Genomic DNA, 72,089 nt, shown 5'->3' on the forward strand with positions numbered 1-72,089 from the left:
AGCTCAGTCTGGTGCAACATGCATGTGTGAATCAGAAACTCATCATCTGCTTTTCCTAGGGCAGGGGTAAGCAAATTCAGGGGGTCTGGTGGCTACTTGCCCTCTGGACCATCCTGGCAAAAAAATGCATGTGGGGGGGGGCAAACTACAGAGGCTTACAAGGGACAAATGTAGCTTGTTTTCAAGCTAAATTTGTTGCTTTTAAGTCTCCATAGCAACTTGCTGCCAGAATTTGGCCGCACACCATTGAGTTCTTTTGTGTTTTTAGAGTAAATTTCAGGGGGGCATTGGGGGCCACCCAAAGAGGCCACATGCAGCCTGGAGCCCACATGTTGCCCACTCCTGTTCTGGAGAAAAGTAGCTCCCTGAGGGGGATTTGTGAGAGAGATGTGGCAGTGAGTGGTGCGATGTTAGCAGTCACTAGCCACTTTGCCTCCCATTCCGTTATATCCAATGTTAGTGCTACTTAGAGTAGACCCACTGAAATGAATGGGGCTTACGTTAGGCTAACACTGAATGCAACCCACTGGGTTTCTAGTGTTGCTTGGAGAGAGTAATTTGGAGCAGAGAAGTGGCAGGTGAATAAAGGCTGAAGTATCCCTACACTTCCTCACTCCAGGTCCCCTCCTAGGAAAAGCAGTTGTAGGACTTCTCAAATATTCATTTGCGTATAATGTGTACTTAGACCCTCAGTTATGAACTAATAAAAAACATGTAGGGAAAGAGGGTGAGAAAGTATATGTTGCAAATATGGAGGAAATAATCACCAGGGCATATCATAATTGCCTAAGGGACTTTACTCCTTGAGCACCATTTTCTTCAGGGAAAGGCAGGTGACAAATCAAAACAAACAAACAAACAAAGCATTTACTGTGAGCTTCTCACCTCAATGGCTGGTGGCTTCAATGCCCATTGTGGTCACCTTTAGTTTTAGACATGGAACCAAATGCTTAGATGGAAAGGCCGCCATCCCTGGTGATCTTAACAACATCAGACTTCTCATTCGCTGCAGTTCCTGGTCCTGCCTTGTTGGCCCAGGGGTTGAGGAGCAAGGTGCTGATAAGGCTAACAAGTGATAACTTAAGGTGCTGATAAGGCTAACAAGTGATAACTTAACATGATGTGCAGGTGTTTGTTTTTTTTTAATAATTTCATTGGGCAAAATTCACTGTCGCACAACAAGACTTTCTCCTTTGCTCTGCAGCCCCTCTTCGGAACATATTTGGAGGGCATGCAGGGGGAATTGGCCCTCCGTGTTCTGGCTGGGGGAAGGCTTTATTTGATACAACCCATTCATTCTATGCTGCTAGGGTGGCCGCTCACATATTGCCAAAAAAGAGGAAATGCATTGCTAATGAAGTGGACAAAAGAAGACGCTGGTTTGCATAACATTTGTATATGCTAATGTGCATGTCTAAGTGAAAAGTTAGACATAATGGAAATACAATACCTCTCACCATAGTGAGGAAGATTGCCTAGATGACCTGTGTGCCTGGTGAGTCTGCTGTCCAGGTGATAACTGTTGATGGGGGACCTCAAAGCACCTCCTCTCCCTTCTTCTGGCTCTTTACCTTTGAAGTGGATTTAGCCCAGGCAGTGGACAGCCCTTCAAATAGAGGACACTTTCAAATAGAGGACTGATAGTCTTCTGATGGCACTTCAATAGAAGCATGTCCTCTGTAAAGTGGGGCACCTGGCCACCCTATATGCTGCCAGTTTACTAAGTGGCACTTTAAGGGTGCCATCCTATATGTACTTCCTTGGAAGTCAGTCCCATTCTGAGTAGATATGCACAGGATTACTCTGTAAGCAGTCATAAAACTACATAAACACACAGTAAAAATGAAAATTACATATCCATGTGCAGATGTAGAATCAGAGTAAAGATGCCTCCTCACCACTTGGCAGTACAACGGGCTTTCCAAGTGACTGCGTGCGCATGATAGCAAGCGACTACTTGGTAAATGTAATATTTATTCAATCTCTCTTTTTATTCTTTGAATTCAGTTGGCTTAGATAAGGCTTTAGAACACAAGATTCAGTCAACTACTGAGCAGAGAATGAGTGCTGAGGTCAATCATTTTGTTCTTGTAGTTTCCATCTTAGTCCTGCCCTTTCAACACCATCTTGACTCTAAGTCCACTTTCCCCCACATCTGAAGAGCCTGACTAGTGGAAGCTGCTCTCCCTACTCATTTGAACATTAATTTTACAGATTTTTCTTCATCGTACTCTGACAAACAAGGGCTGTGCAGTTTAACCCAGAAATATTCACAAATCCTCTCCCATCTGCAGAGAAAGAGCTCGAAAAGGTCTTATGTCAACAAAGGTCAGAAGCCATTCTGGTTTAAGTTATGCATGAATTTCTCCTCCAGGGCAAAACAGTAACCTTCCCATGAAAAGATGGCTGACTGAAAATGAACACATTAGTTGACTTGACATCTAATACCTTCAACAATCACAATTTTATTCCTTCTGATTTATGTTCTTTCTTTCTGTTGATGCCCCCCTATGATCAGCTCCTTTATTATACTGCAGCAATACAGTGGGATACCATAGGCTTTCAATGTATCCCAAGATGACATTTTCTGGATTGATATTCTGTCTTTCTGTTGATGCCTCTCAGCGTCAAGCCAACCCATTCTTTTCTTTTCTTTCTTTCTATCTTGTTTTCTGGGCTTTTTTTTTTTTTTTTTGCCATAGGGATACAGTGGGATATCAGAGGCTTTCAAGATTTCCGACAGTGCCCCTAAATCCTTTTCCTGGTCAGTTCACAGCATGAACTTTAATATGTATTTTTTCTCCATTGAAAACTCTCATTGTTATGCTATCCAAGATAAATCTGCAGAAAATCCAGTTTGCTAACAAAGGGACAAATATGAGTACAATTCCTTTTGTTTAATTCTAAGAACAAAACAAAATAACCTCCTATATAACTTAGGGGAAATGAATATGTTCATTCTTTTCCATTGCTTTATGGAGTTGTCATATGTGGTTCTTTGATGTTACATGAAGACTACCTGGGTTGTTTTGTCCCAATTATTCAGTGCAAAGTTGGAAGATTTCCATGCTGTATTAAGATCTACTTTGATGTTGCACCAAAGATCCTTACATCAGACCTAGGTTGTCAGAGCAACTGGATTCATTATTTAGAGAATAAAGACTGTTTGTTTTATGTGGCCACTTTCTAATGTTGTTATTGTCCATAGTGAGTGCTAAAAAGAAGGGAGGTAGCATTCAAAGTCGTTACCAATGCGTTAAAAAAAGTCTCAGAGGTCTATCCTCTAATGTCTACATTTTTCACCGTAGGGTTGCACACCTTTTAGGGAGTAAGTCTCATTGCACTCAGCGGGACTCTCATTTGAGTAACCATGCTTGGGATTACACTGCATGACACATTTCTGACATTCCCAAAGAGCTCTGAAGTGATGATCGCCATGTTCCATATTATACACAGAGAGTCATGCTCAAGTATGCAGAAGCATAGCTACTGTAATATAGAGAAGAAATGGCTGAACAGGTCTCATATTTTATTCTGAACATATGTATCATGATTAACATGCACAGACACTGTTTCACAGCCATTCCTATGCACAATATGTTCATGCCTTTCTACCAGTTTTGCAGCTAGTGCTGGATCTTGGGGCCAAATCCCAGGGCACCACAGCCTAGGGGTTTCCAAATGACCAGTCAGAGCGCGGCAGGTGATGAGAGCATCAGGTCAGCAAAAGCAAGCTCCATTTCATTCCTGTAGTCATGAAGTTTGCATAATTAAACTATGGAATTCTCTACCACAAGATGTAGTGATGGCCACCTATTTGGATGGCTTTAAAAGGGGTTAGACAAATTCCTGGAGAGGGCTACTAGTCCTGATGGCTGTGTGCTCCCTTCAGTATCAGAGGCAGTATGGCTATGTACACCAGTTGCTGGGGAACATGGGAGGGAGGATGGAATGTGGGTGTGACCACACTTGGAATACTGTGTACAGTTGGTCACCACACCTAAAAAAAGATATTATAGAGCTGGAAAAAGTACAGAAAAGGGCAACTAAAATGATCATGGGGCTGGAGCATCTCCCCTATGAGGGAAGGTTAAAACACCTGGGATTGTTTAGCCTGGAGAAAGGAGGGTAAGGGGAGACATGATCTTCCCTTACCCTCCTAGAGGTCTACAAAATTATGCATGGTGTGGAGAATTTGGATAGGGAGACATTTTCTTCCTATCCACATTCTCCCTCTCTTAAAATACTAGAATTCAGGGTCATCCCATGAAGCTGATTGGTGGGAAATGCAGGACAGATAAAAGACAGTACTTCTTCACACAGTCCATACTTAAAGTAAACTATGGAATTTGCTACCACAAGATGTAGTGATGGCCACTGATTTGGATGGCTTCAAAATGGTTAGAAAAATTCCTGGAGGAGAAGGCTATCAATGGCTACTGGGCTTCAGGGCTATGTGCTACCTCCACTATCAGAGGCAGTAAAGCTATGTGCACCAGTTGCTGGGGAACATGGAAAGGGGGGGTGCTCTTGCACTTATGTCCTGTTTGTGGTTTCCTGTTCAAGAGCTGGTTGGCCACTGTGTGAACAGAATTCTGGACTAGATGGACCCTTGGTCTGATCCAGCATGGCTTTTCTTATGTTTTTATGTTCTTATGGTCTCTGATTGAAGTGAATTTAAAATATAAAACTGCACATGCTCAGAATATAGAAATATACGGATGGGCAAGCAAATGATGTCACAATCGCCAGGATTCTCTGGACATTGTCTCACTGCCTATCTCTTGCCCAATTCCCATTTGCATTGGTGATCTCTGCTCACTTGATTTGTGCGACCAGGAAACTTGTGCAAATAGAGCAGTGATCGAATGGGAGATTTGCACAAATCTCCCCAAATTTGTTCAAACCTTCTAATTTGTGCAAATTCCCTCCTTAGACCAAAGCAGGGCTGTCAGTCTACAGAAGAGATTTGTGCCAATTAGGAAATTTGCGCAAATCGAACTGGGAATATATATCAGGGTTAGCAAGTGGTTTTGTCCTTCTTGTTCTAACCTATCAGGAACGTAGAAGCAGTTGTAAGCATGGAAAGGTGGTTTTGGGCGGCAAAGATAAATGTTAGCTGTGCGCTAACATGGATGTAATCCAGATGGCCATCTAAAGGGGCTCCCCCATAAGACCATTGTCTAAAGTTACCTAGCCATACCATTGTTTTTGTACACAAGCTGAATGAAAGGGGTTCAGCACTTTTCCTCTGATAAAGGGACTGACAGCTCAACAATATGTTCCCTTCAAAAGCATGGGAAAAGGAAGCATGACTCGCTCGCTTTGGTTGCATATGATTTGGAGCAGGGATGGGCAAATACACATGAGACAACAGGGCACAGGCTAAGTGCAACCATACACTGTAGAGGAAGAGGAATTTGGCACAGGGCACCAGCCCCATCTTTTAGATTCAGCTCTGTCTTCATTGGAACATGTAATTCTCGGCCTTTAGATATACCACCTAGAAATTGTGCAACCAATCTTGCCCCATACCTTCTCTCCTCTTCCTGCATGAACCTCTCCATACAGTGGAGGCCCTACTGCTGATTCCCCTCCCACATGTAGAAAACTTCGTTTGTGTGACGGCTGGGTACACACATTCCCGTAATTAAGGCATATGGATTATGCCCTTCATGTTATACATCTTTTTGCGTTCACTACAAAAACAATGTGCCTTGGGAAAAACACACACACACACACAGTGGCATTATTCTTTCTGAGCATCATATTACCTTAGTGCTGATGCTTCACTTTTCATGCACACTTTCTGGATGATTACACTCTGCAGATTCCCATCCGCTGGGGCTGCTGAGGCTATAATCTGATTCTTTGTGCAGCCATCAAAACAGGAGAGATTTACTAAATGTCTGCAAGCATCTTTTATGTAGAACTAGATGGGAACAAGTAGCATTTTCTTGAAAAACTGTTGACAGAAGCTTAAAAATTATGTGAATAATGGAGCAGTCACAAATTCTCTATGTCCTCTTATTGGAAAAAAAAAGGAGCATTTTGAAAGAAGCAAGCATATGTTCTGAAAATCTGATTAGGTTTGTTCATCTAAATAAGTTTAGCCAACCCTGTTTTATTGGCCCGTCATACCAGACCAGACAGATGTCTTTTCAATAAATCCTGCACCTTCCAATTTCTTTTGTAAACATTCTTTCAGTATATGTCAAATACTGATTTTATCAAGCGGTTCACTTGATTGTATAAATGTGGTTTGCCATGTGGCTCTGCAGCTTTGCATTTTGAAATGCTTGCTGGAGAGTTGCACAGGTGTGAGGCTAGATTGCGACTCTTTCTAGAAAATGATGTGCCGCCTTCCTATGAAGGTAGGCACACTGGAATCTGTTGATGTCAATGGGTTCAGGATGAGTAAGGCTGCAATCCTACCCACTTACTTGAGTGTACATCCCACTGAATTCAATAGGGCTTTCTTTTGAGTTATATATAGGATGGTGTTGTAAGTCTGTATTGAGATGGGGAACGGTTTGTGGGTGGGACCAGATGACCCCCCCGCGCACTGAGCCCTCCATGGGCTGGGCAATGTCAGGGCCCCCCACACTTTGACATCATTTGGTCTCCAGCCAAAGCACTGGCTGGAGATCCACCATTCCACAGCAGGAATTCTTCTCTCCACTAGCCTTCAGGGGTGGGGCTTATAGAAAGGAAGGGGCCTCACCTGATGTCTCCGTGGGTCGGATAGGCTGGCCTGGCAGACCAAATCTTGCTCCAGGGCTAGAGGTTCCCCATCCTTGCTGCATTGGATTGTCACCACAATATCTACAGAATAAAATTACTTAATTATTCTTAGGAACACAAGTGGGAATAACACAGGAAGAAATAGTTCATAAAGCCCTTTCTGTAGATTGAGGTCCAGTTCTGATGCTCACCCCTGCTGAAGATTCTGTTCCCATGGTGAAGAAACAGGTGTCTGCCCACCCCTCCACTATGTATGACATGGGGGTTCCCTGGCTACATATGGATGGCCAAATTGTGTGATCCACCCTATCTTTTCTGGGTGGGTGGGCAAGGGGAATAATTGTGTGATTCAGGGCTCTGCATACAGAGATCTTCTTGTGAGACAGTAAGAACTTACATTTAAGGATATCAGTCATTTCCAAACCTGGCCCTTTAGGGGCCCAATGGATCCCCACTGCCCACATGGCTCAGCTTGCATTCATGAGCTGAGAGCTTTTCCTGAAATCTGGGAACTTTTTTCAGTTTTTTTCCCTGTTTCTTAAATAACCATTTGTGCAAATTGGAGCCACAATTTGCACAAATTGGCTGCAATTTGCACAAATGGCTATTTAAGAGAGAACCCCCCCCAGTGAAAATCCAGGAGCTGGCCTGACTTGATCTGATTGAGTTGGGCCAGCTCGTGGGTAAGCGAGCCGAAGCTCAGTGAACTTCACTGCTCGGATGGATTCCTCCAACATCACTACTTACATTATGAGTGCACTGAAGTATGTGTATCTGCTCTTCTATGGGAACAGAACCTTAAGGCTTGCGCCTTTAATATGTGCTCCACTGTGGTTTTCAGTACCCGAACGTCTCACATCAGATAGCACTGTGATGTAAATTACTCCTATGCTCCCAAAATAGAGATTTTGGTTTGCTCACCTGATGAAAAGTAAAAACACATGACTTCATGCATATATATTGCCAGCAATATTGCCTTGGATGTCAGGAGAAACATTAGGTTGGAGAGCAACGGAGGCATTTTGTGTATGGGATCTCCAAACACAACTTAAATTGTTTAAACCAACCCTGCAGATAATACCATTCCCAAGAATTGACATTACAGTGTCTGAAAATGGCTCTTAGCATGCCTTGGTCGCATTTCAGCCCTTGTCTGACTACTACAAATAATCTCCAGTAAAAGATGGTTGCAGAACCTATGATGTCAGTTACATGAACAGGGCATCATATCAAATAAAGTTTCCTCCTTACGATCATAGCTTGTGTTTTATAATGCAAAACCTAGGACACAGCACTGGGAATCTGGACTTGCCCTTTCTTGCTACTTGGGAGTGTTGCTCGACATAGTGTGATACAGTGGCAGTGATGCAGGCCTAGATCATATAGTACAACGTTGTGGAAAATAAAAGAGTTAGAGTATTAATGATTAGAGCCAGTCTCCATGTTAGGAATATTGGAAGCTGCCTTATACAGAGTCAGACCATTGGTCCATGTAACTCAGTATCGTCCGCACTGACTGGCAGTGGCTCTCCAGTGTTTTGGACAGGATTCTTTCACAGCCCTACCTGGAGGTGCTGAGGATTGAACCTGGGACCTTTTGCATGTAAAGCACATGCTCTGCCACTGAGATATGGCCTTTCCCTGTCACTTAATGGAGCTTGGCATATAGACAGCCCATATCCCATGGAGCGTATCTTTGCTAGTGCTGGATGTTCCTGGTGGCAGCTGCTGGAGGCACTGAAAGGGTCCATGTGATCAGAGTGATTAGGTAATGATGAGCCACTCTACCTATTATGGCCATTGCTTGGAGCAGATGGAGCAGAGGCGCTGATCCTTGCACGCTCCAGATGGCAAGAAACATTGCAGTTGACATAAGGCTGCCATCAACACAAGAACAAGAACTGTATTTTGCTCTGTCCCTCATTCCCATACTTGATAGCATGGCTGGCCAACTTTTGGCCCTCCAGATGTTTTAGCCTACAGCTCTAGCCAGCATAGCTAGAGGGATAATGGAAGGGATAATGGGAGTTGTAGGGCAAACGTCTGGAGGGCCACAAGTTGCCTACGCCTGCTGTATAGATACTCATTGCTGTAGGTACTTAGTGTGTGGTGTGACATCCTCATGGTGTGAGTTTCTTTGTCCCCACAAACAGCACCCAAGACAGTGGAGCAGTGATGGTGATCTTGCAATGTGAGGACATCACACGATGCCTTGGAAATACCTAGAGACATTACAAGAGAGAGAGGAGAAGTAGACATTTGGCCCCTCTTTTTCATGGCTGCCCCACTTTATTCGTAAAATCTAGTCCTGCCCACAGATTAAGGTGCCACATCTGCTGGTGGCAGCCTCATGTCTGGTGTAAAGTCTACCTCTGCCCTCTGAACACATTTCCTTAGAGGTGAGTTCTATTTATTTCAGTGGAAGTAGCTTTCAAATATACAGTATACGCTTAAGATTTCACCCTAAGATAACAGAATTTGTGGGTGAACATGGGCAATATGATTGGTATACAAGGCTGGACACATTTCCCATTTAGGAAATCATGTTGAACATACAGCTCAATATCCAGATCATCAAAGACATCACTGACATATTGTCAAAAACCGCATAAAATACAGGCACAATTTTTGATGTGTGCTTTCTCTCTCTCTCTCTCTCTCCACCTCTATCTGGATGGTTCTCAACAAGTGCCCTTCATAAGCTTCTTCAATGTTTCCCTTAGGGAGAATGTGGAAGATGGAAAGGACTGGTTTTGATGGGCTGCTTTCAAAATACTGACGTGTTATTACCTCCTTTGAAAGACAAATCTTTATTTATGCAGCATGACACTGAAACAAAATAGGATATACTGGAACACCTGGTCTCATCCAGCCCTAGCAGAAACATTACAGTATCTGTGTCAAGTTCTATTAAATGTTTTCTATAACTGGAGAAAATGCATTATGGGGTGAAACGTTTTTCAACAGAATATTTTAACCCATTTGATTCTGAGAAGCCTAGTAGGCCATGTCGACATTTTTGTAACCTCAGGTTGTATCCTCTGATTTGATAGAACTGAGAATGTTAAATACCATTCACCCCATCCTGGCTAATGTAGTTCTAATATGATCTTCATCCATTGATTCAGAATGTTTGAGGCTCCGTGCCTACCTGTCATGGTGCTCTCTCTAGCGTCAAGCAACGAAGATGAATGCATCATTTTGAAAACAGGCCAGTGTCATAAGCAGACAATTAGGACTGAAATAAGTGAAATTAAAACACTCCCTGCATTGAGTTGACTCAGCTCTGATATTTAACAGCCTCACCTGGGTTGTGAGAATCATTCAGCTAATAAAACACCAGGATACTGTTTTATTCATGTGGCTCTTGCTTCTCTCCTCCCCCAGTCCCTCCCACTCAACAGGACTCTGTCTCTGTTTTGTTGTACTTATAGTAAGTCACTGCAGCTGGAAGGTGGTCTTTCTCTAACATGGGATGTCATGGACCGGCCACGCCCTGTTCCTTGAACGGAAGGGAAAACAGCAAAATAGTGTTCCCCCACTTCTTTTTGTCCCTCCCTTCCTGTGGTCTTTTGTGCTGCCACCAGATGGAAATATTTGTTTTTCTGGTTGCCTCCATCAAACCAGCCTTTAAACTCTCTGGGTCTTGGATATCTCCTATAGATAGTGTGTGGGTGGGCTATTAGGCATGGGGTGTGTTCCCGCCAAAGAGACCACAACATTTCAAAAGACAAGGTGTAACTTTTACAGGAAACAAATGTCAATAGGAAAAAAGTTTTAAAATCTGGATGGACATGCTCTTCCCCCCTCCTCTCTCTCTCTCTCTCTCTCTCTCACACACACACACACACACACACACACACACACACACGTGCGCCTATAGCTAGCCTAGAATTTCAGGGGAGGGGAGTATGGGGGAAGTTCACCTGGTTTGTAGGCCTTTAAAAGATAAAATTCTAAACTATTTTTAATTATCTGTTTGTAAAAAAATTTAGGGGGACAGAGAAAATTTAGGGGGACAGCCCTCCCTAGCCCCCCCTGGCTATAGGCCTGCACACACACTCTCACCACAGACAAAAATCCCAAATAAGCAATAGGGCAATTAAACAACCAGGGATAAATGCACCTAGGTAACCTAATTAGACCATGTCCCTATTTTTTCTGGGTTCCTTATCCAAGCAGTATTGGAATGTCATTGGTCCAACTCCCCCAATCAGGTCTCCAGTTCCATCAGCTTTGACTCTTTCTTTCCTCTAGGACACTGGCCTTTCTTTCTTTCCTCCTCCTCTTGCTCCTCCTCCTCTTCTTCCTCTCTGTCTATCCCTTTGTCTCTCTTCTTTTGGGTTATATCCTCTAAATTTTTTTTTTTTTTTCCCCAACTACAACCAATCAGGAGGCTAATTTCTTGTTCATTTCTGCAAGCTATGTTTCTGTTTTCTGAGTTGAAACTTTCTCTCGTCCTCTGACCTTCTTTTGAACTGTAGAATCTCTGCTCCTCTGAGCACAACTTCTTGACCTTCACATCCTGACTAAACTTGTGACCTCTAAGCTATTAAGTTATTGGCTGAAAATGACTAACAAAGAAACAAACAAACAACCAGATTCAATCCTATAATGGCCTACAAACAACTAAATGCAAAAATATTTCTTTAACATGGGGTATTGCATTTGTATTGCCACCATACTTCATACCCTTTTAAAAAACTGCATGGCATGTGCACAATCTATTGGGAGATTCTCAACCTCAACTCCCACTGGAATTACTCATAACTTTGCAAGAACTCCCATTCATTTCAATGTGGCTTGCTCCAGAGTAACTTTTCTCTCTCTTTCTTTTGTATTACCAGAACTCTGGTGTAACAAAACGAAGTTGATTGGCAGTAAGCTCAGGAGTGACAAAATAAAATATTTCTTCAGGCAATCCATAATTACATGTCGAATTCATTTCCATAAGATGTGGCAATGACAATTAGCTAAGAGATTTGTTATAGATCAACTTTCCCTTCTGTTGGACTCCCTTTTTCTTAAGGATTCTCCCCAAAAAGAATTATGATAGGCTGTCACCAGTCAAAGTAACCCCTTGACACATCTTAGTCTGTTCAGCTGCTTGGGGGAGTTCTGAGCTCTTCTGTCAAGGGTCCTTCCTGTCAGCCCAGCTCTAGAAATAAAAATAAAAAGAAAGGTGGTTTGGCTTTGCATGCCTAAAGTCCAGGAGACACAGAGCTTAGCAAAACCTTGTGGAATATCTCAAGAACACAAAGTATAGCTTAGCAACCATGCAGTCTTGCACATGCAGATGGTTTTACTGAGAAAGCCCTTTTTAAAGCAATATAGCCAAATGTCAGCATATAAAATTAAACTTTATTCATAAAAAAGGGAGGGGGATGGAACAACAAGAGAAGGCAACAGTGACACATAATTCTAAAAAATCAATAAAATCAATCACATTTATTTAGTCACATGTTATTTGTTGTTGTTGTTCAGTCGTTCAGTCATGTCCGACTCTTCGTGACCCCATGGACCATAGCACGCCAGGCCTTCCTGTCCTGCGCTCTCTCCCGGAGCGTGATCAAGTTCATATTCATTGCATCGGTGATGCTATCTAGCCATCTCATCCTCTGCCGTCCCCTTCTCCTTTTGCCTTCAGTCTTTCCCAGCATCAGGGTCTTTTCCAGGGAGTTTTCTCTTCGCATTAGGTGGCCAAGATATTTGAGCTTCAGCTTCAGTATCTGTCCTTCCAATGAGCACTCAGGGTTGATTTCCTTTAGGATGGACTGATCTGACTTCCTTGCAGTCCAGGGGACTCGTAAGAGTCTTCTCCAGCACCACAGTTTGAAAGCATCAATTCTTCGGCGCTCAGCCTTCCTTATAGTCCAGCTCTCACAGCCATACATTGCTACTGGGAAAACCATAGCTTTGATTAGACGGACCTTTGTCGGCAAGGTGATGTCTCTGCTTCTTACTATGCTGTCTAGGTTGGCCATAGCTTAGATCATACACAGAATTCATTATGGAGAAGAAAGTCTGAAAAAGAGCATCTTTGGACTCTTGATGCAGGTGGTCCCAAGAGACAAAGACTAAGAGTGAAGTCTCACACTTTTATGGGCATCTGAGTCCAGCGAAAGCTGTTCCTTAGTGGAGATGGATGTTGTTTTGTACAATTGTGCAGTAAGCTCCATTTCTGACATCAGTGGTCTAGCTGGCCAATCGGAAAATTATTTAGAGGCTAGATCCAACCTCTTAACAACTCTGAACTTACATGTCAAAAGAGCTGGCCAGTTCCAACTGGATGTCGCATTGTTAAGAAGAACGTAAGTTCTGGATGTTCATTCAGAGACAAAGCTCAAGATGTGTGCTTATTCGGGCTTCACAGTAGGGTGTGGAAGCTCGGTACACTCTAGGAGGCACTGCTGAGCTACATCAAAATGTTGGGGCTTGCCAGGGCTAATCCTAAATTACATTCAAATGTATGCAACAGTATCGAGAGCTACTTTTTTTTAAAGAGCAAACAGTTTTTGGAAAGGAAAATTTAGAGTGGAGAAGAAGTGTTGCATGTGTGTGCTTAACCTTTTCCCTGCACCCCCCACTTACCCCTTCCGAATCCTATGGCCTCTCCTGGCCAGTGTGCCCTCTCTAGACAGGCTCAGAGGCCCATCTAGAGATAAAAGTGAAACACAGATGGAGAGGCAAAAATCACCTCTGTCGCAACTCTCACCCTGCCAGCAGTGGCTTGGCAGGGGATTGGATACACCAAAGCCTCTGAGTTTGGAGGCTTCTATCTCATGGGGATGTGACCCATAGGACGGCACTCTAAAGGAGTTTAGACAAATTAATGGAATCTAGATTCATCTGTGGGTATAGGCATTGAGCTAAATGAAACCTCCATGTTAAGAAAAAGAACGTACCTCTGCATACCAACTCCTGAGGTCAAATAACAGAAGATGGCTATTGCCGCCATGTTCTGCTTGCAAGTTTGCAAGACACGTCTGGCTAGTCACTATCAGAAATGAAGCACTGGGCCACACAAATCCTTGGTCTGATCCACCAGGGCTCTTAACTTCCTGGTGGATTGATTGTTCCTATAAAATAGCCTTCCCCAGCCTGGTGCCGACAACTCCCAGCACTCCTGACCATTGGCCATTCTGGTTGGGGATGATGGGAGTTGAAGTCCAAAACCTCTGGAGGGCACAAGGTTGTGTATGGCTGCCATAAATTCTCACTTTACTCCTTAGTCTCCTTAAAGTTTAAGATTATGTATGATTTGCCAAACTGAAATTCAGACTTTGTTCTGTGCCTCTGTGTTAAAAATGCCCACCCAGGCCCATTTCTCAGCCAGCCTCATTGATTTTATAATGTGTAATTCTGCCCCCCCTTTATTGAAAAAGTGCTCCCAGATTTCAGATTATTTACACAGTGTTGATTACTCTTTGGAGGCAAGCAAACAGTTTCACTATTTATGAAAAACAATAAGTACTGGCACACAAACCTTTTAGAGATATGCACCATCGTGCCAGTGAAAAACACAGGTACTGATTAAGTTACCCAAGGTTTGACAATTAAAGGGTAATAGAATTCTTCTGCTTAGGGAAACTCTTAGATTTTAGAGCCAAATGTGTTAATGTGCTGTGAAAAGGAGATTCCACCTGCTCATTATATAATTATTACCTTTCTCCTTAATTCACTTTTATTGCTAATGGAAGTTTTCATAAAACTACAATCTGATTATCTTCCTAATGTTATTTATTCAGAGGTTTCATTGGTTCAGGGGCCAGCCCTTTGCTTATGAAGTCATATTAATTTCTATAGCAGTCAAAGCATATAAACACACAACACACCTACATTATGACACCAAATGATTATGACAGGGGCTCCGTCTGGGGTGTTTATGTGAATAAACGCCCCAGACGGAGAGGCTGTCTTCCAGAGAAAAAGTTGTCAATTTTTCAAGGCTTTAAAAAAGTAAGAAAATATAGCTTGTGTTAAGGCTATCACTGCAGAATAGTGTTTTGTTGTTGTTATTGTTGTTTGGCAAATGCATTTCTCAAACTTGAATTAATGCCATGTGAATTTATGAAATAAATCAAACTGGAAATTTGCTGTGAATACTCATTTCAGCTTTAATTAAAAACAGTGTTGAGTCTCCAGGCTTCATTGCTATTTGAATTAGAACCATGCATAATCTCCAATCTAAACTGTCTATTTGCCTAGCTGAAGATCATATTTTAAGTTAATATTCTAGAATCTCTGGAAAATCTGCCTAGGGGTATTTAGTCTTGCTATATTTCAATAACTGTATAGTTTCCAATACTTGCAATCTTTACCTTTCTTTCATTCACTGTGTATTCAGTGTGTTTCACAAAGAAATTGCGCACTTATGGAAATCCCATTTCAACTTTTATACTTACTTATTGTCGAAGTTTTATTTATACTCCACCTTTCAAATGATCGTCAATGACCATCTTAAAACAACTGCAATAATATCAACTAGCCAAACATCCCCCTCCCCCACCCACATATGCACAACTTTGGATCTTTTAGTCCTCTGTCTGATTGATGCAGACACAGCCTGCTTCCAGTCAGTTCTGTAGGCAACTGGCAGTTGGGCCTGTGTGTGTGCGTGTTTTTGGCACCAGAGAGTGGGGATGTGTGGGGATGATGGTGCTGCCAGGGTTCATTTTATTTTATTTATTTATTAAAACATTTCTATCCCGCCCTATATCATTAAGATCTCAGGGTGGCATACAGATAAAACCATTTTAAACATTATAAAACAATAAATAATTTAAACACCTAAAAACATATTAAACTATTAAATAAGCTAATACCAGTTAAAATCTAAAACAAAAAAAACAGTTAAAACAATGTGCTAGAGAAAGCATTTAGCCCTCAAAAGCTTTGGTAAAACTTCATGGTTTTATTTGGCACTGAAATGAGACCAAGGTCTGCGCCAATCGGGCCTCCAAGGGGAGGGCATTCCACAACCGGGGTGCCACAGCAGAGAAGGTTCTTTCCCACACCCCACCATAGTGTATGTCTTGTACTGGTGGGATGCAGAGGAGGGCCCCTCCAATAGATCTCAGTTCTCGGGCAGGCATATATGGGATTGTGCCCAAAGTTATTTTCTCTTTGATTTTCTCTTTTGGGTGAGGATGAGAAGATACGTTGATAATATGGTATTGCAGTGAAGGGCTCCAGATACCTTTAAGAACATCTGGAAGCATATGGAGCCATATGCTTGAAGGACTGAAGCTTGTTTACAACATATCATGATCCCTTCCCTTCCCTTCCTCCCTCCCTAATTAGCCCATCATCAAAGAAGAGTTAACTGCAACCATTGCATACTATCACCATGAAACCAACTCTGCCTGTTCTGTTTATTGGTTTACTGAACTAATAACAATAAGGAAGTCTGAGAGCAAATGACCTCCAATGTGGCTTGTTGCATTCCACCTCTGGAATGCATCTGGTTTGTGCTTTTGTGCTGTATTGCCTTCAGCATAATATCCTCTTTTGTTAGGAAAGTCAAGTCTCTGGTTATGTCCAGATCAACAAAAACCAAAGTTAATGAGAATACAAACCTCTCTGCAAGATTCTTTGATGCAAATTCCTAGAAATGATATTATCATAGTGTAACAGTAACAAATATAACAGATATAATGCTAACCCCAGGGTAGCCAGGTTTACAGGTGATTGGCTCAATACTAGAATAACTACCCCTGGTGCAGGGCTGGCTAGGACTGGGACAGGCAGACCTGCATTTCTTGGTTGTGAAATGAAAGGTATGGGCTCACCTAACGCAGCTCCTTCATTGATGACTAGTGTTGGGCCCTCCGATCACTACACTGTTGGTGTTGGGTCCAGTTACTCCAAAGTCAGATGTTGTTCCAGAAAGTGAACCTTATTGGAAACAGATTTAAGGAGTGGGATGGGATGGAGCAAAGCTGTCCCCATCCAAAGGGATGAAAGAATAGGATTTCTGACATTCAGGCTGTGATTACTGTTGCTTACCTCTAAAACTTTTAAAAAACAAACCCTACAGTGGGGGAACCCCTCAAAACAGTGCATTGAAGACTGGGTGTGCTCAGTGGCTACAGAATGCTGGTTGGAGAGGAGAAACTGAAAATGGGATGGGGGAAGAAGTGGCAGGTATCCTGAACAACAGCTTTCTGCAATTGCAACAGTGACTCAGTTCACATGATTAAATTATCTATGGTTTGTTAATCATTGATTGTTTGTAAGTGTGCTGGAACAAATGAACATGTTGGTGCCAGAACAAGTGAGCGTGTCACCCGCTTGCTACTTCCGCTTTCAATTAACAACCCAGGAACACCCCATTCCTGGATTGTTTCATAACATGCAAACTCAGAAACTCTGGGTTGTTTAACCCAGTGGGTGGGAGGCAGTGTGCTCACTCTCACATGCCCCTGCCAATTCGTGGGTTAAACAATCCAGGCATTGGCCATGATGTGCGAACTGGGTCAATCACTTGCAGGCCACATGTGATTAAACTAGTAGTGATACATTCTCATTTGTATATACTGCATATAAAGAATCCCTTAAGGTGACAATTGCTCCTTCATTAAAGAAGCAGATTATGCTCTATGTACAGTACATGACCTCTCCCTTTCCTGAGGGCATTCAAGACAGAAGTCTTCCCTTTTATCTGGTATATATTGCAAAGTTTCTCCACTTGGGCCAGATCTACACTTCATGTCACATTGATATGATCCCATCATGGTCATGCTATATCCCTCTTGTATATTTATATCTCATGGCACACACAATGACACCTATTGCAGTATTTTGGATAATACAGAATAAAAAGCAGGAAATAATGCTATAACAGTGGCATATGGAATATGTAATGTGCCCCAACAGTTATCAGTGTACTTCGATACTGATAAAAAGCACTAGTGTAGATCTAGCCTTGGTTTACTTTTATCTTATTTCCTTGAAGCCTTTTCCATCATCTGCCACGGGTGGTGAGTGGGTAAACCAAATATAGGGCATTGTTTCTGGGATAATTTCTGTCCAGGATTTTATCCAACAATACAGGTGCTGAAACCTATGACAACATGGGCAAATCTCTTTCAGTGAGGTTAAGGAAAGACAGAAAAGGATGTCTTTGCTGAGATCTTGTTACGAACTGGAGGGTTTTCTTCTCAGATAATCAGTACTGAACTCAACTCTCTTTATTAATAGCAAAATACTTCTTTTGGTTGGGAAAAGAGGCTGTGGCTATCCAGCAAGCACAATCACATTATTGTATTCCTTGGGTCATCCTTGTGGCTGCATAAAGGAGGTTTTGATGGCTTTGTGCCTTTCAGTGCAATGCATTTGAACAGTGTTTGTCCTATCTGCCCAGGGAATCTAACGGATTAGGTTGTGCAGCAAGGTAGCAGCCTTGTTGTTCTCATGAACAGACTCATTCATCTGTGGCTTCTATTGGATCATCAAATAGCAACTGTCCAACTTCTAGAAATGGCTTGACAGATTGAGACATTTGACAAAGCAGCTCTTCCTCCTCGTATTCCAAATTCCTGAACATGAACAAATGTTTATCTCTTCTTCCCCTTTCAACAATTTGTATTCATGTTTCCCCAAATCCCTGTGACCTAGAAACCTTTCTTACTCTAGGCAAAAACATTTCTTATGCTTCAGCAGTTAGAGACATCTGAACATGATGCACAGCAACAAACAGATAGTTTTCTTCAACCTGTAATTGCTTGCACCCAGGGAAAAGGTGAAGCCTGGAACTGTAAATGCTAAATGTTTCATATGCTAGAGCTCATCCACCACAAATACGTTTGTCTATCTCAAAGGTGTAAGGAATAATAAAAAAAAAGACTTTTAAATACTCTGTCTCAGTTCAAGTGGTTTGTTGTTACTAGGATGAACAGACGTGACTTGTGTTTGCATGTTTCCTCCTTGCCTTCCCCCTTCCTCTGTACATGAGTAGAGGATATTAGAGGCTCCTGCTTCGAGTTAGTCACAAACCTTAGTTTGCTGTTGTATCGGAGTGCAACAAACTATGATTAACTCAAACAATAGTTTTTCCACAAGCCAAAATGCCAATCCATTTTTTGATCCTGGTTTGTGGGCAAATGATGGCTTGAGCAAACTATAGTTTGCCACATGAAGATACTAAGTAGAATTAGAAGCTTGTAATTTCTTTTCTTCACAGGCAGACGAAGCAGGAATTGGAAGAGGGAATGTGGAAACCCAAGGCTTGCACCTGCTCATCCTAATAATAAACTGTGGTTTGTTGTTACTTACAAACTGAGTCTCTGTCATGCATGTTTATGTGAGAGAGGCTGGATTAAGTCTTACTAATGATAAGCAGTAGACAGATATACTCCATGTATTATTTTTATTCAATCCCACCCTCAAAGGATACCAATATGCACTTTTGACATAGTGATAAGGACCTCCATTTGTTTAAATCTCAGCACTGCCACCGTTTGAATATACTCATGTTTCGGGATGTATGAAAAATTCATTTCCATTTGTTTAAAATCAGAACTTGTCCTGTTCGCACCCCCGAATGTGAATGCATTTTATGGGCAAAGCTTGCACATTCCTGAGCTTGTGATGCTCATTCACAAAATGCATGCTTTAGAAAGGAACCTTAAAAATGTACATTTTGGGGAAATGTGCATATTCATGATTTAGTCAATGGAGGCAAGGGATGCATTTGGGTGCACAGGAAAAACAGCTCATTATCTGGAATGGGAATGAAGTGGATCAAACTTTGAGGTGGAACTCGGAGAACCTTGGCAAACTTGAGCTTCACTGATTCCTCTCCCATCCCTACTCGTGTTTACTGTGTCGCATCATAATTGCTCCACTTCATATATTCACCATGTGAGAGCCCGGGCAGTTCCATTAGGTCTGTGAATAGTACAACCACATGGACATGGCTGATTCACATCCACCCTTCCAGTGGGGTGGGAAACACCCATGCAGTCAACCAACCTTGTGGGTGGGAAGTATTCACACACATCAAAGCCATGTGGGATAGAACCACAGGGAAATGGCTGTGTGAAGGGGCCCAAAGTTGCATGATAGTGTATTAATAATAATAATAATAATAATAATAATAATAATAATAATAATATAAAAGAGCTTCCTTTATTTCTGTCAGGAAGGCTGCAAAGCTTCTTTCCTTGCCCAAAACTTATTAATTTTTAGTGCAATCCCTTATTAATTGGTTAGTGCAATCCCTTATTAATTAATTGGTTAGTGCAATCCCATTCACCTCTTAAGGCCCAGCTTGAGTCACTAATATCATACTCAACACACTGACTGCTGTTTTAAGATTAGTGGGGGACCCAATGATTGTGCAGCTGGTCCAGTTGGGTTCCAAATGGTTGTGACTGGATGTACTAGGTCTCTCCAGAGGCTTGCTGAGTAAATCACTTCTTTGCTACATGTCTGTACTTTACAGCACAATCATATCCATGTCAACATAGAAATGAGTCACAGTGAGATCAATGGGACTTACTCCCAAGTAAGTGTATATAGGATGGCCACCTTAATTTCTCACAAACAACAATGTGATTTGTCTGTTAACAATTTCTAAACGCTGTTTGTTGTCAGCTCAGACCTCCTCTATACATCGCTAAGGTCTTTTGCAGTAACTGAATAATAATATTAGCGATCCATGCCTCTTTATGCACAGAGTGGGTGTACACAGTCAGATGATCACCATATTGCCTCACCCACCACCACAGTATGCATTTAAATTAAAATGTTTTTAAAAGTCTGCTTCAGTTGGATGAGCCAATGGAGTATTATTCTTGCACATACTGTACAAATGCAACTCTGCATGGCTCCTAGGGTTGCTTTGGGGGCACGCTGTCTTTTCTTTGGATAAAATGAGGGATGTCAGAGAATTCCGCCACGGATCTCAGTGAGGCCGAATGCCAGTGCATTTGGCCCCCCAAAATCCATGGTGGAACGAAGCCCCCCCGCCCCCCCCACAAAAGGAGTGTGAAACGGAGCACTTACCTGCTGCTGTCTGTGCTGACTTGCAAATGGTGGCCGCGTCTGCGGCCACCATTCGCTTCTTCATTATAGCCGTGATAGGCTACGTAAATAATTACATAGCCTATCACGGCTAATGCAGGGATGCCATTTGCATCCCGGCGGAGGCCGTGATAGGCTACATAAGTATTTACGTAGCCTATTGCGGCAAAAAACCCACAAAAAACAACGAACGCAAATGGCGATGGCTACAGCGGCTGCCATTTGCGTTCCCTTTTTTTTCCGCCTTAATAGCCTATGTAAATATTTCTGTAGGCTAAAATGGCAAAAAAAAGGGAACGCAAATGGTGGCTGCCATAGCCGCCGCCATTTGCGTCTGCTGTTTTTTTTTTCCGTGATAGGCTACGTAAATATTTACGTAGCCTATCACGGCAAAATACAGGGACGCAAATGGCAGTGGCTATGGCAGCCGCCATTTGCATCCCTGCAGGTTGCCCAGTGGCCGGATGTCTGGCTGCGGGCGGCCCCGGCCGGCGGCTCTGCAGAATCTCCATGGAGCGGAGCCAGCCGGAGAGAATTTCAGGGGGAGGGACAGAGCGCCTCCCCCCCACTGAGAATGTCACCCTTCAAAAAGGTGACTTTCGTGCATCCCTAGATAATACTAGCTCCAGCTGGTGTGACTGAAAGTGTTTCCCATCTGGTTCAATGGGCTGCCTGAAATTAGTTTCATGGTCCTAGTTTCCAGTGGGAAGGCATCTACATCAGAGAATCCGTTGGCACCACTTGGCAGCTCTAAATGGCACCTGAGTTACTCAGCATCAGCAAAAGAGGCCAAAACTATAACAGGATGATGAGCCACTTTAGATAAGACTTTAAGAGCACCGAGGAACCTTTCGTTCCCCTTGCTGTGTAGTAGCCATATTTAAGGCCAGACTGAGTGGTCTTATATTTCTGCAACGTTAGTATAGTTTAGCAAAAGATCAGCAATGTAGAAACTGCCCTTGTCAGCAAGCTGGATTGCACAACCTAGTCATGCCTTTAACATTTTGCTTACTGCAGGCTGTAACCATGTCTTAAGATAGAACATCCTGTGGCCCACTTCCTGTACTGTAAACAACTGTGCTAACTGCAAAACCACGAAAGAGGGGACGGGAGAAAGGGTCGCATGTATGTCATCATTACTATAAAAGAAATGTGTAACCATAGTTCAGGGCTTTTGGCTCTTTGGAAAAGATTCCAGCCTCAAGCCCGCGCGTTAAATAAAGAAGTTCTCATTTCCCTTCACTCCGTGGTCTCTCTGACTTTGATTTCTGCTACATAAATGGTGCTGTGACTCGGATGTGGCAGGCTCTAAGCCAGACAGGTGGCACTTGCCTGCTCTTTTTTGCCGCACCAGGAGGGAGACCTCGGTGCACATTTTCCCTTCTTGGCGCCACCGACCTTTTTGTCGGGTGAACGGGAGACCGCTTGCGCCGGGATCTCCTGAACGGCTGTGAGCATCAAGGGAACCCCGGCGAGCGGAGAAAGGAACTTGAGCCCTGCCTGTATCGCAGCTGAAATTGCGTTGAAACCCACATTGGAAGCCTTCAGGAGAAAGGCAAGTATATGGGAAAAGAGGGCCCCGCCTTTAGGGAGAAGGCCACTGGGCAGAAAAAAAGAGGGCCCCGCCTTGTGAAGAAGGTCAGTGTTAGTATACGTATACGAAAAGAACCTACTCCTTGTGAGTAGAAGGGGGGCCTGATCACACCCCCGAGTGGGCGCCAGTACCCAGCACACCAGTACTCAGTAGGAAGCTGAGGAAGCTGGGGAAGCCGTTTTCCGCTCTGGTAAAAAGTGGGAAAAGTGGGTGGCAGGGACATATGGATGTAGTGGAGAGAATGATGATTGTGTGAGTGGCTACTGCGGTTTCTGAAGCATACCGTTGACCGTCCGGGTGCCCAGGCCAGTAGCAAAGTGCGTGGTGTATAAAATCCTCTTGTGTTGGCCAGTGAGACCCCTTACTCACTGACCAATCCCCATTCCCTAATTGTGTCTGTCTTCAATTTAGGAGGGAGGTTATGGGTGGAGGGGGAAGCAAACCTTGCACCCCCTTGGGATGTATGTTAAAGAATTTTAAGAAGGGTTTCAGTGGAGATTATGGTGACCCCCCCATGACTCCACAATGGTTGCGAACCTTGTGTGAAGTAGAGTGGCCGTCTTTTGGTGTGGGATGGCCCACTGAAGGCTCTTTAGATCTTAGCTCAATTAGTCGTGTATATGCCATTGTGGTAGGGGAGCCTGGGCATCCAGACCAATTTCCCTACATTGACTCATGGGATTCTGTGGTCCGCACCTCTCCCCCCTGGCTTAAGAAATGCTTAGAAACCCAGGCCAGAATTTTAGTGCTTAGAAAGGAAAAGATAGCCAATAAAATGCAACCAGTGTTAGACGCCCCAAATGAAGACTTAACAGAGCTAACGGCGTTGCCACCCGCCTATGCCCCGCTCCCACCATGGGCCCATGTCACCGTGAGGCCGCCGCGCCCAAACACAGGAGTTCCTGAGCCTATGTCGTCTCCCCGGCCTCCCCACAGAAACCGTATCATAGCCCCACGTTTCGATTTGGAACTGTCACCATCGGCTTCAAGCCTAGCAGGCAATAATTCACCGCTTTCAACTACTGCCCCCAACTCCCCCATGATGCCTGTGGAGACGTCTATTTCTGTAGGGTCTGAAGGTTCTCTTTTATCGCCTCAAACAGCGCTAAGTGGGGAAACTGAAGAACTGGAAAGTTTAAGGAATTGGGCTGCAGATTTAGTAAAATCAGCAAATGCCCTTAAGAAAAGATGTTTGTTCCGACAAAGTGACGAAGAGAGCTCGCCTACTGTTCGTCAGTCAGAAAAAGAGGCTCAACATTTATTTCCCCTGAGGCAAGTAACCCAGATGGTGCATAACCCGGACCCAGAGGCAGAGGCGCATTATATTCCAGTTCAAGCTTATACCTATGCGCCTTTTACAACCTCAGACTTATTAAATTGGAAAACCCATTATGCCTCCTATACTACAAAACCTCATGAGTTAGTAGAACTATGCTCTAGTATTATGGCCTCGCATATGCCCAATTGGCAAGATTGCCAACAGCTACTATTGACATTATTCACCACAGAAGAAAGGCGACGAATCCATCAACAGGTAGAGCGTATTGCCTTGGAAAGGGCTCCTGAAAACCACGTAAACCCCCAAGGATGGATGAGAGAAAGAGTGCCCTTAGAGAATCCCCATTGGGATCCAAATACCCCCGCGGGGTTAGAGCGCCTTACCCAGTATCAAACCCTGCTGTTGCAGGCAATGAGGGCGGGTATGAAGAAGTCTATAAATATGACTAAAGTCTCCGAAGTGCTGCAAGGCGCAACCGAAGCCCCTGGAGAGTATTTAGAACGCCTCTTAGATGCATACCGCCAGTATACCCCCCTCGACCCCGAAGCCCCAGATAACCTGAAGGTAGTCAACATGGCTTTCGTAGCCCAAAGTTACAAAGACATCCGGAAAAAGCTTCAAAAGTTGACTGGGTTTGCAGGAAAAATTTGACAGAATTTTTAGAAGTTGCTCAGAAAGTGTATGTGAATTGAGATCAAGAAGAAAAGAAAGAGAAAGAGAAGAGAATGGTTAAAAAGGCAGAACTGCTAGCTGCAGCACTAGTAGGGCCACAAATCGGAGAAAGAGGCAGAGGAAGAGGCAGAGGGCAAAGAGGACGTGGAAGAGGAAGAAGAGAACTTTTGAGGAGAAATCAGTGTGCACAGTGTGGAAAAGATGGACATTGGTGGCGTGAGTGTCAAGGTGGACCATCAATGTACCAAGAAGGGAATCAAGGAGAATACCAAGGGCGAGCAGGGGGGCAGCCAAGCTGGCAACCTAATAATTGGCAGAGGCAAGGAGAGTCCATAGAGAGATATGAGATGAATCCTTTCACGGGGATGGCCGCGACAGAAAGTCTCGAATAGGACAGACCGGGCCCCCTTCATCTTGGCCCCGGGGAGCCCTTGGTCACCGCCACTGTTGGGGGCCGAAATATTAATTTTATGATAGACACTGGAGCGGCCTCCTCTGTAATAACCTACCCAGTGGCACCCCTCACCCATCAAAAGGTACGAGTAGTAGGGGCGACTGGAGTAGTAGAGGAAAGGCATTTGTTACAACAAAGGACTTGTCAGCTTGGGAGCCATATAGTAAAGCATCAGTTTTTATATCTGCCCGAGTGTCCAATGCCATTATTAGGACGAGATTTGTTATCAAAATTAAGGGCCCAAATATCCTTTGAAGAAGACGGAACAGCGGCTGAAGCCTTTCGGCAGCCTCAGAAGGGCAAGCTCTTGACACTCACTTATCCGCAAGAGGAAGAGTGGAGATTACATTGGACCATGCCAGTACTCGATGAAGAGCCATGGCAAGCCTTTCAGGTGCCCGGAGTATGGGCGGAAGATAACCCTCCAGGAATGGCCAGATGTGTGCCTCCAGTTGTAGTTGAGTTAAAACCAGGAGCAATACCAGTACATGTGCGACAGTATCCACTGCCACGCCAAGCGATACTAGGAATACAGAAGCACCTAGATCGTCTACTAAAATATGGGATACTCTGAGAATGTCAGTCACCGTGGAATACACCCCTCCTGCCAGTGAAGAAGCCCGGCACTGAAGAATACCATCCAGTGCAAGACCTGAGGTTGGTCAACCAAGCAACTGTGACAATACACCCAGTCGTCCCAAATCCCTATGTTTTGCTAGGATTAATTCCATCTGAAGCTACTCATTTTACTATTTTAGACCTGAAAGATGCTTTCTTCTGCATCCGACTGGCCCCCACAAGTCAAGCTATCTTTGCATTTCAGTGGGAAGATCAACTGACAGGGAGAAAAACCCAATTAACTTGGTGTCATTTACCACAAGGTTTTAAAAACTCCCCTACGCTGTTTGGGACTGCCCTAAGTCAAGACCTTCAAAATTTCCATTCGGAACCGGGAAAAAGAGTTCTGTTGCAGTACGTAGATGATTTGCTTCTTGCAGCATTATCAGAACTTGAGTGTTGGCAAGGGACACGAGAACTGTTACACCTTCTGTGGGAACGCAGATACAAAGTGTCCCGGAAAAAGGCGCAGCTATGTAAAACCCAGGTGCGGTATCTAGGGTTTATAGTGTCTCAACATCAGCGAGAATTGGGCCCCGAACGAAAAGAGACTGTGTGTGCCTTGCCTGAGCCGGCCACTAGAAAACAAGTGCGAGAGTTTCTGGGGGCCGCTGGATTCTGTAGAATTTGGATTCCTAACTTCACTGTTATGTGCAAGCCTTTGTATGAAGCTACTAAAGGCCCCGAGGTGGCACCGTTTCAGTGGGAAGAGTCCCAGAAAAAAGCTTTCAAAAATATTAAAACAGCACTACTCCAAGCGCCAGCTCTAGGACTGCCTGATGTGACTAAGCCTTTTCTACTGTATGTGCACAAGCGAGACAATGTAGCTGTAGGAGTACTAACACAGCAGCTAGGCTCCTGGCAGCGACCTGTTGCATATTTATCTAAGCAATTAGACCCGGTCGCAAAAGGCTGGCCAGCATGTTTAAAGGCCATTGCAGCAACAGCCCTCTTAGTCCAAGAAGCAGATAAGTTATAAATGGGACAGGAATTAACTGTTCGAGTTCCACATGCAGGACTCACCCTGATGGAATACAAGGGGAATTATTGGTTCACCAATGAGCGCATGACCAAATACCAAGCCATGCTCTGTGAGAACCCGCGTATCAAGTTAGAAGTGTCATCCAACTTAAATCCAGCTACGTTACTACCAATAGCGCCAGAAAGTCAGCCCGAACACGACTGTATCAAAACTATGGATGAAATTTACTCCAGCCGTCCAGACTTGCGTGATAGCCCTTGGCCACACCCAGATGTCACTTATTTTACTGATGGAAGCAGTTTTGTCCAAAATGGAAAAAGATATGCCGGCTATGCAATAGTAACAAACGACAAAGTCATTGAGGCCAATCCCTTGCCTGTAGGAACCTCAGCCCAAAGAGCAGAATTAATTGCTCTTATTCGAGCTCTAACATTAGCCACTAGACTTACCGTCAATATTTACACAGACTCCAAGTATGCCTTCACTACCCTCCACGCCCATGGAGCATTGTATCGTGAAAAAGGATTAATAAATTCAGTTGGCCAAGGTCTCAAGAACGTTGCAGAAATATCTGCTTTATTAGATGCTGTATGGCACCCTAAACAAGTGGCGGTAATGCATTGCCACGGACATCAAAAAGGGACCAGCGATGTAGCAAAAGGAAATAGATGGGCGGATCAAGTAGCAAAACAAGCTGCCCTTCAAAAGGGACAAAATATAGACAGAGAAGAAGTAACGGTCATAGCAACTCTGCTGTTCCAAGTCAACTTGGCGGATATGTGTCCAGCATATACTCCAGAAGAAGATCAGATGGCTGTTAATTCACTCCAAGCTAAAAAAACAGCCAAGAAGTGGTGGGAGTTGCCAGATGGACGAATCTATGTACCTTATTGGCTCACTTGGAGTATTGTACAAATGGCACACAAAGCTACCCATCTAGGGAAAAGTGCCCTGGCAGCATTGCTACAGAAGCAAGTTTACATCAATGGCATGCATGGCCTTGTCAATTCAGCGTCTGCGCGGTGTGTAGAATGTTCCAAAAATAATCCAAGACAAGGAAAAGGGCCTCCACCAGGAATTCAGCAATATGGTTCTCTCCCTTTTGAAGCCCTAGTGGTCGATTTCACCGACATGCCCAAGGCAGGACACTATCGCCACTTATTAGTTTTTGTATGTACTTATACCAAATGGGTAGAAGCCTATCCCACCCGGACTGAAAAAGCTAGAGAAGTTATAAGGGCCTTAATGAGGGACATTATCCCCAGACATGGCCTACCTCTATTCATTGGATCTGATATTGGTCCTGCTTTTATTGACAAAGTATTACAAGAAATTAACTCGTTACTTGGCGTTCAATGGAAACTCCATTGTGCTTACCGTCCGCAAAGTTCTGGACAGGTAGAGAGGATGAATCGAACCCTCAAGACCCACTTAGCCAAGTTATGTCAAGAAACCAGGAGAAAATGGACAGAAATGTTGCCCTTAGCTCTGTTCAGAATTCGCTGTACTCCTCACAAAATTACTGGTTTGTCCCCTTTTGAGTTAATGTACGGCAGGCCTCCTCAAATATTAGTTGGGTTAAGAGGAGACCTACAAGAATTAGCAAATGTCAGTCTAAGGCAGGAAATTCAAGCACTGGGCAAAGTTCTCCAAGCTCAATGCCGGTTTGTCTTGGAGAACCGACCCCCAATTCCCATTACAGAAATTCATCCCTTCCAACCAGGGGACGAGGTATGGATCAAAGAATGGAGAGATGACCCTCTGATTCCCAAATGGAAAGGACCAAATACTGTTATACTTTCCACCCCTACAGCTGTAAAAGTAGCTGGAATTAAGCCCTGGATACACTGGACGTGAGTCAAGAGGGCAAGGGAGGGAGAATGGACTATAAACAGGAATCCTGAAGATCCTTTAAAAATCACTTTAAGAAAACAGTAAGAAGATTCAGACTAGACCCTACTGTGGACACACCGGGAGACTGTCCACCCTGCGTACGGTCAGATCTGCAACTGGAGAATTGAAAAAGGGGACTAGACCTTACTGCAGCTAACCAGGAAATTAGCTGTCCTGCGTACGGTCAGATCCCAAGAAGATCAAGTATGTGTGCTGCTAAGCTAGTAATATTAGTAGTAGTAAATTATGTTTCTCTAACAACATGTAGAAAAGGGGGACCTGGTGTAAATAAAAGAGAGGTTCTAGAAGGTGATGTCCCAAATTTCTTGCCTGATATAAGAGAGAAGAAGAAGTTCCCACAAGGCGGTGCCTTTAAGGAAGAAAGTCTGCCCCAAAAGTTAGCTGAAAACTATTGGCTACACTTAGCTAACATCACTGGAATCACCCACTTCTGCCTCCCAAAAAACCTACCCACCAGTAAGCTCATTAGCACATGTCTAATACCTGTCTGTAGACAACCTGATAAAATAGAAATTAGGGGTTATACTACAGATTTGTCTTATTCTCATAATCCTTCATGGGGTACTGTCTCAAAAACTCTACCCCCTGCAGAGTTCTATTTAGACACCCCTATTGTCGCCGCTACAAATGCTACATGTGCACGAATGATTAATTGTAAAAAAAGATGTAAAATTGTCCCTGGTCCATCCATAAATTGCAAAAAAGTTCAGGATATTCCCTTTAATTTTGCACATGTACTTTTACCTAATGGATGGTTTTGGACCTGTGGTTCCCGTACGTGGTCATTTATTCCAGCCAACTTGTCCGACAGCCAACCATGTTGCCTCAGTCGCCTAGCCCCTTTTCTTCCCCCGTGGCCGATAAAGAAAGCCCATCACCGACAACGTCGAGCTTTAAAGCTGACTGAAGATTGTAATAGCCATTTGCGACTTTACTCAGATTCAGAAAAGCTGGCATTAGCAGTGTCATTAGTTGGGATAGGGGGGCTAGCCCTAGAAAATGGTTTAGAGGTGAACCGGTTGGCCTGTGCCATGGCAAAAAGTATAAACGCCACCTCACAAGCTCTGTCCTTGCTCAATAAAGAATTCCATGACCTAAGAGGTGCCGTGCTAGAAAACAGGGCTGGTATAGATTACCTCTACCTCCTTCATCATTTAGGTTGTGAAACCCACCAGAACCTCTGTTGTTTCAATTTATCTGACAATAGCAATGCTATAGATAAACAAATCAACAGACTGCACCAAATTGTGGCCGATATCACAATAGGAAAACATGATTGGCTTGACTGGCTGACCTCTTGGATTCCAAATCTTAATTGGCTCAAGGCGGCATTTGTTCTAATTCTGCCTGTAGTGTTAATGGGAATACTGTTATGTCTCTGTATCCCTTGGTTTATACGTTGCCTAAAAAATATGCTGAATGCCTTAACCTCAAAGACTGCCACCCGCTATACGCTGTTAGCACTGCAAGATATAAAATAACCTAAGTTGCTAAGAAATGCTATAATTGTAAGGAAAATTATGCATTTAAGGGGGGAATGTAGTAGCCATATTTAAGGCCAGACTGAGTGGTCTTATATTTCTGCAACGTTAGTATAGTTTAGCAAAAGATCAGCAATGTAGAAACTGCCCTTGTCAGCAAGCTGGATTGCACAACCTAGTCATGCCTTTAACATTTTGCTTACTGCAGGCTGTAACCATGTCTTAAGATAGAACATCCTGTGGCCCACTTCCTGTACTGTAAACAACTGTGCTAACTGCAAAACCACGAAAGAGGGGACGGGAGAAAGGGTCGCATGTATGTCATCATTACTATAAAAGAGATGTGTAACCATAGTTCAGGGCTTTTGGCTCTTTGGAAAAGATTCCAGCCTCAAGCCTGCGCGTTAAATAAAGAAGTTCTCATTTCCCTTCACTCCGTGGTCTCTCTGACTTTGATTTCTGCTACAGCTGGGCTGTGGATGTGCCAGTGCAGACCCTTTATAAAGATGCTATCCTGGCATTTGATTTTTGAACATTAGCATGACATTAAAAATCATCATCATCATTATCATCTTAGAGTCAGAACGGAAAAAAAAAAACACCTCAATATGGAAAGGACATAAATTATACTCCCCCCACCCACAATTAGCTTCCAATTTAATCACCGAGTTTATAAGCCTTCAGTTTGCATGCCTTCAGTTCTCCATTTTGCATTTATTATGAATACATTTCTTATGAATGCAAGCATTTATTTGTAGCATAATTGGGTGGCTCGCTCTCTTTTTAAAAGAAGAATCTTTTTCTTTTCAAAGCAAAATATAATGGTTCAACATTTTCCACTTTTTCTCTTACTCTCAGTTCAGATTCTGGCAAATATATACATATGATCATCTGGTCCAAGCTTGTTGAACCTCTTTCAACGTGAGGGTCAAATCCAATTTTTGAGATGTTTTCAGGGGTCGCATTCCAGAGGTGGGTGGTTCCAAAGGCAAAACAGGCCAGGGCCCAATGCAATGCAACAGGGCCCAAATATGCCAAATGCCAGTATATTTTAGCTTAAAGCTCTTACTGTCACTAACTAAGCCTTAGGACAGACATTTCAATTATTTTGAAAGGGGTGGGCAGTGCAGAAGCCAGGAAACCACGCAACACTTGGCAATTGGCAGAAAGAGGGTGAAAACCATGGGAAGGGGCATTGCCACCTGGAGAACCCCGGCAAACTGGGTTAACCCCCCTGGCAGGGCAGTTAGAGTTGGCTGATGGGTCTGATGTTCTGCACCCAATCTAGTCTGAATATGTTATGCTAAGTGCTTTGCTTCACTGGTAATGGTGAAAAAGCATTCTGCTCATTGTGGTGACTAAGGGTTTCTTGGAAGTCACCCATTCCCAATAAATTTGTCAAATCTTCACAGTTTGGGGCATTTGTATTAGGGCTGCTGCTAAGCTCCACAAATGCCTTAAATTTGGGGTTCTGGTTGGTATCGAACTCTCCATCAGGTTTTTTCTGGATGTTGTGCAAGTCTGCCCTCAGACCAGGCATGAGCACAATGGACTGAGTTAATTCCTGCTGCCCCCACAGAGCTATCTGGGGCAGGGTTGGGGTGCAGAGAGGACCTGTGACATGTGGCTGGCCTCATTGGTACTATTCAGTGCCTCTATATTTTTCTCTTTATATTGATTTTAAATGGAAAATGGGGAAACCTTGTTCAAAATCGTTTAATGAAATGTGTTAATTGCTTTGGAAGTTTCAAAGTGGCTATTACTAATATATACAGTTCTGATGTACACAATATTCATGTTTATTCAGATCATATTATCCCAGTACTTTTCCGGCTGCACTGGCTGCCAGTTAGGGATGTACGGATTCCCCACCATCCGTTCTGGTGGGGAATCCATGGGGGGGGAGGTGATCCATTCCTCCCCTCTGGAATCCTCGCAGAGTGGCTCCGCTCCGCGAGGATTCCGCAGAGGGCCGCCGCTTACCTGAATCAACTGGAGCCCTTCACCTCCACGCCCATCGCCATTTAAAAAGAAGAAGGTGATTGGAAGGATGTCCGCATAGACTTATACACAAAATAGAGCCGTGAATCTTGAGTATAAGCTTATATGCAAGATTCACGGCTCTATTTTCCGTATAAGTCTATGGGGACATCCTGCTGATTGCCTTTTTTTTAAAAAACGGTGATCAGCACGGAGGCAAACGGATCCTGGTGCAACAAGCAGCTGTGCTGTCCTGCATGGAATCTTCCAGGAGAGGAGGTAAGTGGGGCTGAGCCACTGTGGATTCCTGAGGCCAGATTCCAAAGAATTCGGCCTCATTTGAATCCGTGGCAGATTTCTCTAACGTCCCTACTGCCAGTCCATGTCTGGGCCTGATTCAAAGTGCTGGTATTAACATCCAAAGCCCTAAGCAGCTTAGGGCCAGGTTACCCGAAGGATCACCTTCTTCCATATGTACTGTCAGGTAGGGATGTCAGAGAATTCCGCCACGGATCTCGGTGTGCATTCGGCCCCCCAAACTCCATGGCAGAATGGCCTGCCACCTCCCCGCCCCCCGCGGATCCCCCCCGGGATGAGACTTACCTGGAGCGGATGTTCCAGACAGCGGCAGCTCCAGCGGTGGCTTCGGCGGCGGCTGGTCTTCCGACCGGCTGCCGCCGCCGCCATTTGCAGTCTTCCCCCCCAATTGCAGTCTTTCCCCCCACCATTTGCAGTCTCCCCACAGTCTCCCCCCCTTTGCAGTCTTTTCCCCTGCCATTTGCTGCCATTTGCAGTCTTCCTCCCCCACCCCCATTCGTGATAGGCTACGTAAAGACTTACATAGTGTCAGGGTGGACACTGAGCCCATAGAATCCCAGAGTAGTTCTGATTCTGAGGAAGAGCAGTCGCTCCTGGGAAAGGAGCGCGCTCCTCTTTCCCAGGACCAACAGCTGACGGAGATTCCTCCCACCAGCATTCCTAGCTTAGAAAGCAGTCCAGGGAGTGACCAGGCACAGATAGCAGACTTGGTGGATGCGCGACGCAGACGCAGAGAGTGGTGCCAGATGGAGGGCGCGGAAAGGAGGCGTAATGCCAGGTTGGCGCACAAACAACGGCTGAGCCCAGAGGATGCAAGGGAAAAGGGGAGGGACTCTCCCTAGTCCTTAAGTTCAGGGGTCTGCCAGTAATTCCCTTTCAAACGGGGACCAACTGCTCCAACGTAGGGCATAGGTACTGTGCTGCTCAGATCTAGTTGCAATCAGTATAGTTGCTAAGTTGTAAAAGAAGAATAAAGCTTTGAAAGGAATTCCTTTGTCTGTGTCTGGACTTGGCTACTGGATTAGACTGAGAGAGGCCTCCAAGGAGCTCTTGACAGCTTGATCCACCAAGTCTGCTATCTGTGCCTGGTCACTCCCTGGACTGCTAACTAAGCTAGGAATGCTGGTGGGAAGAATCTCCGTCAGCTGTTGGTCCTGGGAAAGAGGAGTGCGCTCCTCTCCCAGGAGCGACTGCTCTTCCTCAGAATCAGAACTACTCTGGGATTCTATGGGCTCAGTGTCCACCCTGACACGTAGCCTATCACATCTGGGTTAAAAACAACAGCACACGTACGCAAATGGCGGTGGCTATGGCCAACGCCATTTGCGTTCCCTATTCTTGGTTGTCTTAGTCTACATAAACTAGACTATGTAAACTAGACTACGCTATTTGCGTTCCCCCTTAGTTTCGCTGTCTTAGTCTACGTAAATATTTACATAGACTAAGACAACCAAAAATAGGGAACGCAAATGGCGGCGGCCGTAGCCACTGCCATTTGCATATGGGTTTTTTTTTTTTAACCCAGACGTGATAGGCTACGTAAGTCCTTACATAGCCTATCATGGCTGAATACAGGAATGCAAACGGCGGCGGCTACGGCCACCACTATTTGCGTCCCTGCTAGGATAAACCTCTGTACTTATGAGCTAGGAGGAGAGAGTCCACCCCTTTCCTGTGGGGCATCGGGGCGCTGCTGTTGCTGTCGCGCCAAGCGGGCTGAGTGCCTCCTCTCAGCGCCTGCCAATTCATGCATCCCTGCTACATAAAAAATATTTACGTAGACTAAGACAACCAAAAATAGGGAAAGCAAATGGCGGTGGCTGTAGCCGCTGCCATTTGAGTACACGTTTTTGTTTTTGTTTTAACCCAGACGTGATAGGCTACGTAAGTCTTTACATAGCCTATCACGGCTGAATACAGGGATGCAAACGGCAGTGGCTACGGCCGCCACCATTTGCGTCCCTGCTAGCCAGTGGCTGGATGTCCGGCTGCTGGCGGAGCCGGCCGGCGGCTCTGCGGAATCCCTGTGGAGCGGAGCTGGACGGCCAGGATTCTGGGGGGAGGTGTGGAGCGCCTCCCCCCCCGGCCAGGATTCCAGGGGGAGGGACGGAGCGCCTCCCCCCCCCAGCGGAACCCAGCAGAGCCAGGTAAGGGGGGTTTCGTACATCCCTACTGTCAGGGTTGGATCGCAGCCCAGAGAGCCACAAAGCAGTTCTGATTCTGAGGAAGAGATAGAAAGCCGTGCGCTGTTCAGAGGAGCAGCCAGGGGGAGAGCCCCTCCCAGTACACATTCCTGAGAGTGATAGTGACCCTGGCAGGGAGAGGGAGGAACAACAGCAGTTTCTGGACACCAGGTGCCAGAGCACCGTCCAGCATGAGATGGCAGGTGCTGAGAGGAGGCACTCAGCCTGCCTGGCACGATGGCAACAGAAGCGCCCTGATGCCCCATGGGAAAGGGGTGGACTCTCCCCTTCTAGCTCATAAGTACAGAGGTTTCCCACCTTCCCCTCCAAATGGAGATCAATTGATTCCTAAGGTTACAACCCCTGAGTAGGCAGCTCTCTTAAGTCTCACTTGTAGGATCAAGCAATTAGCATCTGTAAGCGTCATTAGATTGAATAGGAATAAAGCCTTGGAAAAGATCCCTATTGTCTGCTTGTTGATTCTGGCTACCTCAGGATTTCAGAAGGCAGCAGGGGCGACCTCCTGACATGTATAGGGGTGGACAAAAGTCCCTTACCTGTCGTTGAAGGACGTTTGCGGTGGGGGGGAGGCGCTTCGCTGCTCCCCCCGTGAAGTTCAGCCTGGGGGGGGAGGCTTCCTGCCTCGCCCGGCCGCGAACGCGAAAGTTTTAAAAAAACAAACAACGCCCCCTGATAGGCTACGTGACGATTCACGTAGCATATCACAGCTAGATCTGCAAAGTCAGCCGTGATAGGCTATGTCAATCATCACGTAGCCTATCACGGGTGACTTAAAAAAAAAAAAAGTGCGTACGCTAATGGCGGCCCCCATAGGGAGCCGCCATTCGCGTTCCTTATTTAGTCGCTGTAGTCTACGTAAATGTTTATGTAGACTACAGCGAAAATAAGGGCAACTCAAATATCGTTGCCCTTATTTTCACCATAGTCTACGTAAATCTTTACGTAGACTACAGCGACCAAATAAGGAACGGGAATGGCGGCTCCCTATGGGGGCCGCCATTACCCGTACGCACTTTTTTTTTTTTTTAAGTCACCCGTGATAGGCTACGTGACGATTGACGTAGCCTATCACGGCTGACTTTGCAAATCTAGCCATGATAGGCTACGTGAATCGTCACGTAGCCTATCAGGGGGTGTTTTTTTCTTTTTCTTTTATTGCAATGGCGGCGGCAGCCGGTCGAAAGACCGGCTGCTGCTCCCGCCCCGCTTGAACACCCGCCAAACCGCCGGCCGGACCCGCCGCCGGGTGGGACATTCGGTGAAGGTAAGTCCCGTCCCGGGGGGGGGGTGCGGGGGGCGGGGGGGGTGCGGAGGATTTCTCCCCGAAACTTGTTCGGGGGGCCGAACATGTTGGTGCTCGGCCCCCCGAAGTTTCGGGGAGAAATTCTCCGCCATCCCTAGACATGTACTTGCCCAGACCTAAGATCAGCTTCAGGGGTCCTTCTCTGGGAGTCCCTGCCAAAGGAAGTGAGGCAGGAGGCTACCAGGAAAAAGGGCCTTTTCTCCTGTGGTACCTGGCTGTGGAATGTGCTCCTTAGAGAGTTTTGCTGGCACCTACGTTATACTCCTTCTGGTGCCAGGTGAAGACCATTTTATTTTCCCATCATTTTAGCATTACATTCTTTTAACTCTTCTGTTTTAAATCTGTATTTTGCTGCTATGTTTTATTCTGGTTGTACTTTTATATTGTAGTTTTAAGTTTTTATATTTTATATTGTACTATGTTGTACTATGCGGTTTCAGTTTTTGTGAACCACCCAGACAGCTTTGGCCACTGGGCAGTATAGAAATGAAATGAATAAATAATCCATTGATGTAAAGCTTGTACAGCGGGTGAGTATTGTTCATCTTTAACAGATAGTGAATGGGGGCTGATTTTTCTCACATTCACACAGAGTCTCCAGTGGGTAGGACTTGAGGCCGGCTCTCTCAGATCCAACCCACACTCTCTCTATTGGACAACACTGGCAGGCCCCTGCTGTGTGCAAAGTTTCCATAGAATTGTTTCAGATAAACACCCACATGGGAACAGCTAATGATGTATGTATGGGCCAGAACAGACATTACTTTAAATCTGTATCTAGTAGCTCTATATTTTTTCATTTTTACTCTAGGCCAGAAGTTGGCAACATGGTGCCCATGGGCACCAATGCACCCCTGGACACCTTTCCTGGCACCCGCCTAGGTGCCCCAGCCCTCCCACTTTTCTTTTTTTAAACACATTTCATGCCTGCAGCTGGGATTGCTATGAAATGGGTTTCTGATGGTGCTGAACACAGTGGCTTCAAAGGAGTTGTTTAGTGTGTTGGGAGTCGGGACTCAGACCTCACCTCTGCCTTGTACTCAGTCTTCTGGGCAGGTTGCTTGTCCTTTGTGGCCAGCCACACCTCCCCGGCAGCCATATTGTGATGGTGCCCAGGAAAGTTTTGTCAAATTGCCACATGTGCCCACAGTGCAATCCAAGGCTGTGGGCCAAGGGCAAAGCATCAGATCTACTGCTCATGGGAACAGAGTGGCTTTGGATCTGGCAGATGCAAGGCCATCTTCACCATGCCCACAAAATGGCTGATTCTGGGGCCTTCCACCAGCTATTGATGGCTGGGACATCACCAGCAGGAGTGCACTACCTGTGGGCAGAACTGGACTGTTGGGATGGACAGAACCCCAGGCCAGCAGAGCTCTTTTCTGCTGGCAGAGCTCAGAGGAGCATCTCTACCTAAACTTAACCCACTCCAGCTAGCTGGATTGGTGTATGTGTGCCAGGACTGCTAACATCATACAGGGGAAGTTTCTTGCACAGGGGAAGTTTCTCATTTAGTGTGATGTTTAGTTCTGGCTGTTGAGTGTAAAGAAACCAGGATGATATTTTATAGAATATTTATTTCTGTCTTGGCAGAATGTGATGCACTAGAAAGTTATTATTTACTGAATGTATTCATAAAAGTATTGATACCCCACATTCTGGGCCTCAAAAGAGCTCCCAAGGCAGCTATATTGTAACTCGCTGCAAGTTTTGCCATTGGCTAAAAGAGGATGTGGATTAAGAGGGTTGTGTCCACCAACAGAAGACAATGAAAAGTAACAGTGGCAAAGTAAAGAAATCTATATTTTCTACAGACTATTTGTAAAATCTTTATAGATATTTAAGGAATGTCTTTTAAATTCTATTTACAGTTTCATATAAGTTCCGTCTCTGCACAATCCATTATTTATGCTTTCTTTGGAAATGTTTTCCTCCAGCTATTGGTTGTCAATCAATGAAAGACTTTTCAATAGTTCCATTTTATAATGCCTGAGATTTATATGGCAATAAAACCCTGATTGTAATTTTACGTTTATACAAATAATGAGAATTTCAATTCAGTTATGCCACTGAGGATAAATGTTTATAAGTCAGATAAAATGTTACTTTTTATTTAGGAAGTGAAAACATTTCCCTTCATTCTAAATGTTCCCATGTCAAATCATCTATCGTAAGAGACCATGCTGTGTTTTGAATTTGTGAGTATAGGCCAGAGTTGTCTCATTTCTGTGCTTCCAGGTGGAGAGATGAGCTAATTCTATGTGCCAGACACTCACAAGCTACATGTGAACTGTTGATCCCCATGGTGACTGCTGTTATTCCAAATCTGGGAATGAGTAGGATGTAAAGGGAGAGATACGTTATGAAGTAGCTCTGTTTTGAGTGAACTGTGCTGACTCCATTTTGAGACATGGCCAAAAAGCCAGGCATCTTCATCCTCAGCCTCAGCAAAGGTGGGAGAAAGGCACAGGAATGGGACTGCAAGACTAGATCAAGCAATTCAGTTTCTAATGGTCTTCTTAAGATGCATTCCCCAAAGGCAAAGGTGGGGGTAAAAATTCAGCAAAATATGAATATGCTGGATAGCAAGGGAGATCTCTGGTAAATTACCTAGTCAACTACCTGCAATGTGGCACCTGTCATTAGACAGCCTTGACACCTGTTGTTAAGACAGCCATTAACATGCAAGGTCATCTTTTGTTAAAAGGGTAAGATATTGTAAGTAGGACTTTTGTTTCGGACAAGTACAGCCATCATCCCCAAGCACCCTCTTTTTTAATACTGAATGGAAGGCCAACTCAGTCTTCATCCCACAGCAAGCAGCCCCATTTCCAGTGCCTATGAGCAGTGTCTGCCTTTGTCACTGCCTTTCTCTGAACTGTATAAGAAGCCTCGGGTTGGGGCAGTCCCCCGTTCCCCTCTTCCCAGAGGTGTGGGGCCATGCTGCTGAAATCACTAGGTGCCTCAGCACTCCAGGGAGAAGGTGCCACACTGCTGCTGAAATAACTCAGAGCCTCTCCTCCAAGATGAAAGGCTCCATGCTGAAATTACTGACATCACTAAAGGTGCCAACAGTGGGTGCTTTGCCTCCCCTACTCAAGGCTCTCTGCTTTCCTTCCTCTTCACCTGAGACCAGGAACTGCAACTAGGGATGGACGAAAGTCCCTTACCTGGTCCCGCAGCTGTTTTCGGTGATGGGTGGGAGGCGCTCCATTTCTCCCCCTGAAATTCTTGGCAGGTGGGGAGGTGCCCCGTCCCTCCCCACCGAAATTCTGGCCGGGGGGGAGGCGCCCCATCCCTCCCCACCGAAATTCTGGCTGGGGGGGAGTGCCCCGCCTCTCCGGCCATGAAAGAAAAAAGTTATGTAAACCCCCCCCCCAAAATGTGATAGGCTACGTAACGATTTACGTAGCCTATCACAGCTAGATTTTCAAAGTCAGCCGTGATAGGCTACGTAAATCGTTATGTAGCCTATCACTTTTTCTTTTTTTTTTACTTTATTTGGAAATGGCGGCGGCGGCAGCCAGTCGGAAGACCGGCTGCTGCTGCTGCACCTCCGCCGCACCGCCGCCGCACCGCTGCCGGGACCCGCCGCCGAGAGGGACATTCGCACGAGGTAAGTCCCATCCCGGGTGGGGGGCGGGGGGTGTCGGAGAATTTCCCCACCAATTTTGGGGGGGCCAAATGTGTTGGCATTCGGCCTCCTGGAGATTCGTGGAGAAATTCTCCGACATCCCTAAGTCTGCAACGTGCACTCGTTCCTGTCTGCAAGAAAGGGCTTCAGCCCAAGGAAAGGTATAATTGCTTTTAGAAGGTCTTAATACAAATTGTAGCCCCCACCCCCTCTTTCCCTTCTCTCTCTCTCTCTCTGTATATGTATGTGTGTACGCTTCAAGCCTCAGGCTCAGGAAGATTCTTTCCCACAGTCTTGAAAACTGCTTTTAGTCCTGGAGCTCAGCTTCACCAAGAATGCAGCTAATTTCCCCACCAAAGCATAACTTGGTGAAAGCCAGAGCATCCCCAATTGGTCTCAAGTGTTAAATCCATTTGCTCAGCTAATTCCCTCAAGTGTATTTGAATATTTGTGAACCTCAATAAATGTGCCACTGTGACATTATCCTCTCCAACAGTGTCTGACTGTGGATCTCTTTGGGTGGGAATCACCTTCTTAGCCAATGTCTAAAGATTCATTATAAGTTGGTGTGTGAGTCTCATTAGAAGGTGTGCGAGTTTGTACACAGGTCTAACTAGAGCACATCACGTAACAGATATGAAGTTCCTTTATCAGAAGATCTTGAGTCCAGCCTTCTCCAATCTGGCACACTTAGGATAGCCACTTGTAAATCGTCAAAAAAAGAGGAAACACATCACCCAAAAGGGGGGCACTACTTTGCATAAAATTTCCATATATATAAATAATAATTATAATTTAAATAGAAATACAGTACATCTTTCCATAGTGTGGTTGACTGTGGCCAGATGACCTATGTGCCTTGCTCAGTCTGCTGCCTGGGTGATGTTGATGAGCAGCTTCAAGTAGGGATGGCGGAGAAATCTGCCACAGACTCCAATGAGGCCAGATTCTTTAGAATCCGGCCCCCCAGAGTCCGTGGTGGAACGGACTACCCCCCACCCCCCAAAATCCCCCAGGGATGGACCCCACCTGGCGGCAGCTGGTCTGGGTCATCGTCTTTGTTCCACAGCCATCTGCTGCTGGGCTGCGGAACAAAATGGCATCCACTGTAGCGGACACCATTTGCGTCCCTGCCCTTTGCTGCGATTGGCTATGTAAATATTTACGTATCCAATCACAAAAAGAGCAGGGATGCAAATGGCGTCCGCTATGCCGGACACCATTTGCGGCCGCAGCCTGGCAGCGGACGGAAGTCTGGCTGCTGGCAGGCCCGGCCGGCGGCTCCATGGACTTGCCATGGAGCGGAGCCAGCCAGGCAGGATTCCAGAGGGAGGGACAGATCGCCTCCCCCCTCATGGACGCCCAGACCGGAACGGGTTGAGTATTCCGTACACCCCTAGTTTCAAGGCCCAGATCTTCCTTCATATGGTTCTTTATCTTTATACTGGACTTGACCTTGACAGCTCTTCAAATAGAGGACACCTTCATAACAGGGAACAGTCCTCTGGCAGCCCTTCATATGAGGACTATCCTCTGTAAAAGAGAATACATGGCCACCCTAGGTGCCCTCTTGATGTTTTAGACTTCAACTCCCATCAGACCCAGCCAGCATGGCCAATGATCTGGGCTGATGGGAGTTCTAATCCAAAACGTCTGGAGGGCTTGTCTAGTCCATCTAGCCCAATACTGTCTCCTCTGACTGGCAATGTGTCTTCTTCATGGTCTTTGTGGACTTTTCCAGTTCTGCTATCTGACCCCCCCCTTTTTTTTTTTTACTGGAGATGCCAGGAACTGAACCTGGAAAACTATGCATGCAAATCACTAAAGTATGGTCCCTCTCCAGAGGAAGGTAATTTTACCCTCATGGATTGATAGTTTTTCCTATCTTGGAGTAAGCATGAACCCAAGACAGTCTACACAAAGTTAAAGTAACAATGTGATACTAAAAGCAAACCGTTAAAAAATAAATAAGAACAGCCCAAACCCACTTCGGTAAATAACACACAAAGCAGGGATGGGCAGCATGTGGCCCTCCAGATGTAGTGGGGCTGCAGCTCCCATAATCCCTCACCATTGGCTATATTGGCAGTTCAACAATATCTGGAGGGCCACATGTCCCCTATCCCTGACATGAAATGGTATTAGGAGATGGAAAATGTGTTCTTAACTGGAAGATTCTTCTTTCTTTCCCCAGTAACTGTATTGTCCAGGTTGACCAAGTATTCCTTGGAAGAAACTTCCATAATGCTAAGGCTGTAATGGAGGAGACACTTCCCTTTGTTCTCACAGAAAGTCTTTCTCATGCACAGGGAGACAAAGGTAAGATCTCCCTGTAGAACTGGAAGTTTCTATACAAACAGCTTCTCCATCATGCAAGCTGGAACTAGGCTGTATAGGGCTTTAAAGTTGAGATCAGCACCGTGGACTGGGCCTGGAAGCCAACTGGTACTGGTAGCCAGTGAGGTTTGCAGATTACTGGTGTCACATGAGCCATTTCTGTGCATTCCCCTCCACATGGTTGTAATTATGTGGACAGATGGAGAAAGCAAGGCCCAGTCTCCATGCTTACATCCTTTCACAGCCCTGTCCTCTACCGTTCCCGCACTGGAATGCCTCTAAAGACTAGAGATAGACCAATCTGTGTCCATTTCGGTTGCTCTCATTTTCTTATTTCCCAGCCTTCTGTTTGCCTCATTCTGAATCTTGTGATCCCCCCGGCAGTCAAATATTGTCCTGGATGTGACCAATATGCAAACAACATAGCTTAAAACAACATGTAGTAACAAAATATAAAACATGGGTCAGGTTAACAGATCACGGCACGTGTTTCATGACTATGTTTTGCAGCCTTAGCAAACAAGCCTGTTTTATATGTGACATAAGGATTGCAGTCTGACTGAAACTAGTAAGTTTTTCATGCAGATTTTTTTAAAAAAAAGTTTGCATGAACATTTGCATGCATCTTCATGCACAGTTCTCCTAATGCACATTATTGTATGCAATTTGGATTAATATACCCATTTTTGGCAAGCGATTTTCCTAATATAATCCATTTTTTTAACATTATGTTGACAGATTGATGCATTTCTCTGTCCACTTTCCCCTAATATATGCATTTTGGGATGCAGTGTTTGTTGGAACTCCCTTGCAAAATTTGGAGAAGTGCAAGTTATGAAGGATAACTGAGTTTTGGTTTCTGTATTGGTTTAAAAGTGCAAAATTATGTAGGTTGGCATTAAAATGTAAATGGATGGCTTTCTCCTCCAACTCTAGTAAAGGGGGGGCAGTTGTATGTGCATAGACACTCCCTGTGATTGGGAACCCTGAGCAATCAGCAGCCCCCCCCCTTTACAGACATTCCCCAAACATGGGATACATGACAGTGGGGCTGAGCTCAGTTGGCCTGGCCCTGCTCTCCCCTTTCATGTGATTATGATCATGTAGAGGGGAATGCCCCCAAACAGCCAGTGTGTTGTAGTGGTTAGAGTGTTGGACTGGGACTTCTGGGCTGAAGTCCCCATTTGGCCATGAAACTCACTGGATGACTTTGAGTAGTATCCAATGTTAGTCCTACATAGAGTAACCCCACTAAAATGAATTGGACTAAAGTTAGCCATGAGTAATTTAAGTCTCATTCATTTCAGTGGTTCTACTTTACACAGGACTAAGATTGGATCCTGGCCTTTGGGCAAATCACTGACTCTCAGACCAGCCTGCCTCACATGGCTGATATGAGGATAAAATGGAGAGCAGGAGGATTACGTAAGCCTCCTTAGGTTCCCCAGAGGAAAAAAGGCAGGATATAAATGTAATAATAAATATTTGAAATATGATCCCATTGACTCCCTGCCTTTTTCTCCAGCTGAATTTTCTGAGCACAGGCAGCTTGACATTCTTTCTTGACCTTCCCATAAGGATGAGCAGGTATCTTTCACTTTTTAAAAGACTAGCTCGAAACCAATGAGCCAACCCCCATATAGGCTGATTTCTTCTATTTATGGCAGTCAGCCTGCATTTATTTGGACCAGCTGTCCCCCCACTCCCGTACATGTAATTGGTTGTGCTGCAAGCATTACTGCTATTTAGGGCCAGCATATGTCCTTGTATTTTTCATCTTTGCCAATGAACTATGGCAACCTCTCTGCTGAAAACTTTCCCTTCCAATTTTTTTGAGGTTATTTAGAATGGATATCTATATTTACAGTGGGGGAACTTGAGAAGCTGTGAAAAAAAATGTGCTTGTGCGTTGGGAGCGAATTACTGCTCTTCAAACAAGTTCAAACATTTAGTTCAGTACAATTTAACATGACAAAGCTCCATGGGTGCTTTGGTGTTCATTATGGAATAAATACTGAAAAACTGTCCATGGTAGGGGTGTGCTACATATTCACCTGAATGAATCCCAAATCCTGAACTGAATTGTGCTGATTCAGGGTTCTTTGCTAGTTCTCTCTCCCAGGAGCAGCAATGTTAAAAGAGGTTTGATGGAGACTATGGGATCTCGGAGGGTGTACCAATGGGTGATTGCTTGGAAAATTCTAGATAGTCACCTTATTCTGCCTCTTCCACTGGATGTTCCACATCCATCATCCATCCCCTATGCTATTGCACTTCCTATGACTTTGGCGCCAATTGAGCAGAACACACAAAAAGTTTTAAACTGTTTTTCATTCAACATAACTCCATAGCCCCTGCACCTATCCTTCCAAAATTTTGTAGGTTTCTTGTCTAGGGATGCCTCTATCCTATACACTATGTTCATACACACTGTCAAAAGAAAACCATAGAAGGGGATAAAGCAATGTGAATCACTTCCCCAATTCTGCCCATCCCCCAATGTGAACACTCTCCTTCCACAATAAACACTGCACCTATTCTTCTGCAATTTTGCAGGTTTTTTAGCAGTATGTTGTTTTCATAACTATATCACCCACAAAAATGCAGCGATAAGCATGTATTTTTTTTTTTAGGGAGTCCTAAATTATAAAGGCTGCTCTTGCACAAATCTCCCTGCAGCTATTCATCTGAAACTTGGCAGGTTTGATCCCCTGAGAGGAGGCAACTACCCCAGCAAATTTCATCCAATTCTGCAAAGAAATAAAAATGTTATTGAAAGTTGTATTTTTTAAGGCATCTATTTTCCTGCACCTATTTGTCTGAAATTTGGCAGATGGAATCCCATCAGAAGGCATTACTATGCCTGCAAATTTTATCCAGTTCTGACTAACAGTAAACAACAACAACACTATAGCCATTTGTTTATTTCCAATGATAGTCAATGGGAGGCATACAGATTTGGTTTTCCAAATCGAGATTCAGGTTTTCCCTTGAATTGAAGCTGGCAGCCTCCAGAGTGGTCTGGGCCAAATCAGGCTGCTTTCCAAATTGGGGTCTGAACCAAATCTTGCAGTCATCAAGTACCCTGAATCTGTGGAGACATTCCTGCTTAGATGCAGTACTTCACATTTTAAATCAAGAACAGAGAAGTCCCACATCATTCCATAATCATGTGCTGGAATGATGGGAAAACTGTTCCAGAACTTACTGAGAAAACTATACAGGTCTCCATCTCAAGATGGACATGAAGCCCCTAGCAAATGAAACTTGTGCGGTGATAAGATTGCTCAAATCTGGAGTGTAAAGAAGAAAATAATGGGTTGGATCTGGGTTTACTCTGGATCAATTGTACTGGTGGAAGTGGATTTCCCTGCCCTTTCCTTCCCATGGTAGCCCTGTCCCCCTGAATACGCTGTACAGATTGTCAGGAGCAGGGCCTGCATCAAGGGTATGCATGGCTGGGAACTTGGCAAGGGCCCACAACCCATCAGGGGCCCATTGAGAAGAACCCCCTGGAATTGCTTCTCCTTTTCCCCATGGCAACCTGCTTGTTCACCTGCCTCCTGGTCTGGCCCACTCATGCTGAGGAGCAGCAGCCAGCTTGCTCTCTGGCTGTCAAGCAAGTAAGTGACAGCAGAGATGAGAGCATCTAAAGAGCAGCTGGGGACAATGGTGGTGAGAAGCTAGGCCCACTGAGGGGGATAATTGAGAATGTTGTGCCGAAGGGCCCTCAAAAAGCTGTTCAGGAGAGCCTGCTGAATGGGATGAGCTATGGAGGGGGATCCCCCAAATGAGGTAGATGGACCTTCCATGAACGGAGCCCTTCTTCTTGAGGAAGGCAGATCCTGGATCCAAGCCATCCAGTGGACTGAAAGATATTCACGTGCTGTAGGCTCTGAGTACTACTAGCTCATCATGGAAGGAGTCTGTGTCAAGCCAAAGGCTTCAAGTAGGGATGTATGGCCTGTGTAAAATCCACTCCTTCTCTGTTTTGCAGATTGTTCCATCACCCGCTTATAGACGGATGCGAATGTGTGTGTTTTCGTCATGTGGAAAAATACATAAATAATTATGTAAATAATTATGTAAGAGGTTTTGTAAGTATTTACATAATTTACCTTAGTACATAACATTTAGCGTATTATCCCCCATTCCATTCAACTTTTCCTCACAGAAACTTGCATATTTTCCTACAAATAAATATGTGTACATTCTGGGAAAGTAAAATAATAATAATCCGGAAGTCCACGGACTCCATGCGGCCTGAGGGGGTCACTCTGCAGCAGATTCCGCAGGTTGGATTCTTAGAAATCTGAGCTCATTTTAGTTTGTCTCAAATTTCTCCAGCATCCCTAGCTTCAAGTGGATTTGACAATTTCAGGGGAAGAGTTAAGAAATTTAAAATATAGTAAAATCAGTATCGAGAGCTGCCTGCCCAGATCCACTTATAGGGCATCATGGTGTTCTTATCCTCCCTCTCCCATCTGCTTTAGGTTGGGCGCACATTGTGCTGAATGTACTCCAGCATGCCCAGCCATCACCTTAATGAATCTCCCCCAGAGTTACATAGTTGCCCTGCTCCTCCTTAGAGCTGCTCTTGTAGAAACTTTTGCTAGCATGTGTAGGCTACATACTGGAGCTCTGGAGAACATCAGGTCACTGGACCCTGATGCAGCAAGGATGTCGAACCTCTGGCTCCTGAGGTCCCAATCTGGCCCCATCTGGGGTTCCCCAGATGGTCAGACCTCCTTCTGCACATCACCAAGCAGTTCCCGCTCCACCCCCCTGCAATTGTCTATCATGTGGAAACTGGAAATTGTTTGGCTTTGGGGTGATTTCTGCCCCATTCTAAAAGGTTGAAATGCCTCTTCTAAAACAAACAATTGCAAAACAAACAGTGCTTTATATGCATGTCTAGGAGCGACGTCTTTCCCTCCCTTCATATTTACTCTAGAGCAGGTGCAGGGGGGTTGATACAATCGTAAAGCCCCCCTGCTTGGGTCCCAATCCAGATTGGGGGCCCTGCACCTACTCTAAATTAAAAATAAAAGCAAACAAAAGAAGTCAGAGCTGCTAGATGACATTTAAAGCAATGCCTGTTTTGGCCCTTAGTTACTGGAAGGAAGCGCTTTAAGTTAAAATATGCTGGTGGTTTTGGTATTTTGTGCCCACACCGTTGGCCCTGGCCCCTTTGCCTTTGGCCCCACCCACCACTAGAACACAGCTCCCAAGTGCTTCTCTGAAATTTAATTTGGCCCTTGGGCTGAAAGAATGTTGACACCCCTGCAATATAGGATGCATGCACTGGAACTACTGTTCCTTTACGCGTAAGATAAGATATGCTATTGTTTTGAACTGCTGAGTACATTTTGTATTATCTATCTATCTATCTATCTATCTATCTATCTATCTATCTATATCTATCTATCATTAACATTTATATCCCTCCTTTTTTCCTCCTTAAGGAACCCAAGGCGGCATACATAATCCTCCTCCTCTCCAGTTTATCCTCACAACAACCCTGCGAGGTAGGTTGGGCTGAGAGTCTGTGACCGGCCCAAAGTCACCCAGTGAGCTTCTATGGCTGAGTGGGGACTAGAACCCAGGTCTCCAGACTCCCCGTCCAACCCTCTAGCCACTACATCATGCTGGCTCTCCAGTGTGGTATAGTAGAATCTGTTGTAGTTCGTGATGTGAAAGAAGGTTGAGAAAACAAAATTGCAAGAATTTCATTACATTAAAATAGATTTTGTTTCCCCCCCACCTTTGCTTTGTTTTCCCCACCCTTGTCTTCTCTTCTAGCTGCAATTTTCCCTTCTCAATAGCTGCAATCCCCTTCCATTCCTTATATCTCTTCAATGCTACCCACCTCACTGGGCTTAGAGGTTGCTCATTTTAGAAAGCTAGTTCATTTCTATGTGCTTGCTCACCAAGATGAGTTCTCCCGAGTTCTCAGAGCTCTGCATGGAGCTGGAGTAATTATAGGATTAAGCTCATTAATAATGTGCATGGAGCAGCACACCCACTCTATGCTGAAATGCTGGAAAGTGAAAAGTATACATTTAAATATATATAATTATGGTATGTGTATGTCTGCATACTAATAACATACTGCCAGATTCTGTGTGGATGTAAAGCTAAGGCACTTACTGGGGCCTCACAGACATGGTGTGGGGATTTCAAAAAAGAGCTTCAGTTGGAGCAGCAGGGAGTAACATCTAATGGCTGGGGAGAGAGCGTTTTAGACCATCATCCCCCTGCAATCACCACTGCAGTTGCAAAGAGCTAGGAGCTGCAGACTCACCCTGGTTGCTAGGTAGCATACTTCTGGGTGGGGCTATTCCCCCTTGCCACTAAGAGATGTTGTAGCAGCCACAGCAGCAGCAATAGTAACATCTAGGGCTGTGGAGTGCGTGCTTTACATCTTTGCCATACTGTCCTCTCAGTAGGCACCAATGCTGCTTTTCTCCACCTCCTCCTCTTCCTCCTCCTCCTCTAGTACGTTCATTTTTAATTGTCATTTATTGTCAGCCACTTTGGAGGCCTCTTGTGTCAAGCAGAATGGTAGGATATAATTAAATTAAATACATACATACATGCACACTGAAAGGGCGTGATGTGTTGATGCGCAGAACAATAAGAGCTGGGGTCAAACATGTGCCAACATCCCATCAATGGTCCAACATTCTCAGTCTGAAAATGTGACTGCAACTTTGGCTTTTTAGACACGCAAGCCATGTGTATGTTCTGAGTATGCCTTCTTGAAGGGTTCCTTAGTGTGTGTGTATTTATGGCATGGGATGGGAGGCATCTTGATACTCAAGAGTACCATTTGGGAAGAGACCAGGGATTAGGGATGCCACTGTTATCTATGAATTACCATTCCCACACCAGATACAGCATGTTCACTCTTGTGGAGAGTTATCTTGCTTACGTTGTGGAATGGGAGAAAGTCCATGCTGGTTTTGCCGGATCCAAGTTCATCTATGTAGGAAGCAAAAAGGAGCTGCAGTCTAACCCCCCCCCCCACACCTTGATAGGGGACATACTAGGGAAAAGAAGGTGTGTTGTGGGAGGCAAGCATGTCTACTCTCATCAAAAGTATAACCAGATTAGATATTCCTTTCATTATAGATATGAATGCATTCCATTCACTTGATAGGTGTGATTCAGATCTCCACCGGGATGTGACACATTGCTTGGATATCCATGGACACTGAAAACAAAACAAATAAAAAACAATGGAGCACTAACCTGCTGAAGAGCTACTTAGTATCTACCACCGTCTTGAAAGTTCATGGCTAAACACTTCTGCCAGAATCCAGTCCTGTCCCTTGAACCAGCACTGGCTTGATGTAGAGTGGAGCAAGTCCAAAGACTTCTATGGTAGTCAGGAAGAAGGGCTGGGAAGAACAGGAGGTAATGCGACCAGTCCTGAAGGATCTCCAGAAGGCTTACGCAAGTGATAGTTCTATGTAGTCTGTGTGTATAACCGAAGAGAGATGTGCCCACTGGCCCTTTTCTCCCCGCTGAAAGTCTTCACAGAGTCTACTACACAAACTATACACACAGGAGACTCTGAGCAGACATTATGTTGAATGGACATAAAGGATGGACACGACCCAGATCCTTGTCTATGTGCCTTCAGTCTACACAGAAGTAATGTCTGCACACACCACTGTGGATCTCCACTATTTGGAGAAGGCTCTTCCCACTGGCCTTCACATTTCATAGGTCTACAGTTGTATATCTCTTTCTCTAGACGCAGTTCAGACATTTACTTGTCTGCTCATTCTTCATCATATCGCAGAATAGCGGGCATGGTCCCTTCCTCTCGGCCCCCATGAGCATGGGCACTGGTCAAGAATTCTGCAAGTCTAAAACATCTGGAGGGCACCAGTTTGGAGAAGGCTGATCTAAAGGAATATGCAATGCTAATGGTGTGTGTAAGGATTGTGCATATAATACCATTGTGTGTATTGAGGCACCCACATGGAATGCGTGCCTTGCACATTCCTTTCTCATGCACTGTGCCTGGGTGCTATTCCTCTGCCACGTGAATGGCACCGCCAGCCCAATCCATATATGAAGTAGGCCTGTATCTGTAGTTATGGTTATACACATACATATGCTAGAGAAATGTTTTCTCAAATCTTTGATTAAAAATACAAGGTGTACTGATAACACATATGAGCCTTACAACGAATGCTTCTCATTCTGTTGGTATCTGGAGCACGCCCAGAAAAGAAGTAAAGCGAGCCCACCATAGGACCGCACATAGAAGACAATGTTAATTTTCTTCTTATGTGCTGCGTATTAGGAACCCAAGGCTGCCGTTGTGCAAATCTCCATGCCTGCGTGCGCCATGCAAGCCCAGCACACGTCTTTCTGCAAACTTTTTCTTATTTTAGCCAACTTTCTTTTGGAAACAAAGTTTGCTGTACTGCACTCAAAGATTACTTAAGGTCAGTACAATAACGTCAAAATTAATCCTTTGTGAAATTAGAATTAATATTCCATGTGTTGGAAAGCGCAGAAATAGAGCTAACATAAGATGATATTTATGCAGTGTTAGGGTGACGGGAGGATAACACTCTTGGCTCCACAATGTGAAACAAAAATGGCTCTGCGTATGTCTGAATTTCCCTGCAAATAATCAAACAAAGCGCTGCGGTAATGATTACAAATAATTTTAATACGGAGAGAATAGTAGCGATTTTGGCCCCTAATAGTAGTCTTTAATGCATAAAAAGACCAACAGGGATTTTAAATGGGATAAGGTTATACTTACTCATCTTTCCTGTTGATAACAGGCACTGCATGGAACAATGCTTCTAAGGAAGCATTGTGTCATAAATCTATTTGGCCTCTTCCTGCTAGCATCTCATATTGCCTTCTTATTAAATCTATTTTTTTTAAAAATTATACTAAATATGATTTATACCTGGTTACCTGAAGGATCGCCTCCTCCCATATGTGCCTGCCCGGACCTTAAGATCATCATCAGCCCCTGCCAAAGGAAGTGAGGCGGGTGGCTACTAGGAGGAGGGCTTTTTCTGCTGTGGCACCCCCGCTCTGGAATGAGCTCCCTAGTGAGGTTCGCCTGGCGCCTACATTGTATTCCTTTCGGCGCCAGGTGAAGACCTTTTTATTTTCCCAGGCATTTTAGCTTTCTGAATTTTTATCTTTGCTGTTTTAAATCTGTATTTTAAACTCCTGCACTGCTGCTAGATTTTATTGTGGTTGTATTGTTATATTGTGGTTTTAATGTTCTATATATTTAAATTGTTTTATTGTGTGTTTGGTTTTAAATTTTGTGAACCGCCCAGAGAGCTTCGGCTATTGGGCGGTATAGAAATGAAATAAATAAATAAATAAATAAATAATATATTACGTGCTGGTGTTATCTGAATGAAAAAGGACCACTGCCGCAAGTGGCATGCTTACCCCCCTTTACAGCACAATGCACACCATGCTCTACCCTCTCCACTTATGCACTGCATGCTGTTTTTTTACCTGTTGCTTTTAAGGATTCATCAAGCACTGCCACCACCTCAGTGCTAAACAGGTCATTCAGAAATTCAGTTGGCATCTTAGCCTGGAAAAACAACACAATGCTTAGCATGCATCATCGCATTTCCCTGGTTGTATGTGCATTCCCACCTTGCAAACCTTTTGGCGAATGCCTCATGAAGGAAGAATCTGCAGGAGCAGAGAGAAAACCACAGTCCTTGAACTTGAGGGGAATAGAGCAGAACTGTCTTTCCCAAACTGGTTGTGCTGTTTCCATGCTGACGCACCCTGCGTACAGACACTTTTCAGCCAGTTTCACTCTAGCCACTCTGAGTCCAACAAATTCTTTACTGAACAGTCTCTTTCAATGGAACAACAAAGAAATAAGAACTCCCAGTCCCAGGAAATAAAGAAGTTGTCACAAACGAAGGTTGGGTCCAGTGGGAAATTATTGGTGGATGCTGGATAAAAAGGGGTGATGCCAGGTAAAAACAGAGTCTTCCCTCCCAGGTCTTCTGGGCCTCTTGCTTCTTTGCCGGTTAGGCCAAAAGTAAAGAAAAGCCAAAGGAAAGTCTCTGCTAGTTCACCTCAGACTGCTAGGATCCGGCTACAGCAGGCCCAGCTAACAGATCCTTGATCTCTCCACCCACAGTATAAACATATACATTTCTTATATTTTAATACAATACACTGTGCCCTCCAGATGTGTTGGATTTAAACTCCCAGCCACCCTAGCCAGCATTGCAATGGTCAGGAATACTGGGAGTTGTAGTCCAACCCATCTGAAGGGCACCTGGTTGGGAAAGACTGGACCAGGTTGGTGAAGGAAGCACCCTTCATCTCTTCATATATATTCTCATGTCCTCCTGTATTCTAGAGTCTAAAGAACCATACTCAGTGTGAATGTTGGCATTTTAATGAAAAACCAAGTCCCCAAGATGACCTGAGCTTTTGTATTCAGGGTGAAATTTCTATAGCATGACAGCATTCAATAGGTGCCATTTCCCCCAGCTGTTAGTTCAAGACAGTGATGCAAGAAGCTGAATTTGTAGAACTCCTGTTTTCCTAAGAGATCCCACAAGACCTGCCCCTTTTTGGAATATGATCTGATTACTTTATGCCAAATGCATCTTCAGTCCCTTAGCTCATGAGTGTGTTCAGACATTTCCAGCGGTCCAATTTGAAGAGTTCACCCATTTATACATTTGGAAGATCTAGGCAGGTCCTAAACTTCAAACATAGTGGTGCGGTGCCATTTCAGCCTTGCACTTTGGCTCACTTTGGCAAACCAATTTGGAAAACCAATCAGGAGGAGGAAACAGGGTTCCCAATGCTAATTACAGGGGTCCAATGGAAGCAGATTTTCCCATGGTTAGGTGGGTCTTGTGGACTGCCTCTAGGGAGGCCTTTATGTAAACAGAACAAAGCAAGATATCACTTGGACAGGAGCAATTGAGAGGAAGGAAGTGCGAAGCTCTCCTCTCTCTCTGGAGGAAACTCCCTCTGCCTCTGCTAGACATGACACTTCCTAAACGTTAAAGAAGGGAAATGGTAAAAATACTTAAAAATGAGAAAGAACATTACATTTTTCATATCACAATAGATTAAGAGCATTAGAACCCTCAGAACTGCTCGTCAAACCATTTACTCACAAAGTAGCCCTGCTGACTTCAGCAGAAGCCTTTGTGAGTGGATTTAGCATGTATAGCCACACAGTTACATTTCCATTTCATCATTCTTGAGATTGACTCATCCATTTAGTTCCTTTATTAAACCAACCATCCCTACACCCCTGGCTGCGGATACTGTTGAAAAACAATGACATACATATATTCAATTTAATCATGTTTTGATGTGTCTAGCCGTAGCTAACCATATCTTTTTCTCTTGCACCACATATTTCTTACTTAATACAGTGCCAGCATCTCATAATGAAATACAAATACTCCAGGGAATCTTTAAATAATAATATATTCAATCTTCCACATTCAAGTGAGAGCAGGGTTGCCAGATTAGCAGCACAAATTCTGTACATGTTTACTCAGATGTAAGCCCCATTGACTTCAATGGTGTTTACCCCCAGGTAAGTTGGTACAGCATTGGGTACAAGACATGTGCCTGAAATAGCTATATAGAAGGGAGAGTGTCCCCCCCTCCCCACTCTGATAAGTGTAGCTTTTTCCATCACTGCAGTACTTTGATGGGGAAAACGGTCTCTGGTACTTCATGCACACACACATGAAGATACTTGGTCATCATTTACTCACTGAATAATCCAAGGTCCCATTTTCTTCTTCCCTTATTCTGACTGCCATTGGATGCTACCAGCTTCTGCTGTGAGCCTCAAAGGGCCACAGAATGGGATAGATTCACCCAGCCCTTGGGATTCATAATGGCAGCTTAGAAAATATGATGGCTTCCAGAATTCATGCTAATAAAGCTATTAAAACACAGAAGCTCTGTCCCATGCTTAATATGATAGTTGTAGGTGTGGTTGCCACTCTGTTTACATTGCTGTTAGAATAGTATTGAAAAGAATTGAAATCCTGGCTCTATTATTTGGATATTAAAATACTTCGTAGGTTGGCATTTCAAATTACAGCTCACTTTTCAAGCAGTTATCAGTAAGATGTGTCTACCACTGCTTCCTCATATCAAGAAATAAAATACTAAGAAGGAGATAAAATTGAATCTGTTTTTGCACATACCTATGTGAGATGAAGCAGTTATATGGTTTGCCATGATTATGCACATGCCATGTCTGGAAAATTGTAACGAACTATAAATCACAGTGATTTATTGCTCTCATTGATTCACAGGGCCACTTTCTATGATCTGATCTGATAGACTTCATTGGGAAACAACAACAGTGCCTGTTCATTAGCATCAGTTAATCTGTGAAGCTATTAATTATGAAATGAGAAGATGCACTGTATTCCATCATTAGAGCAAATGCAATTAGATTGAACAACAACGTGTAAATCAAACAAAAACAGAGATCACAGAAGCACCCACAGTTTGCAACAGAAGGAATGGGATTGTTTTTCTTGGCTGCATGTTGATTTCCTTGCATTTCCTCCCTCCTATTCCCAGTAACAATAATTTTATCTTCTAAATAACACCTTAATGACACCATTTAGGAAAACATCCTTTTGTTTTATTATTTGTTTACCATATTTACATTACTTACTGATCCTAGCCTTCCACCACCTCAACCCCCCCCTCTCTCTCTCACACACACACACAAATACGAAACCCAAACAACTTTGTTTGATGCCATGTAACAGATATGATTTTTCTTCTACAGCAAAGCATAGGTGAAACTTTTACCTATAGGCACAAGGTGAAACTTTTACCTTGTGCTCAATTACTGAGCAAATATTATTCCCAGGAGTACCACATCAGAGTAAAGTTTTATTAAAAGGAGAGTCAGCTGGGGAATGCTGGGAGTTGTAGGACTTTTCCCTGTCTGAACATTCATAGGATTGCACCCTAAAAAGATAATAACCAAGTTCTATCTAAACCAGGAGTTGTCCCCATGGGGGTTTTGCTGCAAGGTTGCTGTATTTAAATGGCTGCATTTAGGCTAATCTACCATCTTTATGGCACAAATGGGGCCCACTATGCCATTTGCATCTGGAGACTCACTTACCCTAATCCAGCGATACGGCATGGCAATGGAGGCTGGCCATATCGCCAGCGGAGCGAAGCCAGCGGCCAGCTCCGCAGGATTGCCACAGAGCAGAGCCGGCACAGACGGATTCCGGGGGGAGGGATGGATCACCTCCTGCTGCTGCGGACCCCCCCCCCCCGGAACGGGGTAAGCATTCCTTCCATCCCTAGGTGTATGAATGAAGTGTTGAGCATGCAGCAGCAGACGAGGTTGAGTGCAGGAGGGACAGATGTGCACTCCTGGCTGAATTCAGCAGGCAATCTCTGCTTAAGAAACTGGTGTTGAAACTAGTCAGGGAGGTTGGGGAAGGAGGAGGCAAGTGTGGTCAGGGTGAGGCTCCCATGGACACAGATGATGTGACCTCTGGCCTGTGCATTGAGGAGGAGGAGGAGGAAGAAGAAGCATTTCCTCTCACCCAAACAGCGGGTGATCTCCAGCCCTGCATGCAGCTGTTTGCTGCTATTGCTACTGTTCTGCCACAGCATGCTTCCACCCACAAGAATCCTAGAATCCTAGAATAGTAGGGTTGGAAGGGGCCTACAAGGCCATCGAGTCCAACCCCCTGCTCAGTGCAGGAATCCAAGTCGGAGCATCCCTGACAGATGGCTGTCCAGCCTCGTCTTGAACGCCTCCAGTGTGGGAGAGCCCACCACCTCCCTAGGGAATTGGTTCCATTGTCGTATTGCTGTAACAGTCAGGAAGTTTTTCCTGATGTTCAGCCGGAATCTGGCTTCCTGTCACTTGAGCCCATTCTTCCGTGTCCTGCACTCTGGGATGATCGAGAAGAGATGCTGGCCTTCCTCTCTGTGACAACCTTTCAAGTACTTGAAGAGCACTATCATATCTCCCCTCAGTCTTCTCTTCTGAAGGCTAAACATGCCCAGTTTTTTCAGTCTCTCTTCATAGGCATTTGTTTCCAGTCCCCTGATTATCTTTGTTGCCCTCCTCTGAACGCTTTCCAGCTTGTCTGCATCCTTCTTAAAGTGTGGTGCCCAGAATGAGGTCTAACCAGTGCTGAGTAGAGGGGAACTAGTACTTCATGGGATTTGGAAGCTATACTTCTATTAATGCAGCCCAAAACAGCATTTGCCTTTTTTGCAGCCACATCGCATTGTTGGCTTATATTCAGCTTGTGATCTACAACAATTTGAAGATCCTTCTCACTTGGAGTGTTGTTGAGCCAAGTATTCCCCATCTTGTAACTGTGCATTTGGTTTCTTTTTCCTAGGGATGGCAGAGAATTCCGACACGGATCTTGGTGAGGCCGAATGCCAGTGCATTCGGCCCCCCGAAATCTGTGGTGGAACGGCCTGCCCCCCCACCCCCCGCGGATCCCCCCCGGGACGAGACTTACCTGGGGTGGATCTTCCGGGCAGCGGCGGCTCTGGCGGTGGCTTCAGTGGTGGCAGCTGCGGCGGCTGGTCTTCCGACTGACTGCCACCTCCACCATTTGCAGTCTTGTTAAAAAAAACTAGGGATGGGGGAGAATTTCTCCCCAAAACTTCGGGGGGCCAAGTGCCAACGTATTCGGCCCCCCGAAGTAGTTTCGGGGAGAAATTCTCCACACACCCCCGCCCCCGCCCCCGGGATGGGACTTACCTTTCCCGAATGTCCCTTCTGGTGGCGGGTCCCAGCGGCGGTTCAGCAGGTCTTCGTCAGAGGCGGGGGCGGCAGCCGGTCTTTCGACCGGCTGCCGCCGCCGCCATTCCAATAAAAGTAAAAAAAAAACAAAACGCCCCCGTGATAGGCTACGTGACGATTAACGTAGCCTATCACGGCTAGATTTGCAAAGTCAGCCGTGATAGGCTACGTAAATCGTCACGTAGCCTATCATGGGTGACTTAAAAAAAAAAAGCGCGTACGGCTAATGGTGGCCCCCATAGGGAGCCGCCATTCGCGTTCCTTATTTGGTCGCTGTAGTCTACGTAAAGATTACATAGACTACGGCGAAAATAAGGGCAACGCTATTTGCAGATGTCCGGCTGTCCGGCCGGATGTCCGGCTGCTGGCAGAGCCAGCTGGCGGCTCTGCGGAATCCCCACGGAGCGGAGCCGGCCAGCGAGGATTCCGGGGGGAGGGATGGAGTGCCTCCCCCCCCAGTGGAACCCGGCGGAGCCAGGTAAGGGGGATTTCGTACATCCCTACATAGACCCTCTTTTGGGAGAAGACTGAGCCAAAGTAGGAATTGAGCACTTCTGCCTTTTCCTTTTCTTCTGTTATCATTTTGCCATCCTTATTTAATAGTTGAACCACCATTTATTTCCTCTATCTTTTACTATGCATGTATCTGAAGAAAGCCTTTTTGTTGCTTTTACCATCCCAGCGTTGCTCTTATTTTCACCATAGTCTATGTAATGTTTACGTAGACTACAGCGACCAAATAAGGAACGTGAATGGTGGCTCCCTATGGGGGCCGCCATTAGCCATACACGCTTTTTTTTTTTTAAGTCACCCGTGATAGGCTACGTGATGATTTACGTAGCCTATCACGGCTGACTTTGCAAATCTAGCCGTGATAGGCTACGTTAATCGTCACGTAGCCTATCACGGGGGCATTTTTTTTTTTTTGTTTACTTTTATTGGAATGGCGGCGTCAGCAGCCGGTCAAAAGACCGGCTGCCGCCCCTGCCCCTGTCGAAGACCTGCCGAACCGCCACCGGGACCCGCCGCCGGGAGGGACATTTGTGAAAGGTAAGTCCCATCCCAGGGGGGGTTCGTGTGTGTGTGTGTGTGTGGAGAATTTCTCCCTGAAACTACTTCGGGGGGCCGAATATGTTGGCACTCGGCCCCCTGAAGTTTCGGGGAGAAATTCTCCCCCATCCCTACTTGAAACACTGGCTATTTGCTTTTCAAAAGATTCATCCTCATCTTCTCCTTGATTGGGTGGCTGATAGTAGACTCTGACCTTTTATTCTTTGCTCCATTTATTTTGATCCAGATGCTCTTGATGGGGCTACCAAGTAGGGATGGTGGAGAATTCCGCCACGGATTTCAGTGAGGCCAAATGCACTGGCATTTGGCCCCCTGAAACCCGTGGCGAATTGGCCTTTCACCCCCCACCACCCTGCGGAATCCCCCCGGCACCATATAGAGATGGTGATGTATTTAACCACCGAAATTGGCTCCCTCATGTTGGTGATCTGCCTTTCCAGAGCTGGCTGGAGAGTCTCGGCAATTTCAAAGAGGGTCCCCCGTGTCATTTGCATCCCTGTCCCTTCGCGTGATAGGCTATGTAAAGATTTACATAGCCTATCACGGCAAAGAGCAGGGACGCAAATGGCATCCACTATGCTGGATGCCATTTGCATCCGGAGACCGGCAGCAGATGGCAGTGGAGTGAGCAGAAGGACCCGGACCTGGCCAGTGGCAGGTAGGATCCGGCCGGTGCAAACTTCACGGGGTGGCGGAGGTGAGTGGTCCTTTCTGCCACGGACTCCAGATTCTAAAGAATCTGGCCTCATTGGAGTCCGTGGCAGAATTCTCCACCATCCCTAATTGAAATAATTCAAAATAGCACATTTGTACAAGAGTACATGTACTTCCTATAGCGAAATTACACCACACTGCTAGCAGGACACTGAATAGCGCTGACCAGTTATGGCAAAGTGAAATCACAGTTTAGGTGCACCTTCTAAAGTACTTTGAAAGGCACAAACACAACCACAGAGGCAGGGCAAAGTCCCCCAGGAAGGAACTAGTCCACCTGATGTTTCCACCACCCCAAGTTCAATGAAATCAAGGTTCTGTGCATTTAGTCCTGTCACTATTGCTCTACTGTGGTTTTAGAGGGAAAATGAAAAAAAATGGGGGGTTGGGCACAAGATGGGCAGGGAGGGGTCACTACCACACACACTGGCCAGAGAAAGCAGAAGGGATGGAACAAGACAAGAGTGGGAGGGAGGGAACAGGTTCTCTAAATGATGACATGGATGAGACTTTACCCAGTAGCCTCCCAAACAATTTGCAATAAATTGCTTAGGGATGTACGAAAATGACTTACCTTTCCGCGGAGTATGTTGATGTTGGGGGGGAGGCGTTCCGTCCCTCCCCCCGGAATCCTGGCCAGGGGGGGAGGCGCTCCGTTCCTCCCTCCCAGAATCCTGGCCAGCCAGCTGTGCTCCGCAGCAATTCTGCAAAGCCGCTGGCCGGCTCCGCCAGTGGCCGGACATTGGGCCGCTGGCTAGCAGGGATGCAAATGGCGGTGGCCGTAGCCACCACCGTTTGCGTCCCTGCAGTCAGCCGTGGTAGGCTACGTGAATGTTTACGTAGCCTATCACGGCTGATTAAAAGAAAAACAAAAAAACCCCGCGCGTACGCAAATGGCGGCGCCCATGGGCGCCACCATTTGCGTTCCTTATTTTGGCATATCTTAGTCTACGTAAACATTTATGTAGACTAAGACAGCGAAAATAAGGGGAACACAAATAGCGTAGACGCTACGCTATTTGCGTTCCCCTTATTTTCGCCGTCTTAGTCTAGGTAAATGTTTACGTAGACTAAGATGTGCCAAAATAAGGAATGCAAATGGCGACGCCCATGGGCACCGCCATTTGCGTACACATGGTTTTTTTTTGTTTTTTAATCAGCCGTGATAGGCTACGTAAAGATTTACGTAGCCTATCACGGTGTGTTTTAAAATTTAGCCATGATAGGCTATGTAAATCTTTACGTAGCCTATCATGTTTTTTTGTTTTTTTTAAACTTGGAAATGGTGGCGGCGGCCGCCGGTCGGAAGACTGGCCGCTGCAGCCGCCGCTGCCGCACCGCCACCGGAGCTGCCATTGGAGCTGCCGCCACCTGGAAGATCCGCCCCAGGTAAGTCCCGTCCCGGGGGTGGTGGGGGGGGTGGCGGGCCGTTCTGCCACTGATTTCGGGGGGCCGAATGCACTGGCATTCGGCCTTCCCGAGATCCGTGGCGGAACTTTAGTACATCCCTAAAACTGCTGTGTGACCTGCCAAGAGCCCCAGGCTAACTTTGGATAATCTGGATTTCCAAGCCCCGTGTGTCCCCAGCTTCAGTAAAAACCACAACAAAGTGGAGAGTGAACTAAACCCTTTGCTGTGAATATTACCCCCCCCCGCCCAAGTTTGCTTTAAACATGGCATACAATGAGACATTGAGTTCCTCCAAGTGGTAGTCTGTAGTGCACTGTGCTAAAATAAAAAGCAACAAATACTGCATCCTGTCCCATCTGTTTTGTACAACCCATCTCTAAATACATTGCAGGTATGACAGGTATTAGGAGCCTAGGCTCTGATCCTGTGTAAGCCAGTGACATTATATGCAATTTGTGGATATGTCCTATAGACTAGGAAGGGTTAAATTTAAGAGTTAAAGGTTAGGTACAAAAATCTGTTTTTAAGTGACCAAAGATTCTGATTATTCTTTGAGAAATGAAACATCTGCAGCTTCCCCTCAAGTCATGTAGTGAAGATATATGTCCTTGAATTATGCAAGGAATCAAATGCATGGCGAAATAATTGTTTTTATCACAATTGTACACTGACCTTCTCCTCAGGTCAGTGTACACCTGGTTATCCCATTTTATGTACACAGGATTTGGTCTGACCCAGCAAGGTGATTCTTATGTTCTTAATCATACAAAGCAAGAGATCTCCCAGTGCGTACTCAAATCAGTGGTGGGTGGACTGGTCTGAGTATGTCCCCATCTATGGAGACTGTATATGGAAGGCTTTTGGGGAGAGAGCAAGCTAAATACCATGTCAAAATGAGAGAAAGGAGATATGGGGAATTGTAATCTTCGATGGAAGTTTAGAAGATCTGATGTTAAGTTCTTGAGATTGTTTCTGTCTTTCTTTTTGATAGTGCAGGCTGCTGGCTCCGATTTTGTTGGGGCTGTGAATCTATTCCAGGTTTCAGTCAGAACCAGACAGAACTCCAAAGCAGCTATCCAAGATGCTGAACCCAGTTTGGGGATAGGGTTCAGCACCTTGGATAGTTCCCTTAGAGTTCTGGCTGCTTCTGACTGAAACATGGAATGGATGCACAGCCCCACCAAAATCATATCCACCTGCTTTTTGTTCTGTTTCTGGTCCTGTTTTCGTTGGCAACCTGCTTTTCTTTTTGAATGGGAAAAATGAGCATTTCCATGCACATTTTTCCAAAGTGTGCATGCCCCCCCATTGACTAAAACAGGAAAATGTGCACATTTTTCAAAAGATATGCATTTTCTGAATGCGATCATAAGTTTGGGAATATGCACACTTTTCCTGAAATATGCTCTCTTCTTCACATTCAGTTTTGAGGTTGCAAATGGGACAAGTTCTGATGATGATTATTATTTTTTTAAATATTTATTTATACCCTGTCTTTCCCCCAGAACTGGGACACAAGGCAGCTTACAAAAATTAAAACATATACAATTAAAACATATGAAAATATACAAAAGTTAAAATATAAATTAAACAACAATATAATTAAAATTATATTAAAACATTAAAACAGCATTTTAAAACAACGTTTTAGCAGCTTTCCCCCAGGTGCCAACTATGTCCCAGAGGCCTGCTGGAACAAGAATGTTTTAGCTTGTCTCTGGAAACACATCAAGGACGGAGCCATCCTAGCCTCCCTGGGAAGGGTGTTCCACAGCCGTGGGGCAGCCACTGAGAAGGCCTTCTCCTGGGTTCCCACCAAACATGCCAGTGATAGTGGTGGGACTGAGAGAAGGGCCTCCCCAGAAGATCTCAGAACATGGGCAGGTTCATTAGGGATGATACAGTCTTTCAGATAACCTGGAACGGAGCCATATAGGGCTTTATAGGTCATAGCCGGCACTTTGAATTGTGCCCGGAAACAGACTGGAAGCTAGTGAAGCTGTTTTAACCAGGGAGTTGTATGCTCCCTGTAACCAGCCCAGTCAACAATCTGGCAGCAACTCTTTGAACCAACTGCAGTTTCTGAACAGTCTTCATAGGCAGCCCCACATAGAGCACATTGCAGTAATCCAAACAGGATGTAACTAAAGCATGTGTCACCGTGGCCAGATCAGACATCTCCAGGAATGGGCACAGTTGGCGCACTAGTTTTAACTGTGCATAGGAATGTTAGAGAATTCCGCCATGGATCCCAGGGGGGGGCGAATTCCAGTGACTTCGCCCCCCCCGGAATCCGTGGTGGAATGGAGCCCCCCGCCCCTCCACCCCACGAAAGCCCCACAAAACAGAGCCTACCTGGCTGTGGCTCCAGCTGCTGCTGGGCTGGTGCGGACGCAAATGGTGTCCTGAGTAGGGGACACCATTTGCGTCCCTATGGTAGCCCATGATAGGCTATGTAAATATTTACGTAGCCTATCACAGCTAAAGCAGGGACGCAAATGGCGTCCCCTATGCCATTTGCGTTCCCACTTTTGCCATGATAGGCTACGTAAATACGTAGCCTATCATGGGCTACCATAGGGACACAAATGGCATCCCCTACTCAGGATGCCATTTGCGTCTGCACCAGTCCGGCAGCAGCTGGAAGTACCGCTGTGGGTTGGCCTGGCCGGCGGCTCCATGGCCTGACCACGGAGTGGAGCCAGCTGGGCAGGATTCCGGGGGGAGGAATGGATCACCCCCCCACTAGGGGTCCACGAAAGCCACTTACCTGGTCTCGCAGCTTGCTTCGCGGTGGGGGGGAGGCGCTTCGCTGCTCCCCCCAAGTTCAGGCCGGGGAGGGAGGCTTCCCTCCTCACCCGGCCGAAATTCAGGCGGGGGGGAGGCTTCCTGCCTTGCCCGGCTGAAATTCAGGCTGGGGAGGAGGCGCCTCGCCTCGCCCGGCCGCGAAATAAAAAGTAAAAAAAAAAAAAAATGCCCCCGTGATAGGCTACGTGACGATTTACGTAGCCTATCACGGCTAGATCTGCAAAGTCAGTCGTGATAGGCTACGTTAATCGTCACGTAGCCTATCACGGGTGACTTAAAAAAAAAAAAAAGCGCGTACGCAAATGGCGGCCCCCATAGGGAGCCGCCATTCGCGTTCCTTATTTGGTCGCTGTAGTCTACGTAAATCTTTACGTAGACTACGGCAAAAATAAGGGCAACGCAAATAGCATTGCCCTTATTTTCGCTGTAGTCTACGTAATCTTTACGTAGACTACAGCGACCAAATAAGGAACGCGAATGGCGGCTGCCTATGTGGGCCGCCATTAGCTGTACGCACTTTTTTTTTTTTTAAGTCACCCGTGATAGGCTACGTGATGATTTACGTAGCCTATCACGGCTGACTTTGCAAATCTAGCCGTGATAGGCTACGTTAATCGTCTTGTAGCCTATCACGGGGGCGTGTTTTTTTTTTTTTACTTTTATTGGAATGGCGGCGGCGGCAGTCGGTTGAAAGACTGGCTGCTGCCCCCGCCCCTGATGAAGACCTGCCGAACCGCCGCTGGGACCCGCCGCCGGGAGGGACATTTGGGAAAGGTAAGTCCCATCCTGGGGGGGGGGGCGGGGGCGGGGGGGCAGAGAATTTCTCCCCGAAACTACTTCGGGGGGCCGAATACGTTGGCACTTGGCCCCCCGAAGTTTCGGGGAGAAATTCTCCCCCATCCCTACCCCCCCACCTGCGGAACCCAGTGGAGCCAGGTAAATGGGGTTTCGTACACCCCTAACTGTGCAAAAGCACTCGTGGCCACCGCTGAAACCTGAGCATCCAGGCTTAGGGCTGAATCCAGGAGCACCCCCAAACTGTGAACCTGAGTCTTCAGGGGGAGTGCAACCTCATCCAACACAGCCTGAATCCCTATTCCCTGATCTGCCTTTCGACTGACCAGGAGCACCTCTGTCTTGTCTGGATTAAGTTTCAATTTGTTCTCCCTCATCCTGTCCATTACTGATGCCAAACACTGGTTAAGGACAGAAACAGTGAACCAAAATGAAATTTTTGTATATTCCTAGCTGCAACATCAAAAACAATCTGGACAGGAAGTCAATACTGAGGTGCTCACTAGCTTGCTGTTGAGCTGGGATAAAATAATGCCTTGAAACGTTCATATTCTGAGTTGAACCATTGGCCCAGGACCATCCTGTCTGATTGACAGTGATTCTCTGGGGTCTTGGAGAAAGGCCATTCCATCCTGATTCTCTAAGATTCTGAGTTCTTACAGTGAACTTGGAACTCTCCTTTGTTTGCTACAGGTGAAAAAAAAAACTGCAGACATTTTATCATCACATGTAAATGGCTGCAACTTGAGCAGCATTTTGTGCAGTGAAACCTTTCCTCTTCCTCTGCCCTGATTTTTCTATAACAGGAGATACAATCAGGGCTAGAAATACTGGAACAAGGATAACTGTTTTGGCAGTTGACCTCTGTACACCACCACATTGAAGTTGAAAGGAAACTAGGGATGTCAGAGAATTCCACCACAGATCTTGGTGGGGCTGAATGCCAGTGCATTTGGCCCCCCAAAATCCATGATGGAACAAAGCCCCCCGCCCCCCCACGAAAGGAATGCAAAACGGGACACTTACCTGGTGCCGTTCGCGCTGCTTTGAGAATGCCATTCGCTTCTTCATTATAGCCGTGATAAGCTACATAATTATTTATATAATTATTTACGTAGCCTATCACGGCTAATGCAGAGACACCATTTGCATCCCTGAGGAGGCCATGATAGGCTATATAAATATTTACGTAGACTATCATGGCAAAAAACAGGAATGCAAATGGTGGCTGCCGTAGCCTCTGCCATTTGCATTCCCCCCCCCTTTTTTTTTTGCCGTGATAGGCTACGTAAATATATACGTAGCCTATCACGGCAAAATACAAGGATGCAAATGGCGGCGGCTACAGCAGCCGCCATTTGCGTCCCTTTGCAGCCCAGATGTCCGGCTGCAGGCAGCCCTGGCTGGCGACTCCGCGGAGTCACTGCAGAGCAGAGCTGGCCGGGAAGAATTTCGGGGGGAGGGATGGAGCACCTCCCCCCCACTGCGAATGTCACCCTTCGAAAAGGTAAGTGACTTTTGTACATCCCTAAAGGAAACACACCCAGATGGGAGTGAAGTCAGGACTTTCAGCTGTAATTGAAGAGGTTTGACAAAAGTGGGGCACTAACCATTCAGGAAGTACAGCCAGTGGCATACACACACACCCATCGTTGGTGGCTCATGAGTAATGGAACAAACCAACATCATTTCAAACTTAAGGATTGCCTTTAATACCTGGATGAAAATCCTTTGCAGTCAATGACTGCCTGAAGTCTGGAACCCATGGACATGACCAAATGCTGAGCTTCCTCCCTCGAGATGCTTTGCCAGGCCTTTACTGCAGCTGCCTTCAGCTGCTGCTTGTTTGTGGGTCTTTCTGCCTTCAGTCTTGTCTTCAGTAAGTGAAAAGCATGCTCTATTGGGTGGAGATCAGGTGACTGACTTGGCCATTGAAGAACATCCCACTTCTTTGCCTTCAGAAACTCTTGGGTAGCTTTTGCTGTATGTTTTGGGTCATTATCCATCTGCAATATGAAGCGGCATCCTATCAGTTTGGCAGCATTCAGCTGAATCTGAGCAGAAAGAATAGCCCTATACACTTCAGAATTCATCCTGCTGCTTTTATTAGCAGTCAGGTCATCAATAAACACCAGTGACCCAGTTCCATTGGCAGCCATACATGCCCATGCCATAACACTGCCTCCACCATGTTTGACAGATGATGTGGTATGCTTTGGATCATGAGCTGTTCCTTTCCTTCACCATAGTTTTCTCTTCCCATCATTCTGGTACAAGTTAATCTTGGTTTCATCAGTCCAAAGAATCTTATTCCAGAACTGGGTGGACTTTTTTAGGTGTTTGCTGGCAAAGGCTAATCTGGCCTGTCTGTTCTTGAGCGTTACCAGTGGTTTGCACCTTGTTGTGAAGCCTCTGTATTTACATTCATAAAGCCGTCTCTTGACTGTAGATGTTGACAATGACATGCCCACCTCCCCAGGAGCATTCTTGACCTGGCTAGATGTTGTGAAAGGGTTCCTCTTGAGCAGCATTCACCATGAGCTTGCCAGTTACTTCCTTCTTTTTTCAGGATGTTCCAAACTGCTGTATTGGCCACTCCCACTGTTTTTGCTCTCTCTCTGCTGGGTTTATTTTGTTTCCTCAGCCTAATGATGGCCTCCTTCACTTGCATGGACCCCTCTTTGGACCTCATGTTGGGAGTTCCAGTGAACAGCTACCAAATGCAAATGTAACACTCAGAACCTTCTCCAGGCCTTTTATCTGCTTGATTGGCCATGGAGTACCCAGGAAACAGGTCACCCCTGGCCATACAGCTGCTTGTCAGCCATTCATTCCATTACTTATGAGCCCCCAGCGATGGGTGTGTGTGTATGCCACTGGCTGTCCTTCCTGAATAGTTAGTTCCCCACTTTTGTCAAACCCTTGAATTACAGCTGGAAGTCCTGACTTCGCTCCCATCTGGGTGTGTTTCCTTCAACTTCAATGTGGTGGTGTACAGAGGCCAACTGCCAAAACAGTTATCCTTGTTCCAATATTTCTGGCTCTGACTGTTCAATAACAGTTTTCAGTGTTATAGGAGCATAGTGGAAAAGTCAACAACTATAGAGATCATGAATGTTTCATATAGGTCTTCCTGTCAGGATGACTACCTAGGTAGACTGAATCAGTTTTTTAAAATGAGGGAAATGCTGAAATTGATTGAGAGATTAATTTAACAGGGAAACCATCTTTTGGTTTGTCTGTGACTGGCAGCAAAGAGCAAGGGAATATTTAAAAGTATTATAGGCAGACTTGCACAATCCTGCCTTCTTATGTAGGTCTTTTGAATGGGATTTGCTTCCCTGTGAAATTAAGTGCATTGCTTGTCTAGCATCCAGGACAAATTAGAGAGTGATCTGAATTTGCCTCTGGGTTTTTAGCTTGTGTACAATTTAAATACATTACCAGAAAATTAAAATGAGACCATCTCCCCCCCCCCACACACATACTTTTAAAGAAAAACAGCAGTAAATATTTAGTTTAACATTCCATAGCAGAACCCGAAAATGGTTCTTGTTCTCAAAAAGAGGGCTCTTTGATTTTAATTATTTGTTGTAGGGGTGGAGGCAGAGAAAGAAAAACCAGAGAAGAAATATCTTTTGTTAATGATGCGCTACAAGTAAATCCCTACAGAAAGCATGCCAAGACTGTCAGGCACTGCTAGGAATATCTTGAGTTTAGAGCAGGACTCATAACAAGATTTACCCACAGACTGAGACTGAGTTGTCACAGGGAGGGGTCTTAAGACTTTTTATGAAAATGCATAGCTCCATCTGTTTCCTCTCTCCCTCCTCCCTGGATACAGGAGAAAGCTTAGCAATTCCAATCAACCCAACAAGGGAGCTGATGCACCAAGAGAAGAGGAGAACAGATTTTTCATTTTGGCACCATTATGCTTTTTTTTTTTTTTTAATGGCAGTTGAAATAATTATCTGCAACTACAGGCAGCTGATGAATAGCATCTTTAATCTATGGATCTAGCTGCACACTCTGTAGAGCACAGAAAGGATAAACAGCCAAAGACATCATGAAGGATAGAACTGCACAAAGCACAGAAACAGGTTGGCTTCTCTTATTGGTTTCACTGCCCCCACCCCCACATGCGCACACATGTACATGCATGCACAGACACACAGGAACATGCATGGAGCAAAGTTGTATTCATTTTTCATACCATACTCACACACGTGTATATGTGTGTCGTACTGCTTACCCAAATGATTGGTGACAAAAGAACAGAAAGAAAAAAATATGATTGTATGACATCAAACACTTGGTCGAAGCACTGTAGAGTTTATATTACCTCAGGTAAATTTTGAGCTCCATTCATCAATCATCGGAGAATTTGAGAAGTGAAAAACAGTTGATATCTCCAATTTACAGGAACAGCTACCTAGCCAGCGATAGCCTAATGACTCGGTAGGCTTTAATACATGTCCCTGCTAATACATTGTTCACCTTGTTCTCTCTGAAAAGATGAAAGGGCATGAAAGACACTGAGCCTGGCTGGGGCAATGGCCTCATTTACTTCATAACCTCCCTGACCTGGCCAGTTTCTCTTCATCACTGGTGGTGTCCATCTTGAAGGTTTCAGTCAACTGGTGTTTAATTATCATGCGCAGACACACCCTGTGCATACAGGGAGGTGCAAAGCTCTCCAGAATTTTTTTTGCAGGTCTCATCAAAACTCTCGGCTTTCCTCAACATTCCTCAGATGTTTTGCCTGAAGAAAATATGTATTTATTAAGAAGCTCTAAATTCAGCTCAAACTTTGCTTTAGGCAAAATCTAGCAACAACCTAGCATAGGAACATGTAAAGCCTCTCCCACACCAAAATGTTGATAGTCTTATTGAAAATCTGTTGGTTTCCTCAAAATTCCTCAAGATGCCCCCCACCCCACTGCCTCTCCCCAAACAATTCACTTTTATTTTATTTTATTTTATTTTTATTCATTCATTCATTCATTTAATTTATTTCATTTCATTTCTATACCGCCCAATAGCTGAAGCTCTCTGGGTGGTTCACAAAAATTAAAACTAAATGGTGCACAATAAAACAATATAAAATATATAGAACATTAAAACCACAATATAACAATACAAACACAATAAAACCTAGCAGCAGTGCAGGAATTTAAAATACAGGTTTTAAACAGCAAAGCTAAAAGTCTAGAAAGCTAAATGCTAAAATGCCTGGGAAAATAAAAAGGTCTTCACCTGGCACCGAATGGAATACAATGTAGATGCCAAGCAAACCTTACTAGGGAGCTCATTCCACAGCTGGGGTGCCATAGCAGAAAAGGCCCTCCTCCTAGTAGCCACCCGCCTCACTTCCTTTGGCAGGGGCTCACGGAGAAGGGCCATTGAGGAAGATCTTAAGGTCCAGGCAGGCACATATGGGAGGAGGCGATCCTTTAGATAACCTGGCCCCAAGCCATTAAGGGCTTTGAATGTTAATACCAGCACTTTGAATCGGGCCTGGAAATGGACTGGCAGCCAGTGCAGCTGGAAAAGTACTGGCGTAATATGAGCTCGCAGGCCAGTCCCTGTTAACAATCTTGCTGCCCTATTTTGGACCAGCTGAAGTTTCCGGACCGTTTTCAAAGGCAGCCCCACGTATAATGCATTGCAGTAATCCAGACGAGAAGTTATCAGAGCATGGATCACTGTAGCTAGGCTATCTCTGTCCAGATAAGGGCATACATTTTGCTTGTTGCTAAATTTTGGTGGCAACTCTCCTTTTTCTGAACAATGATCATTTTTTAACCTGAATATAAAAATCAGGCTGCATTGCATGTGATCGACTTCATATCTGCAAAGTAGGGCTGTGCATGGTCCTCCCGATCCAACCTGGAAGCCGCTTCGGGGCTTCAGAGGCAGGCCTGATTCAGCTCGGGCTGATTTGGGGGGCCCTGACCCACCTCGGCCTACAAAGCTGAAGCAGGATTTGGACATCCCCCCAACACACCACCCAGCCCCCAGCTCCTTACCTGGGCCCTTGTTCCATGGGGGGGGGGAGGCTGCCACCAGGGAAACTGCTGCATCTGCTGGTCCCGCTGGGGAAGGTGCTGCCAGGGAAAATGCTGCCTGTCACAGCCCACCAACCACTGACAGGCACGAGGGCAGGAGTAGCCCTCCAGCTGTGCTATCTCCCTTCCTTGGAAGGAGGGGAAGGCAACCTGTTGGAGGCCAATTGCTGCTGCCACCAGCTCCTAGGCCCTCTGGATGCGCACCGGCAGCTGCCTTGTTCCGGGGAATGGGGGGAACCATTTTCCCCTGTCTTTGCACTATGGCTACACCCACGAGTGGTGGATCCATGATTTTCTGGTTCAGACCAGGCAGATGTGCTCCGTGACTGGATGGTGTTTTGGGGGATTTGCTCTGCAAAAACCATATAAAATCAAGAGGATCCCTGCCAAGGATCCATGTTTTTGTGCTGTGGCTGCACCCACGAGTGGCAGATCCATGATTTTTCTGGTTCAGAATCTGCACGGAGCGGAGCCAGCTGGAGAGAATTTCAGGGGGGGGGGATGGAGCGCCTCCCCCAACCACGAATGTCGCCCTTCGAAAAGGTAAGTGACTTTCGTACATCCCTAATCAGGCACCTCCAAATTAGCCTGCTTTGCCTTGTTATTCAGGCTTCATACCGAAGTGGTGCACAGCCCTAGCACAAAGTAACTTGATGGGAGTCCATAAGTGGTTTTCATCAACTTTCCTCTTAATGAAAGGTTTGATCTACTGAACTAAAATATCTGCAACTTGGAAAAGTCATTTATTTTCGCAACAGAGGGGAAAGAATAGGATTCCAGTTCCCAGGCCTGTCATTATAGGAAAGGTCTCCTATTACCAAGCAACCTACAAATTGGATTTACGCTTCATAAAAAGGAATAACAGATGTGATACAAGCCAGTACAGTTACCTTCTAATGTCTTGATTAGGATAAATATATACTACACCATTTTCTTTAGCTCCTGCTGCTTAAACCTCTTCAGACCCTGCTCAGTTATAATTTTGGTTGGCAGGGCTCTCCGCTCTTTGTTTCCCAACCTAAAAATTTATTTGGCGTTTTTAACTATGACCACTCAATAGTCCTTGGCTTATTAACTGTCTCCACCTTCCAGCCTCTTTTCTTCCTTCTTTTCCTTTACAGGTCTCCTTGACTAGTTTTATTTGTTGGAATTTTATACACGGTGCTTTTAATTATACTTTTATTGTATTTTAATCATGTTTTTATTATGCTGTGCAGCACCTTGAGTTTATTATGGCTGGCTTCCCACAGTTTAAACAACACCATGTCTGCAGTGATAAAATAAGACATTACTAAATATGTCCAGATTATAATGCCTTCACCCATAAACCCTTTGCACTTGTTCCGCCTCCACATGAACACTCTGCTGCCAGGCCCATCCTCAACATCTGTGCAGCTGGCACAATGCCCATGTATATGGCCCTAGCCTATGCACATACAGCTGTGTATGCATAGGTGCCTCTTTTCAGATACTGAACAAGCAGACATTGAGGGTGGGCTCAGTAGCTGGGGGTGGTTCCCCCTTTTCTTCCATGTATTGAGTGTATGCATGGAAGGGGTTCATCTGAAAACTCCTACAAACATATATTGTGAGGATACCCATTTATCACTTTTATCACATATATCACTCCACTGACCTTGATTATGAGGATAATAACGTGGCTGTAGGACATCAGTGGATAACTGAGGCACAGCATTTTCCTTCCTTCCTTCCTTCCTTCCTTCCTCCCTCCCTCCCTCCCTCCCCCCGCCCTCATTATATGTACTTTTATAGTGTAAGACTTTTGTGGCAGGTCTGAGCCTTTTTATAATGTTGAGATTTCTGTTGAATAGATAGCTAATAAATAACAACAAAAACTGATTTATATGAAGTGAATTCTCAGCAGGTGCTACATTATCCCTGCAAGCCTTCACCTAATATGACCAAGCTATGGCTTGTATTGTTAGAAGGGGTATGGGCAAATTGGGTCACACATTCACCATTGGTGAGAATATCAAAAGTGTGGAGTTGTGGAACATGGTTGTGGATTACTGCCAGCAACTTCTCTACATTACAGTGCAGGTAACTCTGTAAAGCTATGATTCTTCATCATTTTGTGGTAAAAAAAAATGTAACCTAATGCCATTGTATGTGACTAAAGCAGGCGTAGCATTGTAAGAGCTGCACATGCCTGGAATGAGTGGACAGTAACCCTAAGATAAGGTTGCTAGACAAACCACCGGCAACCAATCAACAGTGACACGCTGGCTGAGGAATGCAAGCGAAGTGATAAAACTGTAGTGCAGGGGTTGCCCAGGGTTGACTCTGCTTTTGCGCGTGAGCTCCTTTGTCAAACTGTTTGCAAACAATAAAATTAAGTTGGACCCAGCCTGAAGTTGACTCTCCTCTTTGGAGCAAATTGGACTAGCCTCCAGGAGGCGAAACTAGCATTTTGTGCAACAATCTGGTGAGTAGTTATGAGTCCCCTTGGACCACCCTGGGTCGGATGACAGAACCAGCAAAGGTGCCTGTGGGGCATGCCGGATCACCTTTGAGGTCTGCCACGGCATTGGAGAACGTGAAGTTGGGACACCCAGGAGGTTAAAGGCGTGGACTCCATTGACTGAGTCAACCAGGCTGAACGGGTCTGAAGGGACGGCGCCAGGGTGCTGAGTGAAGTAAGTATTTGATTTCCCTTGTGTCTTTCTGTTTGAGTTGCCTTCGGGGCATCTGAGGTTTGTCAGGCTCCATGTATGGTCTCGAATAGAGGTAGGCACAATGGGGGCGGGTAGCTCCCATTTAGAAAGCTCTGCCACTCCCTTGGGATGCATGCTAAAGAACTTTAGTAAATTCAAAGATAATTATGGCACTAAGA

This window comes from Heloderma suspectum, chromosome 1 (assembly GCF_057233095.1).
Source record: "Heloderma suspectum isolate Gila_16-S chromosome 1, 16-S_ref, whole genome shotgun sequence".
NCBI classification, from domain to species: Eukaryota; Metazoa; Chordata; class Lepidosauria; order Squamata; family Helodermatidae; genus Heloderma; species Heloderma suspectum.